Source organism: Dermacentor silvarum, chromosome 1 (assembly GCF_013339745.2).
Source record: "Dermacentor silvarum isolate Dsil-2018 chromosome 1, BIME_Dsil_1.4, whole genome shotgun sequence".
Classification (NCBI taxonomy): Eukaryota; Metazoa; Arthropoda; class Arachnida; order Ixodida; family Ixodidae; genus Dermacentor; species Dermacentor silvarum.
This window is the reverse complement of record NC_051154.1, coordinates 249,607,179-249,678,954: the sequence shown is the minus strand read 5'-3', so window position 1 is coordinate 249,678,954 and position 71,776 is coordinate 249,607,179. Positions and strand designations below refer to the sequence as shown.

Genomic DNA, 71,776 nt, shown 5'->3' with positions numbered 1-71,776 from the left:
AACAAGACCAAGACCGGAATGTGAACCTCGGTTATCCCGATCAATCTCGGAACAGCCCAGTACCTGTACCGCGTGGTAACACGTACACTGGTGCACCGACTGCAAGTTTCCGAAGTAACGAGTGTGGCGCGCGGTCCGAGCTGATTATACTTCTCACTGACGGCTAATGAAGGCACTTGTTTAGCTATCACATTTGCGACGTCCAGACACGTCCGTAATTTCTAGTTAATGTAACGGCAAGACCCCAGGGAAGCAAGACGCGTTCGAAAACAGCCCGCCGAAAAATAGAGGACGCTTTCGAGCTTGCACCTTCGAAGGTGAAACACGGCTGCACGGAGAGGACGGAGTTTGCCTTTATCTCAAAACACCTGTTCACGAGACAAGGCTCTTAGAGAGTGTGCTGAACATGCAGCGACCTACATTTGCCAGTCGGTCCCCGATAACCCTTTCCAGAAAGCAATGTATCACGCATCCGCGACAAGCGCTCGCGAGCGCCATAACCCTGCTCTTCTTTTTCGCGGCTAATAAGTGCCGCGACCGCTGTCAGCGCACCGCTGGGCGTGAAAGCCACCATCCAGCCGGTTGTGAGAAAGGAGACTCGCCACAAGCAAAACCGGCAAGTTGCCGACTCCCTTTCCGGACACTTGCCTGGTCGAGCGAACCTGACCGAGTTTCCCGCTTCGTTCAGTGAATGGGGACCTCGCGCCGGGCGAATCCCCGGACCTGCTCGGCGTCCGCTTAACCTGCGAGGGGTGTGAGCGCGCGGGGCACAAAAAAGTCGCTATCCGTGGGGGCCCCTCCCGATACGCTATCTGGCTCGAAAAGGTCGTTGCCACCGCTCCAGCTGTGCAGCTCCTAAAACGGCTGCACGGCGGGCTAAGTTATGGCCACTCGAAAGCGCCAAGCAAAGTGCGCAGCGTCCGTGACCCGGGCTCCTCCCCGCGAGGGGCAGCTGCGGCGCGCCCCACCTGTGCGACGTCGAGCGAGCTTTCCGCGAAACGCGCGTGCTGGTGGTGGGGGGGTTACGGCGCCGATCGCGGAATACGCTCTGCATGACGGACGACTTCCTTTCATGGGCCCGTAGGTAGGCGCCCTTCATTCGAGCCTCTCTGTGTTTCTGGATCACGCCGCTCTCAGCAAAGCGTGAATGGGAGACACCGAGGGACGCGCAGGAAGCCGTAAATCAGCGATCGCGTGTCCTGCACCGTCCGACCTTGAGGTGTTCCGTGCAGAAATGGCCGAGAAGCGCGCGCCCAACTGCGGGCGCAGCCACCTCGTCCGAACCCGGAAGTTGGGGCCGCGCGGAAGCAAACCGCCGACCCAGCTTCGAGCGGCGGCGAGGAGGAAAGCCGGAGCTCGAATTCCCCGAAGGGAGCTTTTATATAACCGCCTATAGTGCACCTCGGCGCGCCTTATTGTAGCCAGCGGGGGGCGAGGGAGGAGCGCCCCTCTCCCGCCGCCGAACGAGCGGCTCCCCCCGTTTGGGCATTGAAGACGTCGTCGTGACGTCAGGCCCCTGGTTGCCAGACCCCGGCGCCCGAGCCCCCTCCTCCTCGTCGCCGGTGCTCGCACTCTCCCCGCGCTCGCTGTGCCAAACTCGCGCAGAGACCGCGGCTTGGGTTCAACGACCCCTCACAGAAAAGACCCAGTCTGCGAGCGTGCGGCCGCTTCAAAGCGAGTACAGCCTGTGGACCCGGGCCGGCGACTTTTGCGCGCTGCTGGTCAGCCCCGCGAGCTCTGGAGACCCACTGATCTGGCCATGCCCGTGTTCCTGGACGAGGAAGCAGGACGCTTGCGCGCCGAGAGGGTGGCCCGCGCGCCGGGCCCGATGTGAACGGACGACGACAGCATGGCCCGGACTTCACTGCCGACCCCACGAGCCGCACTGCACCCCCGAGTCGCCGTGCCGGGATGAAGGAGGCCCCGGGGCCCGCGGAGGAGCGCCGCTGAGACGCCTTCCAGCCCGGGGCCGACCCAAGGCCAGACTCGAACCGAGCGGAAAGCTGGAGCTCATACGGAGGTGAGCGCCGTCCATAAGGCCTACGAATGCGGGTCACATAGTGCGCAAGCCCGGGACGCCCTCCACGTTCTAAACGCGCATTCCATTCGATGCACCTATTTTCGCTTGACCCGCAAATTCGACCAGCCATTCAAAACACTGACTATAGGGAAGCTTGAGCGCAAGCGTCGCTTTCATTTAATTTCTTTTTTTTTTTTTTTCACCTGCTTCGAAATCCTTTGTCTCCGCCTTGCAAGCATATTACTCTTCCGCTCGTAAACCGGAAGGCGTCAGATGGAGTACAGGTTCTTTAGTGCAGAGTCCTTTAGCGTGAACTCCTGAATAAGTTTTCAGCAGTTCGCGGTAATGGTCAAGGCAAGGCGCTCTGCCGGCGCTTTGCGCCACAAGTGCAAGTTTGTCCGTCTTACTCGGCGCACTCGAATGCATGCGGCTTCTGTTGCGATGCTTTGTTGTCCTCAGTGTGCGCGTCATATACCGACGAGGACGCGGATGTGCGCCGTTACACCGGTAAACGCGGGAACATAGCGTCAAACATTTCGTTTCCTTTGTTTTCTTTAAATTATCTTTTTTCTAATACTTTATCAGAATATCTCTCGTAGTGCATGAATTACTCTTTAATTTGAAAATTGGATCAAAGCAAAGTGCACCGTGCATTTCCTTGTACAGACGTGTATAGACTTCTCTAAAGGCTGATAGACCCGAGTAAATGTATTATTAGGCCTAAGTAATTCGTAGTCCCGGATTCAGGAAATTTCGCTAATGGCTGTTGTAAAGTACGCCGACAGTAATGCCATTTATACCCATAGGTGTATACCTACGAACTATATGTGACTTTCGAAAGTAAAATGCATCGATAACGAATGGTTAGCAATGAAAATAATAATAATGAAATAAAGTGTAGGTCCGTCCATGGGAGCCGCCCTCAGTGATGAAGCAAGACTACAGGCACGAAGCGAGGTACGAATAATAACTCAAGCGAAAACACTTCTTATAGAACGACTGTGTTGATCGGCCTCTATAGTGCCCCATCATCAAAGGAAGGTGAACAAATAAACTAGGACAGAATTAACAGAGCTATTTGTTGCCGTTGACCGGTCGCTTTCGCTGATAGTGCACCCGACGTCATGGCTGGCTGGCATTAGTTCTTACGAACAGTTCTAGCGTAAGAACATTCTTTGTTTCGGCGAATACGGGCCCTTGGCACTGAAGGTACGCGCAGGCATCAATCAAGCGACTATAATTTGTGATTATTTCCGAACCCACGGACGCAACCCACTGGCGAGAAAAGCTGCGCGTTCTGCTCTTATATACCACGGAACTCCGCACTGGAGCCGCTCGTCTCGCGCCGCTAGGCCCGAAACCGCAGCCGAAAAAGAAAGACGCATTCCTGTCAGTGCGCGGCGCCGAAGAGGATGCGAGAGACAATGCGTGAATACGAAAGTGCGCGCTGCTGCTGCGACGGCGAGGAGGACAGCTTTGCCCGGTGACCCGCTGGGCGAGTTTTTGACGCCGGGTGGGAGGCCTAATGGCAGAATGAGCGCGCGCCCACCGCCGCCGATCCTGCTGGCAGGGCTGTAAGGGAGGGGGGGGGGGGGGGGGGGGGGGGTCACTCTCCGCTCCAGTAACAGTGCAGCGACACGGAATTAGAACGGGCAAACAATTAGGCGGCCTTTTCCTATGAGCGGCCCGAACAATGATCCCGAGAGACCGCCCAGGGAAGGGCGCGCACCGGCTTCATGCATGCCCGCCGCCACCGCCCACTGCACGTCACTCGTATGTGTTGCAGTGCGCGCGCACGACGACGCACGCAAAGCTGCAGGCGCGGCGCGCGAGCTCCTCGGCGGCGACACGACGATTTTATTTCGGGGGGTCCGTTTTCAGCCTCCTCTAACCTGGAGCCCCATATCCGAATACGCGCACACAAAATAAGGTACCTACGCCATAGAACTGTTCGTAAGAGCATGTTTCAGCCAGTCATGACATACATATTATTGTCGAAAGTGTGAACAGTCACTGACAATCATCACTGGTACGAACGATACGCCTTGCGAATTCTCTCCCTATACGTATACGAGGCGATTCCCGTTTTGGAGTGTTGAAGTTTCCGAGGGAATTCGGACGCCGCGCCGACATTTCCTCGGGAGTTGGGAACTGCGGGTTTGCGCCTTTGCTGGTGGCGCACTATATAAGCCCGAGGTGTGCTTCTCGGGCGACTCTGCACTCCTTTCTTTTCTTTTAAACATGCCGTGTTGTTTCAGCAGCTTTGCTGCCGATCGTCCACATCGCAGGTTTGATTCGTCGGCATGTTCCGACGTGCGTGAAGAGAGAGAAAAAGAAAACGCTCGTGGTCACATTTTGGTATAGGTCAAAGAACTCCTAGTATTTCTCCTTTTTCGTATTTCCTTTGTCTTCGTCTTTTGCGCTGTAAGAATAATGAACCAATGTTAACTAGACCAATTTAACGTTCTCCTGGAAGTGGTCGAAATTATTCCGGACACATCCACTATACGGCACCCCTCAGAGTAAATAAATTTAAAATAAAGTTTATTTACCCAATGCATCTTGCAGATTGCGGCGAGTGGTCTTTCCAGCCACTTTATTGCTTAAGACAATGACCGCGGCAACCTCTACAGCACCCTATTTAACATCGGCCGCGTATGCGAATGGCGCGACCATTACTAATTGCTCTGTAATAACGTTGTAGTGACGCTTAGCAACAAGTGACAGAATACACTATTCCACTGTTTCTCTACAGTTGTAACACTTTTCCTTCTTTGGAAACTTCGAAGCTACAGGACGACGTTACCCTATCCCGCCCTCCCTTCTTAAGAGTGTATCACAGGGGCAATGTTTTGTTTGGTGGTTTCCGAGCCTTCCAGTCAAGGCGTCCGTTCTCCGAAGGGCCAATGCGCTTCGCACAGCATCGTCCACGGATGTGCGCTAGCAGTATGAACAGAGAACGGTCACTGAAAGCAAGAAAAAATGTGTGAGAAAAACGCCGAGCATTTACTGCGCGCTCACATTTCTGCTGTTAGCCAGGGCTGCGAGGTCTTTGCAAAGGCATGCAGAAATCCGCACGGGAACGCTATATGTATAGCTGTCGCCGCAAGGGAATACATTACTCAGACAAGGTGAATTCAATCGCGACCTAACGGATAATATGGATGAGTGTGGTTCTCTCCATATCATATGCCATGCGTCCCAGCTCACGTTAGAAAGCTTAAAAAAGCACGGTGCAAGATACAATTATAAAATCGTATCTTGCGCCATGCTTTTTTCAAATAATTTTTTTTGTTGTTAACAGATTGGCCAACGTCAGCCGCGGCACCCTATATATATAAAGTATAGCTCCAGTGCGCCGCAATCGTTCCTTCTCTGAATGCGACGACCACGCCGGCAGCTCAGGGATGTGACGGAACCCGCTGTTTCATGTACCAAGCCAGTGCGCGTCCGCGCAAGAGGCCCACGTCACCGTAAACAAGTGACCACGCTTCCGTTTCTGATAAGTGTACCGGGTACACAGTGAGTCATTCAGGTGGAGCAATCGCCGGCTTTCAGCGGCAACAGCAGCGTCGCCTCTTGTTCGCACACTTCGGCGCGCAGTTTAAGAGAAGGCCTTATAGTTCCTATACGTGGAATGCAACACCGCGAATCGATACCTTTAGCTCCGACCACGATGGAGCAGAATGGCCGTTGCATTGCTGCGCTTGGGATATAGGTGGATAGGCTAGGTGGCTATTTGTCACCGCCCCGTTCTGAAGGGGATGCCAATAAATCATCGTCATCATTGAAAGAGCGATGCTCGCGAGTGAGAGCAAATGCAGGGTGGTTTGCCGGACGTACATCTGGTTTGCTACCCTGCGCTGAAGAAAGGGCATATAGGTATGAAAAGAGGGACAAAGAAAGGAAGAGAGTGAGGGAGCACTATAGTTGCGCGCGCACGTGAACGTGCGCACCAAGCTTATACTTGCCGACTTGAGGTAATGTAGCAACGCGCTCATTGTTTCCTGCTCCAACGACACTCGCGGTCCAAGGAGACGTTCGCTTCTGCAAACGGTCTTGAATGCGCTTGCGTATACAAGTATGCATGCTTGCGCCACGAGCGTGCTTATACGATAGGGCTCGGAGATAGCCAACTCGGTTTTGAGATTGCGGCGGCGACTATAGCTCCACTTCTGCCACACATTCTTCCTCTTCTCGGCGTTTTTTTAAAGGGAAAGAAAAAGGAAGCTCCTCATCGACGGCAACGTATATACACGCGTCTCGCCGTCGATAGCACGCACAGAAGCGCGATAACCACGCGTATACGCGCGAAGCAGCAATCCTCGTTGCGGGCAACCGTTTTTGTCGCCACTGAGTATATATCGACGATAACTACGGGCTGCTATAATACCCCTAGGAGCTCAAGTCCGATACGGTATGCTGAAAAACGCGTCAATCGAGAGTGGCCCCTATCTCGAATAGGCGCACCGCTTTCTCTGTTTATCAAAAACAGCCATATTTTACACTTTTCTTTCTAAGAGTTTCGGAGTTCCAGTTGTGATCTCTCACCACAGAATATTTCTGTCTAATTTGTTAAGAGCAGTCGCTGGGGCCTCGTGAATGACGGGAAAACAGCCAGCAGCCAAAACAGACGAACGGGAGGGGCGCGGGGGGAGGTTTTGCTGTACACTATCAGTGTTCTCTCTTCCTGTTCTGGATGAGCCAGTTCATTTCCAATACACAACGGCCGGAGCATGGGCGGCGCCTTGCCGACACCGCGGAAGGCGAAAACAAAGGAGCCGCTTCCGTGCGCCGCGCGTTTCTCGGCACCCGAAACAAATTGCGAACGGGGTGCAGCGGTGCCGTGTTCAGCCGTGCACGCCAGCGGCGACAGACCTGCAGAAGAGTTCGTCGCGTCGGCGTTTTCCGAGCAGCGAGGTCATCGCTCCTAGCACGGCTCTTTTGGCGCGCGGTACCGCACGCTTTACTTGCGCGATGCTAGCACCCTCCGTTGACGGGGCCCTGTCATCGTGTGGTTTCATCCTTACGCCATCCACGTTTACCAACATGGAGCTTTTTTTAAAGGCCAAAAGATGGGAGACAATACCGTGCGTACAAAACACCGTAAAATGAATACAAAGCAATTCAAGCGCATATTGCATACGCTAAGCTGACTGTGTGCGCTATTTCTAAAGCTCCCAAATGAGAAATTTTAGAAATAGCGCCTCCGAGCAGCTCTGCGCACCAAACATCCCGCCCTCCGCTTGCGTTCATTTGTACGCCCGGCCGATAGCGTCGCCTTACTTTGGGTCTCCTATTTCCAGAACTCCGTAATTTTAGTTTTATAAAAAGGGGACCCTAAGTTAGGGTACACTATATAGGTTAGGCGTACAAATGAATGAATAGCAATATAACCTATGCGATCTGCGTGCGCTGTGCCACTGACGCTGTTTCTTGGGCACGCTGAGCCGCCGGGACACACGCTATTTCTAAAACACTCTAATGAATGTGCGCACTGACGCGCTTGCGGTTAGTAATGCTCATATCGGACCAACGCGGTATCGGGGAGGGGGACACCTGCCACTTTTGAAGAGTGCTTTGAGGCGCCGATGTGGCGCTCTTTGTTATTTACTTACTTGAAGGCTCGTATTTGCGCCTGATACACATACGACGCAGCGGCGATGGGGCATGGTTCGTACTCGCTGCAAAGAGCGCTCGGCCACGGATGCATTAGACAAAGGATCGTATCGGCGCAGTGAGCGACAAGTGCCCCGGAGCTGATTCTTTTCGCAGAAGGATCGATCTTGCCAGTCTAAAAGGAAAGCGGATACAACTTTATGATTATGGAATAACTGCAATATATAACGCTCAGCGCTAACGAAGCAATGTGTCACAGCGTAGCGCACCCGCTGATAAGAAAAAAAAAAAGAAACATTTAATAAATGTAGACAAAATTGGGAGCTTCGCGACAGTCAGTCGTTGCAAGCACTTCGTCATCGCAGGTCTAATCACCTTTACTGGACAGTAAACAGGACACTGGATTTTGTTACCTTGGATGAGTCCTAATTAAAAAAAAGAATATAAACAAGAGAAGAAGAAAAAAGAAAAGACGAGTGGTAGGGACAAGAATGAGCGACGTGGTTATTCTTGCTGATAATGTAGACGACAAAACGCACTAATACTTTTGGATTTCTGTTAGCGTATATGCGCTAGAAAGAGAGGATTCATTGGAGGTTGCTACTCGAAGAGAAACCTGTTGTTTTCTTGCCAATGAAATTACGCTCACAAAAAGAACATTGCGAAGAAAAGAAAAAGAAGTAATGCTTCAATTAAAAAAAAAGATACAATAGAAAGTAGAGTGATAATCCGAAGTGAAGCTCTAATGGAAACCGTGGGCTCACTTCGCCCTGCCTGTTGTGGCGCCATGCACGATCGCCAGTCATCGATAGACTCCCATTTCACAGATATAATTAAGGAATGGCGATTGTAACAGATAAGTTTCACTCGGAAGCAAGAACTCAATAAAGAAAGAAAAAAAAAGGATTACCAAGTACTTTTCCGCGACCAGAAACGGAGAGTCCGGCGAAAAAAGAAAAAAACAAACATCAAATAGAAGCGCGCGCTGCCCACGAGGGAGTCGGGGGTGCCCCCTCACGCCATGAGCGACCGCGAGGAACGTGTCTCGCGCGAAAAGGTGTGTGCAGTCTCCGTCCCTTATCGCACACTACGTCGATAAGAGACGGCGCTGCTGCGGGCGATGAACCTTAGTTGCCACACACGCGAGTATACGCACGGTGCGTTTGTGTCGCGCGGACGACTGCGTCGACAACGCTGCGCGCACACGGGGCGGAAGAAGGCACGCGCGCGAGGAGTAATGCGCTCTTCGCGTCGCGTCAGGTGTTCGAGCTTCCGGAAGAGAAGGACACAAGTCGCCCAGACCCACCACTTTTCTCGACCTTTCGAGAAATTTCAAACTTTATCTTCCACCGAGCGTTATCGCAACTTTGGCTGCGACCTTTCTCTTTTTATTTCAAAGCCGAAACCCTGGCGAAATTGCATCTTTTTTTTTTTTTTTTGTGCTCCCGTGGCCGTGTATATACTACAGATTGTCGTCAAGGCGTCGCCATGTCGTGCTAACTTCAAGTCGCCGCTGCCGCTCGACAATGCGCTCTCGAGCACCTGCGAGCCGCCGCAGCTGGCCGACGAAAGAGACGCGGCGCTCCTCAGCGAGGCCTCCTCCTCCGGCGTGTGTGGTGTGCATGTGTGCAGTTTGTAATAGGTTAGCGAGGAGCAGCAGCAGCAAAAGCAACTTGGAGAGAGGCCCGCACACAAATGTAAAAGCGAGGGAAGCGAGCGACAGCACGCTGTCTTGAAAGCAAGAGCGCGCAGCTTCCACGTAAACTCGGCTACGCGGTCCCACCAACAATGAGAGGCGCGCAGAGCCCCTCCTCTCCTCCGCCCTCCCTCCCCTCCCACCGAAGCCGCGGAAAAATAGCAACGCGCGCGCGCGCGAGGAGCGAACGCGGAAGTGACGCTACGCGGAGTCTTCTCCCTTGCGTCACACGCAGCGGGGCCGCTTTGCGGAACGCGGGCGAGCCACTGCGCCAGCGGACATTGACCTCCAAACGTTCTCGATGTGGCCGCCGCCGCGCCGCGAGAGAGAACCCTGGTGCTGGCCCGCTATAGCGATGCGCCACTTCCTCCTCTTTGAGGACGAAGCGCGCGAATCGATAAAAGCGGCTGTTCAAGCAGGGCCTTCCGGACTAAAGCCTTTCCTGGTGGTCGCCCTGGCGGCCGCTTCCTGTAAGCAAAGGCTACACCGTGCCTGGCGGCGTCGAACATCAAAGTTTTCGCCTCCCCCTCCTTTGAGAGTGCGCGCGCCCGCCAGCTCTCGCACAACGTACAGGTGAACGCCGGAGTTTTGTCGCAGCATCTTTGCAGATGAGCGACAACGACGCGCTATAATGGGGAGCCACGCCGAAACGAGGCACCTGCGCGCGCGGCCAGCAATCCAAGTGTCTAAATATGACGCGCTCGTGCCTCCGCTGCCGCTGAACGACGCCTTGTCGCGCAATCTGGCCCGATTACTCTGCCACCCTGTTGCGTTTTCTCGGCGCGTTTCTCGGCGGCATTCGCTCGATGAGGCGCAACACGCTCCAAGGCTCCTCCCCGCACCTTTATTTCGTTTTTCTTGTTTCATTTGCGCCGTGCGACTCAAGAGGGCTACGAAAAAAAAAAAGTGAAATAAAGGGAGGACCGGACGTGACACAAGCACGCGGATGTTGTGCCAGTCACGCAATACGCGTCCGACTGGATCCATCGCCCCCTGGCTAGCGCTCTTCAGCCGCCGCGAAGCAATTATCACTGATCACCACTGTCCTTTGCGGAATCAACGCACTCGCTCCGTTCTCTATATAAGCGTGCGGGAACTTCCGAATCAGGCCGAGAAACATTTTCTTTTTAGCGTCCGACATCGGCGAGATTCTCAGCATACGAGTCTACATTTGCGCGCTCGTTTTTTAACCACTGCAGTATGTTGTACACAGAGCTCGTGGCGTATCGCATCGATTATTTGTTCTTGCGCTTAATTATCCCATCACCTGGTTTTCATTTGGCTGAGCAGGCGTTTCATAAAACCCGTTCTTGTTCCCTGACGTTAGAATGCGGCTCGGTGTGCCCCTAAAATTATGCAAGCGTACACAACCCGATCGATACTGTGTGTCGTTGAAATATAGGAACAGTCACCAGACAAGCAAACAGTGTTCACGTTCAACGTTCCTCTACATTAGTCGACACTCGCGCTGTTTCGGGAAATTGTCCTCTGCTCTTGCTTCCCTTAGGTCGGTTTGGCACATTTTCCGTTTGTTTGTTTCGAATACCTCCTCCACTTTGACATGCCATGGATGCAAGGGCGTCTTTCTGTTCGCTTTTCATTTTGCTGCGACTTGCACCCATCGTCCCCACCCACGCCCCCTTTCTTAACCTTTCACATTCTATCACAACGTTGCATCACACTGTATAACCGCGCGTAACGTTAGTTGAACTTTAAAACCTTCCAGCGTCGGTACTCGGCGCTTTGCCCCAACGCGCCGATGAGCACCGCTGTGTTTCGCGAGTGCGAAACGGTCCGAACGGAAGCTGCACACTCTTTTTTTTTTTTTTTTTGGCGCGAGCTCACGTGCTTAGAAATCTCGCATACTTCTCGCAATGCAAACCAACCCGTATCGATGCTGCGTGACGCAGAGGCGCCCGCTGACACGTACTCTACGCTGCCGCTGGAATGCCGTCGTCTTATAGCTGACAAGGACGCACGCATGTACGGCTTTGCGCGCTTCGCTCGATGCTCGCTGGGGCAGGCGCGTGGAATTCACACGGCGCGCATCCGAGAGGGGATCGATGTCGCCGCGGCGCCGTCGCAGTGGTCGTCAGCGGCGCGCCGAACACGTCGCGAAACTTTTCCGTCGGGCATATATATCGCGTCGTGGAATTCCGCGATTCTCACGTAGAGCACGTGCGCGTGTGTCTAGGGAAAGCAGCATTTTTCCCTTTTTGTTTTGCGAGTGCCCGGACCATCGGACATTATATTTCTTCTATTTGGTTGCATTCTTTTTAACAGCGTCACCTGCATGGTTGTTTGTTTTTTTCTGTTCATACGCACTGCCGTACTCTTCACTTCGTCATTGTTTTACTTTAGTCTGTGCGATCGGACATCGTTCTTTTTTTCTTTTCCTTCCCTTCTTCGTATCTTCCATTCCTGTGTCTGTCCCCTCCTTCCCCAACAGTAGGCAGGCGTTGTGCCCCTTCCGGTTGAAGTTGCCAGCGTGCCCATTGCTTTCTTTCAGTTGGATTATGTTGCAAACCGAATAATAATAATTATTATTATTATATTTTCGCTATTCGTCTTATCACTGTCGCTACCACCCGGTCTGCAACGCTCCCGTGAAGGCAGGGCGCCAGATGCATAATTATGTCAGGCGCTAGATTCACTACACGTAGAAGGCAGAGCCTGGCGGTTCGCAGGCGACGAGCTGATGACACAAATCTTGACACCGTTTCGGCAACGCTACAGTGTTGTGAGGTTTAATTCATGTTTCGACGACGCAGGTCAGTGAGGCAAAGTGAGAGTCAGCGACCTTGAGAAATCTCCCTACAGATTCCGGACAAGCTCAATAAAGAAACACTAGCCTTACACCTCATTTCAGACAGTCGTCGCGCGTTTTTATTACTATTATTACATTAAATAGTGTAATGCGAAAATTAGACACGTAAGCACGGTCGAAGATTGAGCTCGATCGTTTGGTTTTGCAACATCCGCGAGAGGGCAAAAAAAATGTTTGGAGCCAATTTGCATAATAAGCTCAGGGGCGATGTGTCTGACCGGCGCATTCGTCTATATAGCAGTCGTGATCTGGCGGAATGCTCGGGGAAGAAAAGTCGACGAAAATGACAAGCATCGGGAGCTCAACGATAATAGGTGCGTGAACTTGGGTTCCCGCATAGCCTCGCATCAAGGTCCGACCCTGAACGGTGCCTGAGGAGGGCGGGCAAAAAAAAAAAAAAAAAAAAAAAAAGAAAGGCTGTGTGCAAGTATACACGCCAGATTAAAAGGCCGACCCCGTGACCGCCGGTGAGGGACAAGTATCGGCTGCAACAAAGCGGCTACAACCGCGGGGAGTGCGCTTGACCCCGGAGGTCACGATCTTCCCGCCACGGGCCCCCTCCGACCTGGCCTCGAACTCCAAGATCAAACGTGTGCAACGGAAGAAGGACCGGAGAAGAAAAGATGTTCCTCCCACGGTGTATACGCAAAACACAACGGTTGCCGGAAACTGGCTATCGATATAAGCTCGAGGCACGCCCTCCACCCGCGGTTGGGCCCGTTACGACACACCGCGTGACGTCACCACCAGGACGCCGCCAGTTGTACAGGAAGCGCGTACGCGCATTAAGCGGAGAAATGTGGCCGCGTTCGACTCGTTGCGCAGTACAAAGGCCTGACCCTCAAGAGCCGCACCACAGAGCGGGGCCCCCCTTGTGCGCCCGTCTGGTGTTGGCACCACCTTTCCGCGAGCCTCTTCCATTCGACGTCAGCAGCTTCCCGTTACGCAACCTCCCCCTCCAAGGAGCCTCGGGAGGCTTTCCCCCTGCACCGTTCCCCCCGAATTGTTCCGATCCAGAGGAGAGGGTGGGAAACATCTAGCAGGAAGACGCGCTGCTAGCATAAAGGGATCCCTGTTGCTCCCCGCTCGTCGGAAAGAGAGAGGAAAAGAGACGGCTGAGGAGGGGGGGCGAAAGTCGGTCATGAGCCGGCTGGGGCCGCCCTCCGCTGCGGCCCGTTGTCAGTGAACTTGGAAGTAGGCCAGCGGCAGGTCTGTCGAACGGTGCGACCTTCCCGACCGGGGTTCGGGAGGGGTCGCTAACCCCGGTCTCCGGGTCACGGCGCTCCTTCTCCTCGCCCAGAGCCCGCGGTGTGTGCCCACCTTCCGGCGCTCCGGGCGCCACTCGGCCCCTGCGTGGTGCGTCGCAACTCCGCGGCTCTCGCCATGACCGGGACTTACCCGCGCCACGCCGCGCGCGCACACCGCTCCTCGCCCGTCGTCGTCTCTGCCTGACACCAGCACGGCACTGCCGCTCAACGTGAGTCCCGCTTCCGTCTCGCCGGTTCTCTCTTATTTCGGCGCTGGCTGGCGCGCGTCAACGCTCGGTGCACCTCTGATTTTGTGCCATATTGCGTGCCTGCTGTCTCTTACCGCGTCGCGAAACAGTTTACGGACCAAGTGCTCGGTATCGTGGCTCAGGTGGAATACGCAGGCCGCTCGACCATTTCTCCCGTGTCGGAACACATGGCCTATGCGGTGCGACGTGCTTTTTCCTTTGCAAATACTTGTGTGGACCAAATCCTGAGCTGGGGGGCAGGCAGGCGGTTGTCTGCTTTTATTCATAGGTACGTATTTTTTTTCTGATTTCTCATGGTCACAGAATTGTTGCCTTATTACGAGATGCCGTGTTCTGTAAACTTAGGGGGAAATTATCGAGCCAAGCGTGCGATAGTCTCGTGCGAGAGGAAGTACTTTAGCAGAGCCTGCTATCCGCGTGCGCCCACCGCCATTCAGCGTTGAGCTCCCTTGCAATGCTTAGCACTGATTTGGACGTACTGACCGCTTCGCCTGACCTCAGCAAATATGTGGTCACTGCGTCCAGGTCGGAGTTCTCCGGCGTCCCCGCAAGAGAAATTAGACGGCACGCTTTAAATATCAGTCCGGGTGTTTGCAATATCACCGAGAAACGATTATCCAATCTGCGCTCTCCATAACGTGACTGGCGGACATGCTCTCACCCGCAAGGAAAACATTACGGCGGTAGTCGTGGACGCCGAATGAAAACCGCGAGGCGTTCGATGGCGTCTTTTATCGCTGAAAGAATAAATGAAATAATAGTCGCGATTGTGGCCTTGTCCAGTGCACACTGCTCTCGTGGAATCGTACGCCACTCTTCTGTGAGATCGCGTCCGCGCTGCTAAATACACGGTGTACATGTACATGTGTGAGTGCCACTTGACAAAGTTGGAGCTTTCGGTATTGTGCAACCAGTGCGGAATCACTTCTAGGCTGCTCCGCAGAAGGTCACCCTTGTTGTTTTCGTCCAGTAATGTTTTTACGTTGCTTATAGCGCCGTGCCAGGACGCACGTTCCGTATGCACGTGAACAGGCTCACTGTTGATGCTTGCCACGCCGCGTTATAGCTCCAGTATCGCGCTTGCTTGCAGCAGAGCCAGCCGCAACGCTAACTTCTCCCGTCTTCTCGCACGGTGGTTCGAGGGTGACTTGGTTAGGTGTTGATCGTTGTCGCGCCGTTTGATTTTGCCCTCGGCAGCCCCACGGATTGTTCTGCCAAGCACAGCACGCGTTCGTATATAGCACCCGGCCGCGTCTGCATGCGAGCAAGTCGCGGTTATAGAGGCCGGCGTTCGCACCGAGCTGGGGCGTCCAACCGAAGGCGTCCGCGAGCAAGGGCAGGTATCCGCAAGCGAACGAGTTTGGCGCGCGGGCGGTGACGGAGCCGTTTACTTTCGCCCTCCCCGATGGCGTCGTCTTGCGAAAGCGCTGCCCTTCTTGCGCGTGTGTGTGGCGCTCCGCCGTGAGGAGGAGCTGCCACGCGACCACGGTGCGACACACACGTCACGTGGCTACGCTTTGCTGCTACCGCCGCCACAACTTTGCACCCCCTTCCTTCGTCGACGGCACGGTTTCGTTCCCGATTAATTTATTATTTTACAACTGAGGAAGCGGACACGTGACAGCCGGGTGAGTTTGGCCCCCTCTTTCCTTCTGCCCCCAGCGCTTGGCTGGTTTGCGTCGCGTGCAATATAGCCGGTCACCCCCACTGCGAGCGCCGCCTCTGCTCAGTGTGTCTTCTGTGACGTGTTCGCGCCGTCTTGGCGCGTATGCGCAGTTGTTACTGTTGCATGCGACGCGCCGGATTATATCTTTCATTTGCCTGAACCAATCGGTGCAGATATGCGCGCAATTCCATTCGGAGCTCCAATCACAACAACGTTGCTCTCATTTTTTTTTTTTTCAAGCGAACGCAGCGGATGCGATTAGGGGATTCTAGATAAGCAGAACCGCTTGTGTTCGTCCGATGAAATGATTGAATTTGACTCTTTTCGTAAGAGGCATTACACCGACGCCCAATGCGATGCATTGTGTCAATGATCAGGAGAAACCTTCAAATCATTTCGTTGACAAGTGTGTTTGTTTTCGGTCAAACTGCACCATGCTATCGGGCAGCTTATAAAGCTCCAGCACGTGTAGATGTGGGAATTTCCCGCGACGTTCAGCGACCTCTATTTTGAAGATACTTTCACGGCGCGACTACCCCGTTCATTTTTCGAAACGGCGTGCCGGCCTAACGCCGAAGGTACGCTACTGGTGCCAGGGCATAATGTAGATGTTGGTGAGCGCGTTAATGCGCGAAAGGTGGTGCTACATTTGGGCCGGACTAGGGTGCCTTAATGCGCTCCCGCACCGAGAGAGACCGCATCGAGGCACTTCATAGCCGGACCTAAAACTGCCATTCAATGTCACAATAACACTGAGGAAAACGCGCAATGATGCGTGCGTTCCTCGGTTCAGAAATAACATCTCCTGGATGCAGCGATGTTGTGTAAATTCGAAAGTATGAACCACCGTGCATGAAATCCAATTTGACAACATGCGAAGGCGCATCACTTTGACGCGCGAACTCAAACGTCACTTCGGTCTTTCTGGCAGAGAGGTTTCATAGCGCAGTAGAATTGCAACGGGGCTGTTCGTGAACCCGGTTTGATATTATGTTTCAGGAAAACTTTTTTTTCTTTTTCCTCGAGCTAAGCCGATTCTCAGCTCAGGTCGGATGGAACGGTTCGCGCACATCGAACGCAGTTGGACATTGTTTTAATCCGTGCGACTTGGCTGCAGGACTCTACTGCACATGCCAGAGACGGAAGGAGGCTGACTTCGCGTGTAGCACTTGGCCCACGTCACAGGACCGCATTAATGTGCGCCTGGCAACGCGGCGGCTGTTCGTAAGTTTAGGTTTGCATCAGCGGCCTGGCAGGAGGAAAAAAACGCGCCGCGGCAGCCTCGCGAGGAAGAGGAGGAAAAAGGCCCCCTTCTCTCCCCCGGCGAAACCAGTTTCCGCCCCGCAACCAGTCAGCGGGGCGGCGAGGCAGCCCAGAGCCTCGGTAACCTAGTAAACCGCAAGATGGGCGTCCTTCCCCCGCTGCGCTTTCCTTTCGGTTGCCCGGCCGGCCTCCTCGCCGCCGAGTAACGGCGTGCCGTTATGCTCGCTCGCTTCCTCTCGGAAGCCGCTGCCGCACGTGAGCGCGCTCACCTGGAGAGCTTTTCCCTCCTTATTGGGGTCTCGCGGAGAAGCCGCCGCGAGAGAGCTGCGCTGCGACGTTCCTCTCTGGGCGGAGCGCAACTTTCGCGAGGAAAAAAGAGAAATAATGTTCCTCCTCCCCGTTAATCGCTTCCCCGAGGGCTTTGACGACGTCACGGCGGCGCCTGGAGAATGCGCGTGACCGGGGCGAGAAGGCAGCATGTCACGGTGTTGTGCCCGCAGACGACGACCAACGACACAGTCGCGTCGCGCGTGGAGCGCCGCCATGTCCGCGTCGCGGGATAGAAGAAGAAGCCGCGGGGTGCGCTGCAATTTATGCCATCGCGCTTAGCCAAGCCTCGTACGCGATGTCCAGCGAGCAAGTTAATGGCAGTCAGGCTCATGAACAAGGAGCACTTCGATCTGTACCAAACAGCCTCGTCAACTTGCGTAACCATTTATCAGCCGTCCAGGGGATATATGCGATGAGTTTTTGCAGCAACGTTTTGACGTGGGCTAGTTGGCAGCTAGAATAAGGAAAATTTTGCAGCTCTCGACTTCCAGGGTGTCAGTTTCAGAGCTAAAAAAAAAAAAAAAAAAGAAAGAATCGCTGCGAAGTATACGGCATTAGATACTATAGAACAGGATATGATTAGACGAGCACGTTCCTTTATTGCCTCCGTGAAAAGTCGCCTTCGCTCCAAACTTTGCGAGCGAAGGCGACCGTGGCGCTGGCATAGGTGCTGGGATTCGATTTCTGGCCGTCCGTCGGCGACTCACTAAATACACGAACTTCTTCAACTCACGCCGATTTCTGTGCGCGATCACCTCCAGGGAAAAACAAGATATTCGACGACGATTGGCGAAAGAGAGGCGAATGGCTGATATCGACCGATGCGTCGCAGGCAGCCCCGTATGACGACTTAACCAAATTTAGGATTTCGCTTCCTGGTTCTCGCCTAACCATTCTGTCACATTCTCTTGACGCTGGCGGTACTTGAGATCATCGCACAGTACCTTTCTTTCTCAGGCGCAGGCTCCAAGCATCCTTAGCGCTGGTTTGGAGCTCATAACGCCGTGTAGTTTTTTTTTTTTTTTTTCTGCATTAGCGGCACGACACTTGGCTCTCTCTGTCTCTCCTCCCCAGAAGATGGACGCGTATAGCGGCTGCTGCGATCGACAGCAAAAGAGGCAAACACGGCGATCCAAGATCGGAGCTTCGAGCGTTCCAGGCGGGCCGACGCGTGATTCGGGAGGCGGGCCGAAAAATTGTCGCTCGCGAGGGAAAGCCCTGGCGGTCCCGAAGGCCGCGCTGGGCAGCGCGCGCGGCCATCAATCAATCACGTGCTGCCACGAACCGAGGTCCGCCATTGTGCGGCGGCGGCGCTCTGGCGTCGCCGAAACCTGTTTGCGCTGCAGCGAACAACAACGCCTAGCCGTGACCCTCTTTGGTCGCCGCGAGATTGGCCATGCAAACAGGCGCCGCCAGGAGAGCCGACTCACACGGCCGGCCTTCGCCACTTTCGCCGGCCGGCCTTCCGATGCGCCACGGCGACGGCGTCTCCCGATGCGCGCCGACGACGGCGCTCGAGTTCCCAGGAATCGGGTCGACTCGACACGTGTCCGAGTTCGCCGGCCCCGGGTTTCGCGCGGCACGAGGCGGCTCGAATCGCCCGATGGCCCTCGGGGCAAAGCCGCAACCTAAAATAACAACAAAAACAAAAGCGATCGAGTAAGGTTCAGATTTTGGAAGATTAGCGCTTATTAGACGAAGCGCGAGGAATGCGACACACGCATTGCGCTCGACTATGCTACTCCAACCGGCCCAAGTTTCTACCTTATTGAAGTCGAGTTAGGGTCGCGCTGGTGCGGGTTCTCACTCGACCCGCTAGCATCAAGTACCTTACCGCGTGAGTCATAATGTGGTCACAATACGCTATGCGAAACAGAATGGTTGCTGGCAGAAATGCGCAGCAGCGCTGAACATCGACATTTGTTTGATAATAATTAAGAAGATAGCCAATTAATCACTCATGTTAATTAACTTTAACTCACTACCTTATAGGACGCATGGTACTAATGTTTCGAAGTAATTCGGTGCTCAGAGCATGCCCACTTAGTCGGCACCTACGAGCAGCTCAGTTTCTAGCTGTTGGTCCCCAAAATATGGCACGAAATACATTGATATGCTGCATAGATTGGCGGCACATTACGTTAAAAAAAAAAAGGCTTTCCTTGCAAATCTACAAAGCCCATACGTTTCTCGGCAAGAAGTTTGATGACGGATATCTTCAAACTGGTGCTGTAGTTATAGCTTAGTGAATATGGCTTGAGCGTTGACTGGCCTGCATTTCGCTGTTACAATATGTGTCTTAAGATAATTAATTCTAAAGAGTAGCGAAAATTAGTTTTATTGCCGATTGTCACGTAAATTCGGACGTCATTCACTACTACGAATATTGCCAAGCAACAATTTTCTTTCTTGTTTCAAATCTTCCGATTTCGATCACGGAACCCAAGTAATTATGTAACATCGCGTCTCGCTGAAATTACCTTTACTCGGTGTCTCTGCATCCGCAGCTCTAGGGGCAGCTCTTCTTCACTAGAATCGAATTTGTTTTCAGATCAAACGTAGACCATCAAAGAACATCACTCCTCCCCCCTCCCCCCCCTGCCCAGCTGCTTTAGTTGTAGTTTGTTGTACTTTTATAATAATAATCGGTTTAATTGATTAACTCTCAATATACCGATTTATTCTGTAAGTTGTTTTCTAAGGCGTCATTCTTAGTCGAAACACGACATAGTGCATACGTAAGCCCCACACGTGCATATATAACCGCGTGGCTTCACGACGCTCGGGTAGCTTTTTTTTTTTTTTTTTTCGCACATGGCGGTTTTATAGCGCCTGCGCTAAGGGTGTGTGCGGTGAATGGCATCGCGCCATTCTCTCGCCTGGAGGCAAGCAACACTGCGCGTGTTTTGGGGCTCGCTGAAATGAAATGCGAAAAGGAAGGAGTGAATCAGGGTGGGGTGGTTGAAGAAAGCGGCAAGGATGATGATGGCAGTTGCCCCCGTGCCGTCGTGAAAGATAGCGTCCTTGGACTGTGGCCCTTGCCGCCTCCTCGCGCGGCGACCGAGAGCAAGAGAACCAACGAGCCGGAGAAGAAGCGGTAAAAGCTCCGCGCACGCACGCACACGCGCGCGCCGGAGGAGAAAGAGCGTTTGTTGCGCCGAGGAGGAGGACGAGGCTACGCACGCCGTGCCCCAGTTTCGCGCGGCGGTTCATTGCCCCCTGCGCAGCCGGTGTCCTCGAGCGCGCGCGCGCGCGCGCGCGTCACTGCCGCCGCCGGTTCCTGCCGCGCCGCGGCGCTGCGTCAAGGCGCAGGGTCACGTGACGTAACGGGACTTTTCCCCTCCTCGCGGCTAAAGCCCCTCCTCATCTCTCTCTCTTCGTTTCTCGCGCGCGGTATTTCTTCCGCTTGCGAAAGCTTCTTCTTTTTCATAATTTCTCGGAAGCCCCCCCCCCCCCCCTATCGCGCGGCCTAGTGCTGGTTGCTGGCTGCGCCCGATGCGAGAACGCGGGCGAATCGAATGATTGGCCGATGAAACGGCGAGAGAGCAGAAAACATGCGGCTTGAGCTGAGAGTGAACGAGCTAGTGCCCCCCCCCCCCCCCCCCGGAATGCGCTGACTGGCCAAAAGAAGGAGGCGCGTAACGCCAAGACTCTCGGGTATGGATTCTACGTGCTGTCGCAGCACCTGAGCGATGAACGCGTGCCGTGACACTCGCGCGCGCACAAAATCACGCGGTGTGGATGGGTGGGGTTGGCGCTGCAATTTTGAATGAACGCCATCATTCTGCGAGGCCAGGGTGTTCCAGTTTAGAACCTAAGAGGTGGTACCACGTAAGCTAATTGTTGTTCTCGCGTCACGGGCTGCATAACACGCCCTGATTCCTCGGGATGTGCGAATGCATACTCTATTGTCGGGCTACTATTAATATCACGCTGATTACTTGCTTCGATAACTCGTTTCGTACTATGCCACGCCATCATGTTCACTTTCAAGCTTCGGGGAAGTTTGGGGAAAGCAGAAATTATTATCTTAATCATAATTATTATTATCATTCCGCGGATTCGAACGTGACTTCACAGTAAAGACTGCAAGAAGCATAAGAGACGCTGAAGTAGTATGTACTACAATTAAGAAACGACACTTAAATTGCATGTTTTCAAGCGATTAGCGCCTTTCCTTCAACAGGAGCGATACTTATTTTGTAGTAATGGACTTTATTTCATTAAGCTTCGTTAGTGACGCTAACCTTTACTCTCGATACTCAGAGTTGTCCACGCAGGCTGCCGTGCGTTTCCCCAAGCATCCTCATAGAGGTACAGGAAAAATTAAAGAATGTCGTCTTCAATTTTTTAGCTTACTTATTCGGGGATATCAATTTTTTTTTAATGCTTCGCGAGCATGCAGCTCGGTTTTCGCGGAAATACTAAATACCGCGAGCCTTTATGTGGTCGTCGTAAATCACGATTTTCTGCGCTGAGGTGCTTACTACGTAGGCAGCTTCACACGGAAGTTTTGTTAGAATGTAGGCTGCGGTTTCAAGGCAGAAGTGTTTCCTTTGTCACTATGCGACGACTAGATGTGGAATACCCAAGCAATCGGAGGCGTCGTCATCCTTTGTTCCGCCTGGCAACAGGTACTCGAAATGCGCGTTAAGTGTCACCCTGCCGGCCCTGTAGATTAGGCAGGTCCCGTAGCTGCGCCACAGGTGGGCCCTGACTGGCAACCCGGAGTGCCAGGTGCGCTCTTGTCCGCGCATGACACTGGGAATGCGGCGTGTAGGCAGGCATTTCCTCTGTCGTCTGCCCGGCTGATTTTGCAAGAAGAAGAAATGGGGCCCCACTCTCCGTGCCTCCGAATGAAAATAAAATTCTCAGCGGGCAAACGCGAGGGGAAACGTGCTTGCGCGGCCGTGGGCGACGGGCCGCGGAAATGTGTCGGTCTCGCGGCAGCAGCCGCCGTTGCGAAGGGGGGGGGGGGGGGGGGGCGCCACGCTTCCTCCGACACTGACACGCTCGCAAGGTTATTGAACTCCCGCGCTGAAACGAGCGGGCACAGAGCGGAAGAGGGAGAGAGGCGTAGCCGAGGGAGAGCGCGCCGAGTGTGCGGGGCGGAGCCTGTCGCCCCTGGCAACTGATCTGCCACCGACAAAAGTGAAAACAGAGAGCGAGGGGAAGCCCGTTGATGGAGGAGGGACGAGCAAGCAGAAAAAAAAGAAAGAAAGGCGGGCGGCCTACTTTTGGTATCGCAGCCGGCGCAGCGGTGGTGGTGGTTCTCTCTCAGGAGGACAATGACCTCCACGCTAGTCGAACGAAAACACGCCGGCGGCCCTGGACGCTCGGCGCGAGCAGCGGCCGCCGCTCCACGGAGGCGCGGGAAGGAAACGGCAATAATGCGGCGCCAGGCTGCTCGGAATCTCCGCCGTCGTCGCCGATAAAAACTAGTGCGTGCTGCCGCCGCGAGGAGATTATGAAAATCGCTCCTCCGCCTTCAGTTCCTCCGCTTTCCCTGTTTCTTCTTGGGCGCTCTTGTGTGTGTGTTTTTTTTTTTCTTTCCCCCAACTGAGCTGCCACCCAATACACTTGAGTGGCGTTTTCCTGCTTACGTAAACGGCCCCACAAAAGAGCTTCTTACGTAAATACAGCTTCTGCTTACACCGTCCCTGAGTATCGAAAAACACCCCTTGGTCAGGAGGCCACGCCATCTAATTCGAAAACGGTAACATCGCCCTTCTCAAGTAGACAGTGAAACCGGAGAAGTGACCAGGTCAGCGTACAGGGCGCTGGCCCATGCGTTGGACAGGAAACAAGATGCTACAGCGCCGAGTGGCGTGTTCCGCGAAATGTGACCTGCGGTCGCACGTGGCCTGGAGATGCGTTGTAATCGCCCTACTGTACCTCGTTGGAGCTGTTCGTCGCCTGAGCGGCACCGAGTCGCCAGCGCTCATGGCGGCAGGTGCACACGCTCGCCTATAGGGGACAGGGAGTGAAAGGGAGATGCGCGCACAGGAGGGCGGCTCTCTAAATTTAGTGAAGAGCCCGGCACGAAGGGCGCGCCGCCTGCCCGGGCGTACTTTGTTGCCTAGCGGCCGACTAGTTGGGCGCAACCACTCGAGCGCAGAGGCGGCAGCGAAAGAGATACCCATGTTGCGCCAATGTAGGTCGACGGACCTGAGGCCGTCACAGGGACGGCCCACGCCGGTGACAGGTTGCGGCGCCACTCGCGGCCGAAACTCGGTCGCTTCGGCGCCGAAGTCGGCGGTGATGCGCGGCGCCGCCTCCCTCGCTGCATCCCGGGTCTGTCGGCCCTCTTAAGGCCGCGTCAAATGGTTGCCACATTTTGGGGATGGAGCCAGGTCTACCATACAGCACCACCCTTGTTCGTGGTCCTCTCGACCAAAAAACTGCGTGTCGACGGCGAGAGAGTCCGCCGAGCGCTCGGATTCTACAGTCGCTGCGCTCGTAGCTTGTAGTAAACTTCCATCGACCACGTGGCTGCGCCTTTCCGATGTGACACAAGTGTCTGCAGTGATACTCGAAGGCCGCTGAGAATGCGAACCTCAGTCACCCGAAAACTAGTCTTTCCATTTTGTTCCGCCAGGAGCTGAGGTTGCAATATACTGGACTCTCGATTCTTTACGACTGCCGGGGAAGCGCGCACGTGTTTCAGCCCTTCTTGACTTTAGAAAACAAGCAAGGCTACAACGGCGCGTTCTCCAGCTCACCAAACAGCGGAGGAATCTAGGGAGAGTGTTTGAAATTTGTGCAATGCTTTTTCTGTCTAAGCCTTGCCTGTAAATGTTTCGGTACGATGCATTGCCTAAACGTAGATATGGACGGTTGTTGAGTTCAGCTGCGACCTTAATCTCTTCTTCTCACACTTCACCAGTATAAACTAAAATATGGTTGACGTAGAAAGTTTCCACTCTGGCTGAAAAAATATCTTTTTTTTATTATTGGTCTTATTGCATAGCGCACGAGTACATAATTCATTGGTGCTGCGATGGCCCCTGTTTGTACTCAACCCTGCTACATACTGTCCCCACTCTCTTTTCTAGCGCCTGAAAAAGAGTGCCATTGTCCCCTGTAATTCCACTCTCGGCGTTACGGTGTTAGTTCTGCCGCAGTACTAGTCTTTCAGTGGGGCAGCATCCTTTCCAGGGGCGTTGGCATGTATGTATGTATGTATGTATGTATGTATGTATGTATGTATGTATGTATGTATGTATGTATGTATGTATGTATGTATGTATGTATGTATGTATGTATGTATGTATGTATGTAGTGAGTGATCTTGCGGATATTACTTTTATTTCTTCATAAGAAATAAATTGCAATGTATTCGTTTAGGGCTCATTATCGTGTGTTTTTAGTAGGGCATCATGCAACCTACTTTTAACCAATACAGATCGCGATTGCAAGTAATGCTTGTAATTTACGTTCCGACTTCTCTCAACAATTTCACTGTATGAGCAATCCAGCGGAATCTGCAGCAAGCAGATGCACGCTGTGTTCTTGCGATGGTTTGCTCCCAATATAACCAGCATAGGCTGCGCAGAGCCAAATGTAACTCAGAATATATATCGAGTTTCAAATCGGGCCATAGCACATTTCTAAACGTCGGTCACTCTCACGCGCGAAAGCAGCGCTCTCGCAGGTGAGCACTCGTGCTTGCGAACCGCAGCGATTGTCCCCGCAGTCACGAACGTGCTTTCGCACGCTGCGTCACGTGACATCTATATTTCGACACAACGAAGACGCTGTCCCCCGGGTGCAGGACCTCGGGTCTCATCGGGCGTCGCCCGCCTTCCGTCCGCCACATCGAGGGGGGGCGGCCCCCTCACTTCATTGATATCGGCTGTGCCGCCGCCAAAGACCTTGAGGCAGCGGCCGAGCGAGCGACGGCTCTGATAAAGTGTCCCGCCTCGACCAAGCGGCGGCGAAGAAACCCAGACCTTGAGCAGCGGCAGCCCAGGCAGGCAGCGCGCAGGAAGAGAGGCGATGGCGGCGGCGGCGGCGGCGGCGCTGCAGTCGGACGCGGAAGCGAGAGCGGGAAATAACCCGCTCCCGCGCAGGGGTGACTGAACCCGGCGAGAGAAAGGCGCCGCGTGGCCCAGTTTCCGCGAGACGCGCCCTCCGCGACGTCACGCTCGGCGGCCGGAAAGCGAGAGGGGAAAGGGGGGAGCGTTGCGCTCGCTCCCCAACCGCCACAGCGTCGACCGGGAGCGGTTCCGCCACGCTAGGAAAAGCCGGCGCGCCCGGAGCGCGCAGACGTTGTCCGGCGGCCAGGGGGCGCCGGGAGGGTTCGCCGCGACGGGGCCTCCGAAAATAGCCAAACAGCTCGCGCTGCCACCACCCCCTTACGCCAGCGATCCGATCTGGGAACTTCGGCGGCGGAACGCGCGCGCGTCACCGGCGCAAACAAACACGGCGTGCCCTCCCCTGTTTTTTTTTTTCCTTTCCTCCCCTTGGCACAAGCCAACCGATGGGCCTGGAAGTGGTCCGAAAATAAATCCTACCGCTCCGCAAAATGAGGTCACCGCTTGTTTTGCTTCTCGGCGGAAGAAAAGCGCTGCCCTGTGTTGTGCCCCTCGTGGCTCTCGGCGCTCTTCGGCAAGTGTGTCCGCAGGAAATACCACGCTTTATCTGTACACCGCCCCCCCCCCCCCCCCCCCCTTTCTGCATGCTCAGTTCGCGGACGCGGAAGGGCCCGCGGAGGCCATCTCGTTGAACTGCCTCCCCTTTGGCGGGAGGTAAAATGTTTCGCGTACGCCGCTCCAAAGGAGTCACGCTGCCGAATCGGAAAGCGAAATTCGGTACTTCGCCACCTGACGACCACTCGTTGTGGCGAACCGAAATAAAGCGACGTTTTCGGGTGACCCTGCGGAGAGAGAGAAAGAAAAAAAAGAATACGTCGGGGAAACGCCAGGCGCCTTATAAATAGCGCCCGAGCCGCCGCCATTGTCGGATGGTGGCAAACATTTAGGTCAAAGTTGGGGCGCCGAAGCCCTGACCCTCCCAGCAAAAGGAACGGCGCAATTAAAATAGCAGAGACGTCTGACGCACTGTTTTGGCGCCGCCCGCTTCCCTTGAGCAAGCACGGCCGCCAAGTGTGCGCTCGCGGTGGCGTTCGAGGCTTGTACCGCGAGGGGCTGCAGATTTCGCGCTCGGCCGTTGCTTATCTACTACCTTTTACACGTGTGCAGTTACGAGTGAGAATCGGGGGAAAAAAAACGAAGGAGCGACTGCTATTTTGTTCATATTCCGTCCTCGCCCCAGCACTGACTGCAGTAATCACACGCGTCTATTTAGCTACTATACCTGATGAACCATTTCAAAAAATTACTCCATTCTCAGAAATCCGGCGTCCTAAACTCCGAGACGGGACCCCGCTTCATGAAGCCCCAAATGTCGCCGTAACCGAGACACTTTAGCTTTTAATGGGACAAGTGTGGCCAAGTAAGTTTGGGACAGTTCGTGCTCATTCAACTGACTAGTTGCAATTGCCTAATGCAAAGTAGATTGCGCTGCTCATGCGCGAATGACTGTTTTGAAGTAGGAGAATAAAAGGAAGAGAAAAGAAACTTGAGAGATTATCGAGTGAGTGTAGCGGAAGTTATATAAATGACCACGACGGAACCGAAACCCAGGGACATTCTACTGAATCAAGCTCCGCCTAGTGGCGTCGTTTATCGTTCAGGTAAACACTGCTTCGCAAAGGCTTTTAGTGCGCTATTTGCGTTTTTTTTTTTTTTTGAATTTAAAACCCGGGGCAACACAATCGCCGAACTCTTTCATTCCAGTCATCCGTTTACTCGTTTTACTCTTTACTCTCGGCATTTATCATAATATAGCTTGTGCAACGTTTAAGAAATAGACTTCGGGATGTGCGTTCACGCGCGAGAGTGAGACAGAAAGAGTGCAGTCGGCGAATGACGATGTATAAATTGCGCTAGATATCTCGTTTCGATAGAAGGCGGCTTGCTTAAACACGGAAACCACCCTCATACAATTGCGCACATTGCACAAGTGCACGCTCGTCTTACTTGGATCCCACGAATTCTCTATTGACCAATTTATCAGTTGACGATTAACGCGTTAACCGATTAATCGAACGGCCAATCGATCACACTCCCAGGCCTGGTGCTAAACGCTCAAGCATATCGTTTGGATGTGTTTTGAGCTTAAAGGGACACTAAAGGAGAAAAATAAGTTGAGCCGTATTAGCAATCCACTCTATTGCAGTATAAAACACACACACACACACACACACACACACACACACACACACACACACACACACACACACACACACACACACACGCACACGCACGCACGCACGCACGCACGCACACGCACCACGTTCCCGCACCATGTGTTCATCGTGAAGTCATGGATTTCGATGGCGTCTGCTCGAGCGTCGCTAATTGTTTATCGTTAATGAAGGCCACTAATCTAAAGGAACCAACAGCTCAAGCTAGAAGATTACGAGAACTTTTACTGTGTTAACGAGGATCAAGTACGAGAAAATCCACTTGAAATCCGGAACATAAGATACGACCCAGTGGCGTAAACTTTTTTTTTCAATTGCATTTACATGAATGCGACGCTGGCGCATCGCATTCATGTAAACGTGGCTTTTACCTTTTTTTTTCCTTTCTCCTTGTCGGCAAGCGTGCTCACACCCTGCTGCACAGCACCCGACCGAAGGTGATGACCGCAGTACGGCTGGCCAGGGCACCTGCCACACGTAGTAACCATTCCGCAAACGAAACTGCATTCATAGCGTGGAAGTTGAAAGCTGTCCAAATTGCGGCGGGAACTCCGGAAACAGTGGGACATTGCCCCAACACACGGCGGGCAGCGTTGATTCCCCAAAGTGCCTCTGGGCAGCAACACAGGTGACCTGTGCTGGGCTTGACACGATGCGATACCAGCGCTGATGCGATAGCAGTGCTGATGCGATATCAGTAGCGCTGGTATCGCATCACTGTGCCATTGCATGAAAAGGAGTGCTTAACCAAGTGTCGACGCTAAAGAAGACAATGTCGACATACATGGTGGTTCAAATGATTCTATAATTAAATGTTGATTATATGTCTCTATTCTGTCTCTTTGCATTTTATTCTCTCATTTCGTACCGTGCCGGTATCATATTTCACGCGCACTTACGTCGACGTTGTCTTCTGTAGCGTCGAACCTTGATTGACCCCCCTCCCCTCGCCCCCTTTGTTTTTATCGAGACACCAGGTGGGCGGATCCCGGATGTAGTGCAGTCTATTGAGCAACGCGGCTAATTTTCGACTGTATTGGGGCTAATTACGCCCGTACCATTAATGTTACCCGGCATGCGACTAGTTTACGCTTCTTCACAGGCGCCGGCGAAGTCGCCTTCCAGGCACTTTTGCCACGCGCAAGCCTTGCATACTCCAAGCGAACTCGCTCCATTTCCCAAAAGTGTGCTGTACGGCGGCTTTGCCTCAACATGTATATTACTACGGCAGTGCACCCTTTACAGGGGGTATAATGCAATATTGTTAATTTTCGGCTATATTGGCGCTAATCACACCCGTGCTTTTAATTCTACCTAATATTCGACTAATTTTCCCTCCTTCACTCATTAAAACCTACATTTTTCTACCGTTTGTAATTTGCTACGACGCGCTGGAGGCGCGAGAGGGCTCCTTTTTTTCTCTGGAAGTGGGTACAATTAAGGTACCAGGATCCCAGATACGACAAACCCGTGAGAATTAAGAAGACCTCGCCTTCAAAAAAGGACGAGGCCCTGCGCCGAGGCCACGGAGCATGCGAAAGCGAGGGAGTCACAACCAGAATGGGTGGTTGTGCGGGGGAGCTGTGAGGTGTGATGTTTCAAACATTTTCACGCAAAGCCTGATATCCAGCCAAGCGGTGTAGCTTGCGGCCTTGTGTGATGCCCTGAATTTCATTGGAGTAGTGTACGAAAGTGTCAAACGGTTTGTCCAGCCCCAAATCACTCCAGATTATATCGCAGAGTCTTTTCCGCGCTATCCATTTTCTTTAAGCCATTTGTATGAAAGTGCTTCACGTGACCACATTTTGTTGTCGCACACACGCTCAGGCGCGGCAGCGCATCTATCGGTAATGGTGGCTACCAAAGCCACGATCCGCGGATTCATATCAGTAAGGTTGGAGGGGCGGCAAGGAAGCCTGCACCCCGAAACGTCCAAACCATCGTTGCGTAATGGCAGCTGATGTTGTGGAGCAAGGTATGCACCTGTTCCCGCTTGAAGCCTTTCAAGATAGCCGTGCGCTATACGTGCACATTCGGTCCGCCATTTACACAAGCCAGCTATACGCGGCTCCCGAGATACCTTCATATGAGACGCGTTGCATTACTCTGCAAAATTACAAAGTGCTGACTTTGCTTACGTGGCTATCGTGTTCACGGTGATCAATTGTTCTTTAGGCGCGGCGATTCCTGCAAGATGCACGCTTGACAGCGCATCTTTCACACTTGCGGAAAGGAAATGTTTGAGTGTAGAAATATCTTCCAATTTCCGTGGGCTTTCGCTCGGTTGTTATAGAGAACACATGTAAGAGAGCCACAGAAAAAAAAAAACAGACAAGCAGCCGTTGTTTTCGCTTTTGTGTTCGGTTAATCTGCACTATCCTGCACACAGTAATAATGATGATCTCTTCATTAAATTATTTAATTAAATTCTGGGGTTTTACGTGGCAGAACCACGATCTTATTATGAAGCACGGCGCAGTGGGTGAGCTCCGGTTTAATTTTGACCAATTGGTGTTCTTTAACGTGCACCTGATACTAAGTACACGATCGTTTTTTGCATTTCGCCGCCATAGAAACGTGGCCGCCGCGGCAGACATCGAACCCGCGACCTCGAGCTCAGCAGCACAACGCCATAGTCAGTGGGCCACCGCGGCGAGCGACGATTCCTTCAACAATGGCACAAACCCACTGTGGGGCCATAACTGGGTGGTATTATTATAACGCAAAATAAATTGAAAGAAACCGATCATAAATAAAGTAAAATGACACGTAATAAAGGTTATCAGCCTTGCACAAACGAGAAGAAATGATAATAGACAGTTTTAGTTTCACGTACGTAGAGGCTTTGCGTACGTAGAGCCTCCACGTGTAAGCAGTGCGCATGCGCAGAACGTAGCGGCCGCGCGCTGGTCTCACGGACGTACGTGAGATTCGATTCTTTGCGTGCGTTTCTTGCGCACGTAGACAGCTTCACGTGGGCGTTTCGCGAGATCACGAACAAGCGATAGCGTGCCGAGCGCGCGCAGACGGCTTGCATCGAAATACGGCGACAAGATGACTGGTCATCTTTTTTATTCCAAGACAACGATGACAGCAGTTAACGCTTGTACAACACACTTCCAGGCATTGCGGAGACCATCGCCGGCACGCATCAATGCACTTTACCGGCTTGGCTGAAATACTCATATTGGATTGAATTGGCTACTGCAGTGTTCATATTTCCCGATAGATGGAGCTACGTGGTTCCTCTTGGCGCGCGTCGCGTACGTGTAGCTAAAAGCGTTTTAGATTGTGTGCACGTAAGGTACGCAGACTTTTAACGTTTGCGTACGTGAAGTCCCTACGTACGTGTAACTAAAGCTGTCTAATAATAATAATAAAAGCTTGCTAGCGTGTTATCGCGGATCGCACAAGATCTTGATCGTTAGCCTTCGTCTGTAGAAGCGCTAAGCTTCTCTTGCTTCAAACGCTTTGAAATTCTGTCTTGTCATTACCATTTCACTAATCATTCCTATGTTCACCCTTTCTATATGTCTTGTTAATGTTATTAAAAAAAGATGATTCGCCCTCAATAACCGTTTAGTTCCTGCTTGTCATGTGCGAAGTGCGCGAAGGTTGTGCGCCATGCGAGTGGGAGGAGAAAAGAAGAGGAAGACGACGGACACCTACTTATGGCACGAAGGGACCGGGCCAATGAAGAAAAAGAAGACGACGAACCGCCTGATGTGGCAAGAGCGAGCGGAGCCGCGAAATAACAAGAATAATGCAGCCAATCAGAAAATGACACGGTCTTACAGAAATTAAAAACCTAGAGAGTGCAAGACGCGGACGGGAGAGAGAGAGAGAGAGAGAGAGAGACAGAGAGAGCAAAACTCTCTTCAGCTCATGGTCATCAGAGCAGAGTTCGTCCGCCCATGGCCTTGCGGCATACCGGCGTCGATCAAGACAGCAGGTGAACGACTTCATAACACCAGGTGAACAAATAAGTTAACTTTGCTTAGGTCCACTGGCACGATATTTGAAGCTGCCTCAAGCCAGGAACCACTGATTTTCTGCCGATGAAGCACAACTACAAGCCAAGCCGGGGACGGGGGTATTCTGTAAGTGTCCACCTAGTGGACATGTCCATTCGTGTGCTGCTGAAATTAGGATTGGCTGGGCTGAGGTACGCGTGAGAAGGAGACAGGCGTGGACTATGGGGCTGGTTTGAAATCTATTCCTTGAAAAAAAAAAAGTGTAACAGAGGTAGCTCGCTTTAAAGCACCGTACTTCCCGAGTTAGCAGTTCATGAATGCTTGCGCCAGTTTTCGGTGCTTGTTCGTTTCATACTGTAGAGCAGAAGCGTAGAGCAGAACGTATAAACACCGACACAGTGACACAGAAAGATATCAAAGGACAAAGCGCGACTTAGGAACTTTTTATTATTTTTTGTTCGCGCTGTTTATTCCTTCGCTGACATTACGTTTCAGTTTAATATTCTCGTTCGGGCAGGTGGAAACGAGCACTGCCTTCGATTTTTCATCGCTATTCAACTTCGCGATTGCCCTTGGCGTCCATCGCATTGAAACAGTCGGCCGGCCGATACATGAAGCGTTGCTCTTCGGACTATTATTACTTCGGCTAATTTGCCTGCGCAATGTAATGCTTATTTTAAATAGTACTTAGTATCAGTTCTTTTATTTCTTCCGGTGAAATCTCGTCATTGCTATGCTCACCACCCAGTAGGAGCGTAGGCAGACGGCGTAACAAGAAATTGTCATCATCATGCCGTCATAGCAACAGCACACGTCGTAGCAAACGATTAAGCTAAATAAAGGCATACCACGGCCAGTTTTGGACCTCGGCACTTTTCAAGTTGTGTTTTGCGCCCACTGCAACCGACTGAATCGTCAAGATATCGGCATAATTCGTGCTTTGTAAACAAAATTAATGCCCCGCGACGCTGCATGCTGCAGTTGCAACGTAGGTGAGGGAGCGCAGCAATAAAAAGGGCCATAGACAACGTCACGTGGGATCGGCGTCGTGCCGTTAGTGAGATGAGGCGATCGAGATGAGGCGGCGGAGCGTCTGGCGCAATGGAGACTTTCGCCAGTGACGTCTCTGCAGTTCTGGCAAAAAGTCAATAAAAAAAAGTGCCTGGGTCATCGGCGCGCCACGTTTTAATCAGCGGCCTAGTATATCAGCGTTCGCGAAGGCAAAGCAAAAGCCGTTCATGCACAACAATGCGAGTGCGGAGAAATGCGCGAGTTTCTGGCGCAATCTAAACCAGCCATCGCTCTTGATTCTCCTGCAACAGACATCGGTTCCATCTTGTCGTGTGCGATAAGGCCGCGAACAGACGGTTCGCGGGAGCATACATTCGCGCCCTCCTAAACGGAAGCTGGACCAACGGCGCTCATCCGGCGGTCCAACAGCCGCATTCGTGAACAGAGCACAGCCAGGGCGTTTACGGCACGGCTCACAACTGACGCGTACTGATGGCTGGTATAACCGTGCAAAGCACGGTTTCCGCATTTCTGCCTTGTATCGAGAATCGCTGCGCCGCGCGGGCACAGAGACTCCTCGGTCAAGTGCATCGATCTGGAGGGAATCCGTGGAAGTCGACTTTAAAAGTAACGAGGAGCACGCTCATGACCATTCGCGCGTAGAAAACAAGTACACTGACGATCGGGCCTCCTTGTCTTATAGGCGAATTATGCCCCCGTGCATTCTTCACTTTCATTATAAGGGAAGGTAAAAGTGCCTGAGTGGAAAAAAAATTAGAACTGACAGGAGCGAACAGACGCGGCTGCGATACACTCTTAGCACCGACAAGAAAGGAAGAGAAAAAAAAAAGAAGAAAATAATAGATGAGTACCGTATTTTCGACAGCGTATAACATAGGCCGGAGGAGTCGAATAAGATCGGCGCGGGGAAGTGATTTGCTGCGCATTAATCACCCGATAGAAGCGCCTCGCCAGGCAAACAGATCGAGAGTGAGAGAGCGTAGAAAAAAGAAGAAGCTACAGAGAAGGAAGGCGAGCGAGAGAGCCCGGCGAGCGCCCGTCTTCCTTCGCCTCCCACTGAATCCACGCCTGCTCCTCGGCAGGTTTGCTCGGCCTTTCGCCCAGCACGCTCAAGCAATATACGTCGTGCGGCAACGCGTCCCAGAGGCTTATGGCTGCTGCCTCTGGCGGCTCCTCAGCGCGCGCGCACAAGACGAATGAAATGGGAAATGAGATTAGATGCGCGTCCCCACCGGGCCTCCGCAAAGCGTCGCAAATGGAGCGACGGTTAGCGCGCTGCAAGCCCGCGCACACCCGGCCCGTCGCCATTCATTCGTTCGCTCTTCCGTTTCCGCTACGCGCGCCCTATAGCGAGCGTCGTCGTATGCTACGCCGAGCAACTTCCATACATAGGCTCGCTGATGCACTTTCTCTTTCGGGCAAGACGTTCCAATTACGCAGAGCAACAAACAAACAAACAAACAAACAAACAATTAAGCAAGCAAACAAATAAACAAACAAGCAAACAATTAAGCAAGCAAACAAATAAACAAAACAAACAAAAGTTACGAAGATCCCACGCACTGCGGAGTGGACCGGAAGCTTCTTTTACATTATTGCAGATCGTTTTTTTTTTTTTCGTTGTGTAGATGCTAAATTGATGTCAGGCGTGTGATGACACTGCTTGTGTTGAAGAAATACACGAGAACGCATTAGGTCGACTTCTTCATTCCTTGAAAGATGCGAAGTTACGTCACTGCTTCACATTTTATTTATTTATTTAGTCATACTGTTAACCCTCTCTTGAGGGTCGTTACAGGGAGGGTCAGCAATTGAATTACAAATAGAACAAACATTGAAGATCATTTGCGGGAGAACGTTTGTAACACATAGAACATCTGTAGAAGAAACGCAGTTTCTTCTACAGATGTTCACTGTAGAACAAAACTCACTGTCGCTTTTTCTGCCTCGTTGAATGCCCTTGTCTGGCAATGGGATCGTGATGCTGAACGCCAATTGTCCACATCGGTGTAACGCGGAGCGATCAGCAAAGGCTCCATGACCGTTTTGACTGTAGTTTCGACTTGGCACGCGGCATCGATAGGCGCGATCGTTCGTGCGTATACATCATATTGGTCTGAACATCGCTAACAGAAATCACAATTCGAAGCTCAGCTGTCCAGCAGGCAGTGGCACTGTTTCACAGTGTTGACGACTTGGACTACGCGTGACGCGCGCTTGCGCACGATTTACAGCCTCAATAATGCGTGTTTAGGAAAACACTTGAAAAATACTCCTTGACGTGTGCCTTCAGGTGCAGAATGATATTTACTTGATGATCCAAGGCCTCTGCGTTGCGCGCTACAAATGTGCTTGTAATGTTTCCGAGGGACATAATTTTAAGACCATGTAAATTACTTTCGTTCGCCTGTTTGTCTCTCTCGCGCGCGTGCGTGGGTTTCTCTGTTTCATCTTTCCTTTTGCCCACCTGGAGCAGCATGACCAGCTTTTAAGCTAAGTGATTCTTTTCAGCGTTTACCTGGCCTCACTCTCGCACACAAATACACGCGTGCGTAATAAGTACACAATGTCACTATAAGATAACGGTTAAATTTGCGATCAATTTCGTATTATTTATTTTTTAAAATGATAATGAAAAAAATACAACTGTTGGCCGGTGGGAACCAAACCGTGTTTATGTACACGCATATATAACCTTGTCCTGGGAGATTATAGGGTGCCTTGATTCCCGCGCGGCGCGCGCATCGAGGCACTCTATGGGCGATTGTTAGCTAGTGCCATTCGCGGCCACTCACACGAAACCTCGATTATAGCATTCATTCATTCATTCATTTACGATTCACCGCATCTAGCGCTCATCCACGTGTTCCAGGTCCTTGGGAAAACTTTAAATTTTAGTATAACAACATTCAAGAAAAAAAATTTTTTTTTGTTCAGGTACTCCGTAGATCGTGAGTGACAAACCAGTTGAGGGATCATTTCTGAAGTACACATTCAAAATTTATTTCACAGCGGTTCTGGCAATGGAATCGTCATGCTGAACGCCAATTGTCCGGATCGATGTTCGTTTTGATGAGCGATGAGCGGCCGTGCTGCTCCACGCAGACATCATTGCGAGGATAAATCGCATCGAATGCTTTGCTACGACCATTTTCGCTGCGCCCTCTATACGTGTGGGATATCTGTGAGCCACGAAAGAAAGAATACTTACGTAAATGTTTGTGCCACGTTGCAAAGGATTGAACATCGACAAGTTCGTGCACTATATACGCAGGCTTTCGGCAATATGAAAACACGTGTCGCTGTGCTGAGAAAACGGAGCATTACAGCGATTGCTGGTTCCTGTCACGTTTGCATCAACCTTTCGACGAACCGGGCTCGCCACTATAATGGGCAGACGACACGGTATAAACGGCCATAAATATTTGGCTGATAGGACTTTATGCTCCACACTGTCATATAATGGTCGTATAGTAAAGTGCCTTGGATTAATTTTGACCACCCGCGGTTCTTTAAAAAGCGTGCATCAAAATCCCAGTAGAAAGCAGTTTTTTTTTTTTTAACATTCCGCCATAGCGTCGCAGTGCGTTTGCCAAGTCCTGGAAGCGACGCCGTGCTTAGCAGAAACTCGTCAGAGCTTCCGAGCAGATGTCAGAGCTTCCAGCGTTGTATGGCTAAATTAAGATGTTCGTCTCGGAGAGATATTCTATGCTTAACGCGGTATAAATTGCAAGTGGGGGTGTACAGCTTGTGATGCGTTACGCACCACCTTTTCTTTCTTCTTTCTTTTTTCTCTTTTTTCTTTTGCGAGTGAAAGAGAAAACTGATAGCGCACGTGGCATTTAGGAGTGTTTCACGAAGGAATAATGTCGCTTGCCAAGGCTCCGACATTTGTCCTGTTCATTGTCATCGTTCATTCACACGCGGCTTTCTGTTCTCTGTTACACACGATGAAACATCTATCTGCTAAGCAGTTTCGGCAGCAGATAAAAGCGAACCTAGTTCTAAAGCTTCTAGAAGGGAACTTTGGAGATTGTGGAACAAATAAACAAAAATATAAGTCGATGAACGCTGCTTCTGAAGGGCGATACACGGAACTATTTGGTCGACGAAGTTCGATGCCGTGACGCTGAGTCTAATTTCTCCTATGTAAGCTCAGTCCACTTCCGTCATTTCTATTTATGTGCGCCCATGTTGTCTAATATGTATGTCATACTTATATCGGTGTGCGTTTTGTTCGTCTTTGCGCACGGGTGTTACGTCATCTGTGTATTTTCCTCAGCTGTACGCCTGTTCATCTTGAACCACACCGCAGCCTCGCGTGCGTCTTCGGGGCTCAGTCTAGTGTGTGGTGCAACTTGCTCTCGCCTTTTGTCTCTCTATGTTCCACTGTGTCCAGGACTGCCTGCGGACTTCATTTACTCTCTTTAGATAACTCTGGCCTAGATTTTGTGAACGTATGACGTTTCTTATCTTACAATGTTTTCTTATTGTGTGAACAGGAGTACCTGTCACCGTTATAGGGTGACTAAATTTCTTTACTTTAACACAACAACAATTGATAACGGTAACCGTGTTACATTAATTTGTAGGTAACGTACGGCGGTAACGAGTTTCTATTACTTGAACGAGTAAGATATTTACTTGCTTTCTTTCGGTAACGCCTACAACACTGTATTTGGGTGCACGTTAAAAAAAAAAAAAGCTCTTGATAAGAGCAGCGCGAACAACCACACGATGGAAAGGACGAACCCAGCGCTGACTATCTACTGCTAGATTTTTCTAAACAAACTCAGGTGGTCGAAATTAAACCGGAGTACGCACACACAGCGCATACAACAGAGAGAGAGAGAGTGATAATGAAATATAATGGGCAAGATGGTTGACTAGAAAAAAGCATCCACTTATTACTCTACGCTGGAGGAGAGATAAAGGGAGATACAAAGGCAGAAATAACTAAAGCGACCACCAAAGAGGTGCGTAAGGATGCAACATTTCACTCTGGGCCGTTGTTGCGAGTTACGATAGAAGCGTGAAAAAACAATAGAGACGAGAGACGAGCGTGTTCTTCATGAACCAGTGAATTCTGCGCTGGACATAAGATGCTAATAAATACGGGATTCCCGAAAATTACGGTACCTCGAGACGACAGATCTCTGCGACCGTTTATAACTCGACGTTCACTTTCACGTGTGCGCGCAACTAGTGCTATTTCTTTCGCCTTCTTTATCCCTCTTTTTGTCCCCATATCCCTTCTGCCCCAGAGCAGGGTAGTAAACCGAACGTGCGCCTGGCCAACCACTCTCCTTTCTTGTCTCTCTTTTAAAATCGATGCATTCACTGTACGCGGCGCGGTTATTACGCCACTTTGTGTGCACAGACGAACCACAGCCGGCTATATGCGTGCTGCCGCGTCCACGCCGCCACCGTGGACCCTGCAGGGATGCGATTCCCGGTCTGATGTTTTAATAGTGGTTGCTCCAAATCAAGCCATGTCAAGTGGTCTATCAACTCACTGCCATCCAGAGAGTTCATAGTATATGGTATATGATACTTCATTATTATTATTTTGTGCGTTTACTTTAACCTAAATTGGCGCGCCGGACTCCGTGAAGTGGGCAGCCATTCAACACTTTTTTCACCTCGCCGACCATGATGCAGGGAAACACGCGCACAGGGGAACAAGGCGCGGGTGCATATGTTCTTGAAAGGGAAGATTGTCCCTTTCGTAAATATTCATGGATGATGGTTTTCCCCTTTCATGGATAATTCCTTCATGAATTTTCCTTGTGTATTAACGCAGAAAAGATTTGCATATGTTCTGCTCCGCCGGCAGCTAACAGAGCCGTCTTGTTCTTTTTCTATCTCTCCTCCTCACCCCCGAAACCCGAGCAGGAAGTATGCTCCCCCCGCTCCTGCACAGGCTACTGTTTAAGATGAGCCTATTCCACGACATCAAACTCAAGCGACGGAAAGTGGACTCGCGCGGCAGCAGCGATGGAGAGAACAACGGTGATGTGAACACGTCGTCGCCTGAGCCGCCCCCACCGCCGCCGCCGCCGCCGCCGCCGCCGCCGCTGCAACAGCAGCAGCAGCAACAGCAGCAGCAGCAGCAGTCACCGGCTCAGCAGCAACCACCACTGTCGCAGCCGTTGCAGCAGCAACAGCAGCAGTCACAGCAGTCGCAGCAGCAGTCGCAGCAGCAGTCGCAGCAGCAGTCGCAGCAGCACCAGCCGCAACAGCCACAGTCACAACAGTCGCAGCAGCCAGCGGCGTCATCGTCAACGTCAGGGCCCGCCGCGTCGTCGTCCAGCGGTGCCGCAACCCCGGGACCTCCAGCGCGACGGACGGACGAGTCGCCGCCTCCCCAGGGCTCCGGCCGGCTAGCGGCTCCGGCTGACTCGGACGACGAGGAGCGGCGCGCGGGACCCGCAGCCAGTGCCTGGACGCCGGACTCGAGCGCCTTCAACCGGCCCAAGGAGGACGAAGGCCTGTCCGTGGTGCGGCGTATGTACAGGCCTGCCCCGCAGGTGGTCAGCTGGCCGGCGGGCGCACCGTCAGCCACCGAGGTGGGCCGCGAGGGCTACGCACCGCCGTTCCCGGCTGCCGCCTTCCAGCGGTCGCCCATTTTCTACCGGCGCGCCTCCACGTCGGCCGCCAGCTCCGAGGAAGAGGCGAGCTGGCGCCGGGACGAAAACCCGGAGCCAGCGGCGTCGTGGGTCGACAAGTTGCCGGACTCGCAAGCGCTGAACCTGTGCGTGGCCGCCGGCGTGACGCCGTCCACGTCACGGGGAGGTGCCGATGACGAGGACGACCAGCCCATGGTGTGCATGATCTGCGAGGACAAGGCGACGGGTCTGCACTACGGCATCATTACCTGCGAAGGGTGAGTTAACTCTGGAGCATGCCGATAAAGATGTTGGCCGGCTTTGATCGAAAAGAAGGATGCACGCGGAAGCGCCGCGACCAAGGAACGCCCCTCGTGCTTGGCATTTCTTGGTAGCGGCGCTTCTTCAGTGCGAGTTCCGCCATCCCGCAGATTATGTTTAAAAATTTTAATTCTGGAGTATTGCGCGCCAAAGTCACGATTTGAGTATGAGGCACGCCATAGTTCAAATATACAGAAAATGCCCCAAGCGTCCAGCTCATGTATGTAGCTTTCTAGTTGTACTTAGCAGTAACACTCACTTATCGAAAATTCTTACTCTGCAGCAAAACTGTTGCCAGCAGGAGGGTTCTATAGAGTTGTAGGCTATTGCAAGTTTTCTTGTTGCAGAGCACTTGACCGGAAGGAAATCTTTGGGGAGCTCTGTTTGTAAACACAGAAAGTATTTCGCTTAACGTGGAGCACGAGCTTAGTACTCATCGCTGCAGCCACGCAGCCAGCCGGTCAGTGTGCATCCAGTGCAGATCGTGAGCGTTAGGCAAAGTGCATGTTATCCTGCAAGACGGCGCTCTCCGCTAAGCGGTCGCCGCTGGCGGGCTTTCCGTCGCTGCCGCTCTCCTCGCATGGTGGCTCTCCCTTGGCTTTTTCCTAAGGTGCAAGGGATTCTTCAAGCGGACCGTGCAGAACAAGCGTGTGTACACGTGCGTGGCGGACGGCAACTGCGAGATCACCAAGGCCCAGAGGAACCGGTGCCAGTACTGCCGCTTCCAGAAGTGCCTACGACAGGGCATGGTCCTCGCAGGTACGTACCCTTGCCTCTCCTTCGCACGGCTACGCACACAGATGAAAGCACAGTAGCGACGTGAAATGTACAGAATAGCTCGTCTAAAGCGCTCGCAAGCTAACTGCTACGGTATACTTGACAGTCATATGAGCACATTTCCGCCTCTGCAAGAGAGACAGGAAGAAAAAAAAAGACAGGACTGTCAATCAGACACGTCCGGTCTGCTAGCCTACCCGGAACGAATGGGATAGAAGGAGGGAAAGAAACAACAGTTACACGAACGCGTGACGGCACGCAGCACTATACTACTGCCGGTAACGGAGGCCTGTCGACTTCGTAAACTGTAGCAACGATCGAGAAGCTCCCTGCACCAACGAAGTGCTTGGCCCAGGTCCAAGAATTTAAAGCACTTCGCAGAAAAACAGAGGGAACGCAAAAAGTGAAGACATAAGGCCGGTGGCCGACCCCGCGAACCTTTGGTGTAAAGCGTGCGTGAAATATCCGTATGTCTCGTCCAATGGCAGCAGCGCCACCTGCTGCAAAGCCAAACTGTGCACTTCGCGTCTACTCCGAAACTATACACTCGGGGTGCCATTTCGCCCCGTTCAATTACTCCACGTCTTCTCGTTTGCGCCAATCACGGGGCATGTGACCTCCAACCCGTGCTTTGAGCCAATATGAGCAGGCGATATGGCGATTCATTACAGGGGCGAAATGTACACATTAGCATCCCGAAGGCAATGTCATATAGCCAGGAAAGGGATGCAGTACTGAAGTGAACTGTAATGCTTTCGATGCCAGGTAGTGGTTTTCCCAGATTGCGCAGTTGTTTTTTTATTCTTCTCTATTTTCCTTTTTTTTTTTCCTTCTTTGCGCAGCCAATGAGAAGCTTCGCTACGTTACTCGTCCTTGCACGCTTACAATGTTTACTTGTTTGTTTCTGTTGTTCTTCAATCGTCAGGATGAAAAATTGGAACAGAACCTATCTCTTGATGACTGTGAGCGGTAATGTGTTCAGCATTGAATCAATAAAGCGACACAGCGTATTGCCACTGTCGAAAAGAGTTGTGTATGAGGCGTGTACTGCAGTGAGACTCCTCTTTCGCGCTGCCTTAAGAACACTCGGCGTCATCTAGCGTCGTCATCTAGCGTCGTCATCTAGCGCTCACGAACTTGCGTTACTAAGACTCAGATAAGTAATACGCCCATGTTTGCTGCTGCGCGGTACTGTGGCACCGTCTGGCATGTACCAGGAGAACGGCGGCTGTTGCGTCGAAGATTTCAGTCCCCACCTCAGCTTCTTTCTCCCGTATTCTTTCTTTCTAGCTTATCTTTGCGTTATTAGGACATATGACACACTCTTATGATGTTTCCTGATAAAAATGACATGAACCAGTGCAAACACCGAGTTTAACTTACCATCGCAAATGAAATTTCCTGTGGTCAGACATCTCGGAGGCACTTATGACACACAAAGGCTTCACGATTAAGTTCAAACACTGGAGCTTTTTATCGTAAGTAAACACGCCCTCGTATAAAAAATAGTGCGCTAAACCCTTTTAAAGGCGAAGACATTCAACCTAAGATAGCAGCACTACTGTGAAACCGCGCCATTAAGCACCCCTTTAACATTCAAAGGGCGTGTCGAGGGTGCCTTCTTCAAATCTAACACTCCAACATGTGGGTCACGCTGATGACGACTTAGAGACGTCTGCGTTCCGTGTGGCCGGGAAACCGATAGTTCACCCATCCGAAGGTGTATCTGAGGCACGAAGCAAATGCGCGTGACTAGAGGAGAAAAGGTAGTCGGTTTTTTAATGTTACAGCGACCGAATCACGAACGCGAACAGGCTTAAATTAAGCAGCCTTGACGTACACGCCTTCCCCTTCCCTTGTTGAAGGTGTGAGCTAGAAGTGACATGCCAGGCATATATGTGTACGTAGGTGCTTCTCACCAGCGAACTAGTGTTACAGTATCCATCACAGTACCAAGAAGTAAAGCAAGATGCAACCTTAACATGTGGGCTTTTAATAATGGTTTGGAATGATACTGAGATACAATTTAAATGCACCACTGAGGGTGGTGTGTATAGTAAAATGCGACATCAACGCCGCGAACTCCAAGGAAGTTCGACGCGTGCGAATGCGTCAAGTGCGGACCACCGTTTCCGTCCCGTGACACCCCCCCCCCCCCCCCCCCTGTCCCCGCACCCAAACACAACAGACACCCGCAGAAAGAGGGAGGAGGACGCTGCCGGTGCATCGAAGTGGCGGCGGCGTCGGCCGTGGAAACATCGAGAAGGCCGGCTGCAGGAAACGCTCGGAGCGCGAGTATAAATATAGCCGCCGAAGGCGTTCACAAACCGAACGCGACCGTTGTACAGGAAGCGCAGCAGAATGGGGGCGCGACCAGATGACGGTCACGTCTTAATTGCATCGCTTTCCGAGAAGGAAGAGGCCCTCAGCCCCGGCGGGCCTCCAGCGGGAGAAACAGAGACCGCCGGCAGCAAGCAGAGCGGGAGCTTCACCGGCGTGGCCCGGTCGGCGCGGCTCCAAGCGAGCTGTCGCTTTCTAAGAAGACGACCCGGTCGCCCATCGCTGCTCGCGGGCGCCGGCACGCGCGGCAGAAGAGAACGTCCGATCCAGGAACGACGCGGGCCTCACGAACGATTTCTCGCCCCGAGACAAGACAAGGCTCTGAGCGCGCACCTGATGCGGCGGTAGACGGAAACACCCCCTCCACGACACACGCACGCGTGTGTGAGTGATTATTATTAAAACAGGAGGAGAAGAGAAAAGTACAGCGCCGTAACTGCCTCTCGTGAGAGGGCACCTCAACAGCGCTGCACGGGGGAGGGGGTGAGGGAGAGTAGAAAGAGGGTAGAGAGAGAGAGAGTGTTGAGAGAGAGAAAAAAAAAAGAAGAAGCGCACGCGTTCCTGTTCTTTCCATACCTACGTAGTATATCATAGTCGTGCCGAATTGGGAAGTCGCAACTGACGTCAGCCAAATGGTCGGAGAGGCGAATAAAACGAGAGCGTTCGCTCACCCCTCACCGGTGGCTGTGAAACCGCTGCTCTCGACGCGATACTATCACGCGGGCGCAACAGCCAGCCTTGCCTCACTGCAGCGAACGACAATAGTTGACGTCATCGATAGGCGTGACAACAACACGACGTCAAAATAACGCTGGCGGGAAGCGAGCCCACTCACGAATTTTCTCTCATCCCACCCGCTTTCGCTGGTCTAGTCACTTGGCGCGCGCTCGAAGGGGTGCTTCCGCTGCCAATTCTCACTAGCCATCATTTCAGAGTTGGGCCTCAGAGAAACGATCGGGAGCGTGAGTGTGTGGGTTATGCACTCACCTTGTTCAATGTCAAGCGTCTCGTCTCTATATATGCAGTCTACGGAGTTATAGTGCCACGTGTTCTCCGACTTGTGTTCGCCTGTGTGAACTAGTGCATACGCAGTATTGCTTAGAAGCTATGAGCCGCTAACTAATTCTACCTTAACACCGTTTAAGACATTCGTTAGAACTTAGCAGCCAGCTGTAATCAATTTTGTTTTATCCTGAAGAAGTACTGTACACTCTTCGTGACGACGAAGACTACGACAACAACAACAACACATGGGTTTATTTTTTTTAATATATAGACGAAAATCGCACGTTAGCATAATATTGTTCACATCTGAGAGAATATCGTACAGAGAGCTTGGTCTCCTGTCTCTCTTTTCTGAAGCGGTAACCTAGCGAGATAAAGGAACTCTGCAACACTTTATAACGAAGTTGTGGAATGTATTTGGCATTAGGGGCCTTACTTTGTAACGTCCTCCAGCAAAAAGTGTTTGAATGCGTTGCGTATACGAGCGGAGTCAATGGCAATCGAAGATTATTATTGTTCAACCACTCCGCGGTGCGAGACTTCCGAGCCCGGCGTCTATATAGCGACCCTCGATGTAGAACCCTCATAATCACTGTCTGCACATTGGAAGCCGATGAATGCACAGGTGGGTCCTATAACTTCGCATTCTTCCTGACCACGGCGGTTGCTGAAGTCGTTTCGTCGAGCTCGTATAGAAAGCGCAACAATACGAACGCAGCGCTCGCGCTGAGCCTCTTAAAACGACAAACCTACGGAATAACCAACGTGAGCACTTCGGCGTGCGTTCAGCTGATATATGGTGCTTGCAACTAATCCGCAGGCACGAAACTCAATATAAGCGACGCAGTCAGCGAAAGTTTAGCGAGAACATGATCTTGAACTGCGAACTAGGAGCATAATTAGACAGACGGCAGTCGCTGAAGACTGCAAATGCTAAATTGAAGGTTCTTTTTTTATTGCGATAGCAATTATATGGACACTCAAAAGCAGATTTCTGCCGTCAGCGTCGCCGTCGCCGTCGCCGTGAGGTTCCGTATGACGTCAATGGAGATGAAATCGTCGCCGCGCGCCGAACGTTGTATGTGCGAGTGAAAGGACGCGAGGGGCGCGCGCTTTCACGGGGAGTGAACGCACGGCGGAGAACAAACGCGCGTTCTGCGCCATGCTCGCTTAAGGGCTGCAGAAGTAGGCGCCTCGTTCCTCCTTTACAATCACCATATATGTAGAGCAAACGCGCCTTCTTCCGACGCGCGAGAGGCCGTGGGGGAGGGGGGAGGGGGAGGGAAGGGAGGCGACGTTTAGCTGCGGCACCAAGTGCCTATTTATATCAGAGGCTCCGGCAACAGTCACCAACGCCGCACGCATTTTGAGCGAACGCGGGCAAAACGCCGACGGCGTCGACAACGGTTCTGCGTGTTGCCGGTGCTGCTGCATGCCCAAGTTTATACAGCTGATAAAGCTAATATCATTACTCCGTATAGCTCTCTACAAATTTGCTATCGCAATTGATGCTTCGCCTTTCAGGTGAAACTGCGACAACTTTTTTTTTGTCTTTATTGCGCTTTTTGATACACTGACCTTTGATTCTTTTCATTGAACAAATATTCAAAATGACAGCACTGCTGACATTTTTCTTGCTTCAAAATAATTATTTCTCGTGACGTAATCAGAAATGCGGCCAATAGTCGTAGATTTGAGGAAGCCGCAGGAAATCATGAGCGAATTTGAGAGCTCTATCGTACGTGCCTTGCTGCGGTGCAAGTAAATAAACGTTTAGTGCAAGGCGCTGCAGTACAGAGAAGACTCTCTCTGTTTGGGTGCTTACGTGTTTTACGACAAATAAGTCTCGATTTTACGCACTTCTCGAAGCAATGTACTACGAGTGGCTCCGTTAGAAAGGAATTTTCGAAGAGCAAAAAAAGTTGGTGGTCTCTTCAGTATTTTTCTCGTGGTTCGTGGTGGAGATTGAGTTCATTTTGACGCGGAAGGCGAAATAGTCTTCACTATATCGAGAAGCGAGACGGGCACTTATTTTTACGCGTTCTTATTTCTGCCGCCTTTCCACTTGCCACACGAACATTTCTCGCTGAATAATAACACACGCGATCGTGTCTTATTTTTCTTGAATGATCCTTTTTTTTTCGTTCTCCTTATTTTGCGAGCCGCGCGAGCCTGAGATTAATCCTGAATATCGCCACTTTCTTGACACGAGCAGAAACTGCGAGCTAATTGCCTCGAGCGAGCGATAGGCGACGAACGCACTTGATGAGGTGGCGACGCGACCTCAATTAAGTGCCGAGGAAAGTTGATCAAACAAACGAGTCTTTCTCAATGGTGTGTGTGTGTGTGTGTGTGTGTGTTAGACAGCGACAGTATCGAAGTAAAATAAAAAGAATATGAAATGCGGAAGAGAGAACGATATCGACGTATTCTGTATGTTGAAGGCCTCGCCTCTGGAAGAGAAATTTCATGCGATGGCCAACCGACGAGATTGGCGCGCGGAGCCTGTTTTAGTGTGCGTAAGCGTGACGGCGCCTGCGGCAAAAAGCCGTATACACTCTAAAATAAAAAGTAAAAGCAGTAGTGAGGAAACTAATGGGAAAGTGGCGTGGGCTTTTATAAAATTAATTATTCCCCTTGAAGGCTACAAAACATCGAAGCAGAATAATTAACGCGGCAGATTACCGATAATCACTTCGTGTGTACTCTGTATCGAGTGAGTCAAATACTCTGGTCGCCGACTCTCCGTCCAATTATGCACTTTCGTGAACTGGTGTTCCAAATTCGTTGGCACTCGTCGTCTAAAAGACGAATAAGGCGAGCGACACGACACTCCCTATATCAGTGGCACCGACAGACGTGCGGCCACGCATGTAAACTGGTGAATTTTCCGTCTACAATGCCGCCCGAAAGTAAAGGCTCTTTCGAAAGCATTTACCATGTTTTTATTTTCCCCCTACCCCTTATTTTTTTTCGCTTGCGTTTCTCAATCGCACTGGAATTCGTCTGTCGTCGTGCACTGACTTCACTGCGTTTTAAGGCCTGTCCGCATGATCTGGAGTAATTAAATCGATTAGACACCACACGTTAGATATTTAATAGCGAAAGATGAATATCTTCAGGCCGGCGTTGCAAACTTAAGACTAAGCTGCCACGAGCGCTACACCAGACAGAACGGGGGCAGAAGTAAGGGGAGTAGAGCTGACATCTTTAGCTTATATTGAAGTGTCTTCTCTCCCCATATTCGATTGGTCGTTACGTAGCAGCCTGGCAGCGGTACGAAAGTCGTGAAAGCTGTATTAAAATAATAATGTTGGGCAAAATAAAGAATGTTTTTCACTGCACGTTTTTCTGCGTCAGATACGTTGTACCTGCGTATAGCTATATGACAATTAGCATGCGCGTGCAAGGCCTGTAAGATATTACTTGAATTTAGGTTGCGCAATAGTCATTTATACTGGTACGCTATGCTGTGGATGCATGAGCACTTAGTACTGTTTGTATTATCTTCAATGTATGTATTAACATTTCGTTATGTGCAAACTGTAAACTGTGAAATCGACTGGATTTTTTGTACAGTGATTTACGGTTGCTTCTTGCCCTGCCTACAGTTAGTTCCTTGGGGCAAGCACCTATAGTCGAGCTGCCGCCTAATTGTTTTCCTGCGCTCTTACTAGTATTTCTGTTTTCGTTTCACCTGTATGGTGAGAAAAAAGCCTGAACAAAGCGAAGTGAAGCGCGTCTAGCGGCAATCATCTGTCCATTACCGAGTCCGCTTATTTGGCGCACTGAAACACAGTTGTTGCTGTGTTGTGACGATCTTTGTGCGGCTTCCCGAGCGCTCCGAAACCCAGAACCGAATACGGTCCCATCTTACTCGCAGCTAGCGAGGTACACAATTTCACGCCGATGATGTTGTGAAATGAACTGACTGAATATTTTCTTACAGCGAAGCTGTTAAGGGCTAGGTTCCTCAGGATCGTGTCCGCGTGTAGAGAAAAAGTATCATCATCAGCATTTGCTTTGGCTCCATGTGCGTGGCGGTTTCCCGCCAGTTGTGCCTTAGTACAGGTGTCAAAACAGATGATGAATGGCCCATCGTTATACCCCTCACCACCACCGATGCCTCTTTCACAAGTGTCGCGATCGATACTCGGGAGTGGCACGTCCAACCAATCGTAGTGCCCATTTGTCTCGTGACGTAGAGATCGCGGTAGCGCTGTTATCAGCACTTACCCTTTGGACTCGCTATGGGACGGACGCTCGTTTCCCACATCTTCCAGGATCCTGACGTCAGGATCATGACGATGCCGTGCAGTGTGCCGCGACCATGAACGCTGTGGCTCATACGCTAGTCTATGACGATGGGGGGGACTTGGCGCAGCAAACGCACTACTTGGCTATCGCGCCGGGCGAAAACAAGACGCCGGTGTCCTTGCTCTTTGACGAACTTGCCGAAGACGCTCAATATAGTCAGGGATGATAATACATAAATTCACTACAGCAATATTCACTATAGCAGACCCACCATAGTCACAGCGTCGCTGGCTTCCATCTTCACAGTAGTGGAAGGGCTATTAATTTTTTTCTCGAGAAGTCCATCGAATGGATATATATATATATATATATATATATATATATATATATATATATATATAATTACACGTTAGGCACAGCCTATGATGTCAGGTTTCCTTCAGTACGATGAAGACAGATTATTAGAAGCGCTGTGAAACCGTGATCGGATCCAGAGTAAATAAATATTCCGCAATGTGAGTAGGGCCTCACGAGTGTCACTTATAACGAATACTGTCGAGTAAATGCAGGGAATCGGAAAGGGAAGCCGTCAAACAGCATCGACTTAAACGTTGACCAGACGTCTTTTTTTTTTTCAGCTGTTCGAGAAGACCGAATGCCTGGTGGAAGAAATTCAGGAGCGGTGTACAACCTATACAAGGTGAGTTGGCTCTGGTTCAACCGGCTCTGCTGCTCGGCATTTTCTTTTTTAAATGTAAGCGCTCAAGCAGACTCCTTGGCAGTTGTACAAAACTATTCGCGCAGTCGCTCTCACCGTGAAGTGCCAGCATCGCCAGAAAGCAAGAGAAAATTAAGCAAATAAACAGAAAGTAAAATAAACAGCAAAACAAGAACTATTATTCGTTGACGCTGTCACGGTGTATTCCCTCCAGCGACCCCCGGAGGTTACGCAACCTCAGTGGATTCGCCGTTGCGAATATGCCAGTACAATCGCATATTGACTGCGTAAGCACAACGCCAATGAAGGCGGATATCATTTATTCCCGGGTGGCGTGTTAGAAAAAAAATAACACCTGCCGCATTACAAAGCGTACGAAGATGCCTTTAGATTAACTGCGCATGCCGGGCACCTTTTATATTAGAATCGCCACAACAATGGCACGCGTTTCGTTTCCTTTTCTTGTTTAACAGATCAATTCAAGCTTTATACTGACGCGCTTTTGCTACGGTAGAATGAGGAGTATTGCGATAAAGGGACCTCCAACGTTTCTCTCTCTTAGGGCTGTATTGTTAACAAGTTACGTCAAAACGCTCACCTTGATATTAGAATGCACTAAGGTAGCATTTATTTTCTCAGGGTATATACAGCAATCCAAATATGTCCAGACGTAACCAGCTAACAATTGCCAAACTATTGGGAAAGAAAGAAACAAAGCCAGCAGGATTTGTCAACACTTAACCTCAAGAATAAATGTAACAAACACCGACCCAGCATCGTCCGCACCGAATCCGCCTTAGAGAGAACGGGGCAACAGGTGCGCTGTTGCTCTTCGCTGTGTGTGGTGTCGCTTCTCCAGGTGCCCTTTATGTAGCCCTCTTCGAACCAACGGGGAGCCCCTTACAAGCTGGCTTCGCCACGCACTTACCAGTGATGTGGGAAAGCCTTTAAGAAGAAAGCCGGCATGGAGGTTGTTGGAAAGTCGTGAGTTCCTCCTCTTCGCCGATCAATGCACGCGATGGCCCTGAGAAGAAGATTATTTAAAAGTGTGTAAACAGCTTGGCCGAACAAATGACGTCAAGTTGCAGCTAATGTCTGTGCCCTTGCAAGACCGCAACAAAATTACTTTCTTTTAAGCTGTACGCAGACACTTGAGAGTTGAGAGTCTTAATGGTGCCGTGGCAGAATGCCCGCTAACGTTGCGGCACAAGAATACCACGAGGCTTGCGGTCAGGTGACATTTCCGTGCAGAGGCACGTACGCTAGTGTGTGTGAAGAAAGATCAGTCACGGCATGTTTGAGATGTGCGCGTCAAAAAGTATCGCATCAGTGAGCGAAGTTGTAAAAAGGCATCTTTAAAAGTAATACGTAGACACGATCGATCACGTCATACTTCGTACATACAAAATAAAATTCCCTCAATCAATGTTCTTAGAGGAGCAGACTTGGGCGAGCTCGTATGATAGGACTTGCCAAGGCAGGATTAGATGAGACACAAAACAAAAACTGGGGGAGGCACAAAGCACATAGGGAAACGCAACGATTGGTGTGTCTTTCTATTATTTTTGGGGCGTCTCGTGTGTGTGCCAACTGCAGACTCCGTAAGGCTAATGACATGCGCGCTTGTGCCGACCCCCGCAAGAAAACATACTTAAAGCCAATTAAACAGAATTAATGACAGTTAAACTGATTGTGTGCAGCGAGAAAGGCAAAAGGAAAACCGAAACAATTTAGGGAATCGTCGTTTCGTAGCAAAAAGAACGAGAATAAAAATCTAGATAAGCGGTTATTAGTCAGCGAGTTCCATTACACGCGTCATCAATTGTCCTTAACACTCAACTAGCTTTAGGCTTCAGCCACTCTCACGAGGCTCGAATCTAGGCATGCGAAAGGTAGTAACTGTAACTGCCTTCGTTACGGAATTTCTTATTAATTCAAAGAACCGAAGGACTAACGTATTTGGGGAAAGGCGTGCAATGTCCGCAGTACGCCATTGCCAAGTTTCGCTGCAGTTAGGAGATGTAGGCGCTAGCTTTTCTGGCGACGGCGTGCCGAGTGCACCCAGGCGCCAGGCTTGTCCGGCGGACGCTCTTCCGCTCCCTGTGTGACCGGCGCAGGTCAAGTACAAGAAACACAAGAAGGGTCCCAAGAACGGCCAGCTGATGCTTCGTCAGGAGCCGGCGCCGGGCGTCAAGCCGCCCGTGGCCGCCAAGTCCCCGCCTGCCGACGCCGCCGCCGCTGCCAAGGGTCCCTCACCGCTCATGATGCAGGGTCCCAAGGCGCTGCTGCCGCTCGTCTCGGCTGCGTCCGCGGCCGCGACCACGGCGAGCGCGACGACCACGTCGACGAGCAGCACCACGACCACGACAACGACCACCAACGGCGTCCTCTCGTCGTCGCCAAGGTATGGCACCTCGGTCGCGGCGGCGTGTCGCGCGCATGCCACGAACGTCCCTCCTCCACGCAGGTACCACCAGAGCTCGGACTGGGTCAACGGTGGCATCCTGAAGACGGCGCTGACGAGCCCCTCCGAGGTGATGCACCTGCGGCACGCCGTGCTCGAGCAGCAGCCGCGGCCGGAGCGGCGCACGCTGAGCGCCGAGCAGGCGGCCGCCATGATCGAGCAGCTGATCGAGTGCGATGACTTCGAGGACGTGGCGACGCTCAACAACATGCGCGACCTGCTCAACGACTGGGAGGACCTGTCGCGCAAGCTCCGCCAGATCGCCGACAAGATCGTGCACAAGCTGGTGCAGTGGACCAAGCGGCTTCCCTTCTACGCCGAGATCCCGCTGGCCGTGCACACGCAGCTGCTGGCGCACAAGTGGCACGAGCTGGTCGTGCTCACCACGGCCGCCTACCAGGCCATCCAGCTGCCGGCGCGCGTCGCCCCCTCGTCGTCGTGCTCGTCGTCGGGCTCGTCCGACGGCGGGCCCCACTCGCCGCCGGCCGACGTGAGTCGCGAGACGGCCGCGGCACTGTGCGAGCTACAGCGCACGCTGGCCGCGCTCATGGGGCAGCCCGTCACGCTCGTGCAGCTGCCCAGCGAGGCCGTGCCCCTGGTCGACCAGATGACCGGGCTGGCCAGCGAGCTGCGCAAGGCGCGGCTCTGCCTCGAAGAGTACGTCTGCCTCAAAGTGGTCATCATGCTCAGCTACGGTGAGTATGGCAGCCCCGGGCCCGACCGCCGCTCACGCTCGCATTGGTGCGCAGAGGACCCGAACCAGCGGCAGCTCGAGAGCATACAGGAGCGCTACCTGTCCGCGCTGCGAGTGTTCACCGAGCAACGGTTTCCCAACCAGAGCTCACGCTTCACCGAGCTGCTCGCGCGGTTACCGGACATCCAGGCGGCCGCGGCGCTGCTGCTGCACAGCAAGATGTTCTACGTGCCCTTCCTCCTCAACTCGTCCATCACCAGATAGTCTCGCGGGATGCCCTCCCGCCTGTGTGTGATATCAGAGAAGACTGTGCCCGCCGCCCGATTGCGCGGGGCTCCGCCGTGCTCGCGTGCGCCCGCCGTGCTCGCGACATGAGACCTCGCCACAACGCACGCTCTCGGCCACGTATCGGGACCAATTACACGAGCCACGACACCGTGGCAGCGGAAAAAAGGAAATGATCCGGCGCAAAACGTTTGCCTCGTTAACAACCGACGCGATCTCCTGGTTTGCCCGTCATCTTCGATGCTCGCAGAACTAACCTCGACAAACGACGATTCGGGAGTCATCCTCCTTAACTACGTGATCAGGTTGCAATTCATCGTAATGATTCGGAAGACTATGCGCAGTTTCTAACGTCCTTAAGACTTCCACGAATCTGTCGAAAAGCAAAACAAGCAGGTTTCCTATGGGCAGTCCAGTGTGCTGCGCACAATGGCGTTGGGACATGGCGTCACCGTGTTCTGAGGGATAAATTAATATGTTACCTTCTTTTGGACTCTCTTGTAGAACTCCCATCAAGGTAGAGCGTCGGTATTTCACCCTTATAGTGCACATAGCGAGACCCTGTGTATGAGACTATTGCCGTAGCATACCAATTAGCCACGTCCGTTTCCTTGGGTTTTTTTTTTGTTTTGTTTTTTATACAGAGTAAATAAAAGCATTTCACCACCGGTTCAATAAGCGTGCTGTTTAACAACAGCATGTACACTAAACAAAAGCTCTTCTTGAGTTGTAGCGCGTCAAAAAGGCATTAACTATTTTGCTAAAAGAACAACCCTTTTAATTAATCAAATGGCTACCTTTCTCTCTCTCTCTCTCTCTCTCATAATTACTTTTGGAGGAGCAGGACTGCAACTCCAGCAGAGGTTAAGGTTATATAATTTAGTACGTCTAGTACGTTTAGTAGGCCTCGCTCAAAATGGTCGCACGTTATTAAGTTGTAAAACAAGCACGCTGTATACGTTTCTGGCAAAAAAAAAAAAAAGGATCGCCTCGCGCAGTTCACGGATACTGACGCCTCGCAGCGTTCACTTCTCGGGTCCCGGCAGCAGGACATGCGCCGCTGCCATTGGGTCGGCACAATACCAAAGAAGACAGTGATGGACGAGCGTTTGTGTTCGCGCGAAGCTTGGTGAATTATTGGGAGGGATACGATGACGGCGTGGCACATCGCCGCTATACGACGCCACTTGGCTGTCTAAGTCGCTGAGGAAACCTGCGTACGCGAAATCTTGGCACGCCGCCCGTCGTAGGCGCGGGCCTTTGTTCCACGAACACTAGAGTACTGTCGAGTGAAACCTCAGAACGAAACCAAAACGTAAGGTATGAAAAAATACGGGCTCTCATAATTTCCGAAAACTTCAGGCGCATAAATTACCCCTTTCCACACGGGAGTGGTGTGCATTGGAGCTCGTATAGGTTGCCCTATAAGCGAAGCCATACACTGCCAACCAAGAGGTCTCCGCGCGGGCAGCCCGACATCACAGCAGTCGCTAAAGGTCAGAGCCAGGCATCTTGTATCATAGCTAATCATTATATATTCGCAGCTCAGCATGAGAGGCGAGCGCATTTTTTTTTTTTTCGCGTGGCTCCACCCCCCCCCCCCCCTTCCCCCCAAGAAGAAGGTTCTGTTCGCGCGTTCGTGAGCTTCCGTTGCGAGGAGGGGTGTCCCATCCTGCTAGTCTATTTATTTTGAGCACCCGTCTACGAGTCACAATCCGGTACAGCACCCTCATCGACCATCCACGATACGACGCTGTCCCTTCGCGAAGTGCCAAACGGCCCGCAGGCACCGGACGGAACACGAGCAGGTACAGAAAGACAAGGGATATTAAAAAAAAAAAAAAAACCGCCGGGCCGCGCATTCCCGCCGCTCGCAGTCACACCAAGTGCGTCGGACGCCTCAGCCGCGCTCGGAGGGCCGGCCGCCGACTATACTGCAGCCGACCGAGCGGTCCCCGCGCAATCGGGCTCCCGCTGTTCTCTCTCGCCTGCGACGGGGCCTCCAGGGGGCTTCGAAGACGGGGCGCGTGCCACAGCCTCCGCGAGAGCTGTCCTTCGTATGCATTGTTTTGCCACGCTGCGACGGACGAGACAATGGGCAAAAGGATGTGGACAATGGTGACTGTTTCGTATAGTCTTCTTCACTGTTTTTTTTTTTTTCGCGTTTTCTGTGTGTGTGTGTGTTTTTTTTTTTTTACGACGACCAAAAAGAAATATATAGAGAGGGAGAAGAGAGCGAACAAGACAAGAATGCTTGGACGGATCCTTTCTTTCGCCTTTCTCACTCTGCGGAGTGCAACCAGCAACAAGAAATACTGCCGAAATGAACTCTCTGACCACTGCCTTTGTAAGCTTTATTCCGTGTGCATGCCCCAGGTTGTTCCGCCATGGTGTTGTTTCCGATGCCGCGTTCTTTTTTTTTTTTTTTTTTTTTTTATTCCAGCCAGGGCCCGGGTCCGCAAACGGTGCGGTGTCGCTGCGGCGCTGCAGCTGTACACGGCGCGCGCGCGGCGACGCCAGCAACGGCGAGCGTAGTGAACACTCTTCGTGTCCCCCTCTCCCCCGGTACGAGTGGCCCGTGGCTCAAACGTCCGCAGCAACCGCCTCGCGGGCTCGCGTATCAGGCATCAAACTTCCACAGGACACTCTTTTCAATGGCAGCGAGCGAAACAGAGCCGAGCTACGTGGGCTGCCGCGATACGCAAGTGCAAACTACGTATAGGTCCACCGGGAATGCGACCGGCAGTACGCCTCTAACTCGACCATTTGGAAACGCGGGATAATCGACGCTCAGCGACACTGCGGTGAAGAAGCTAGCGGCTGAGTTAGTAAAGCAACGCGAGACAGCTCTTGATCGCCATCGCTATTTGCGGAACGCAACCGCGAACCAGAAGGCAAAAAAAAAATTATAAATTATTCGGATAACTGAAATCATTTCGAGTGCCGACGGCAAATGAAAATTGGGCGTCTGCGCCGACTATCGAGCTGCGGTGTATACATAGTACACACCATACAGCGTTAGCTCAACCCAGTCGTACGAAATTGGCGAAAAACAAAGTTAAAAGACAAAGTCAGCTGACACGAAGAGAGACGCGGTTGCCTCTCGAGCGTTGTAGTTTCGCTGGAAGCAGGAGCAATCAAAGCAACAAACGCGGCACATCGCAGATGCAGTTCGCCTGACAGCATCTCCCCCGACCGGCGACGTGTCCCACGCAGTATGCGTGTGAGCCACGCCGACATCCGGGGCTCGCCCCTGCGGTTACAAACCGAGCCACGGTTTCCGCAGACAGGCCGAGCTCTCTCGTGCGCGCGCAAGCTGCGTAGACGTAGCCGGGGTGGTTAGGGGCGCGCCGGCGATGGGCCAGCCTTGGAAAGACGTGTCTTGCGCGATGTTCTTAAGCCTGCAACCAAACGTTCGTTGTTCCGTTGTCTGCATGCTGCCGTATACCTTTTTCGGGTGTTGTGTGCGTCCTTAGCGGGCGTCTCTTCAGATGTGTGTGTGTAACGCGGCCCGGGGCGTTTTACCGCTTTTTTATTTTCTTTCTTTCTTTTTAGTGTCGTTTTCCTTTCTTCTTTTTTTTACCCGTATAACGCCGGCCACGACGGCATCACGCCGAGCGGGCCCTTCTCGGGCAAAATGTTTGTCCCTGAAACCTCGCGCCCGCACCAACGACCCCCTTCTTTCTCAGATGCCCAGTTCGGAACTGGGGGACAGCAGTGCGATAGAAAGAAAAGAAAAAAAAGCAAAAAAAAAAAAAAACTACAGTGCTGTCCTCGCTTGCTTTTTACACCCGACGTCTGCGCGCCGTTCCGGGTGGGAATTCGTTGGCCAATATACGCACGCTTTTGGGTGTTTTCTTCTTTAATTCCCCCCACCACCCCCGTCATTATTGCGACAGCGACGTTACTTGGGTTGTTCTCCGTTTTCTTTTTCGTGTACCTCTATAGCGATTATTTTATTTGTTCTTTTAAACTGTTGTCGGGAAACGTTATTGTAGTTATTACCGTTACGTGAAAGACGAAAAGCGCGCATTGTTGTCACCGTTTTAAATTTGTGCTTTTAAGCGACGCGGTTTCTTTTAAATACCATTTCTGTCTCCTGGTCGTTATTGTTGTTGGTGGCCGTTTGGTGTGAAAACGCAAAGGACGCTCTCCTCCCAGTGACCCGCGTTTGTTGTCCTTTCCCTTCTCCTCACACAGCTCCCTTTTTTTTTCCCTCCACAATCGTGTACTACACCCACCCTAGTCAAAAGAAAAAAAAAAGATTTTTTACTGCCTTTATCGTCTTCGCCACATTCTTATATATAAATAAATAAATGAATATATATATAAATATTTAAATATATATATGAATATATAAAGAAAGGTCTATGTATACAACAAAACACAGAACGGGCCAGAGAGAGAACTAAAGAGAGAGGGGAAAAAGCGTGAGAGAGACATATACGTTTATGAGAAGAAGACTGCTTTTTCTACGTAGGAATGAGGAATGAATGCATGAATGCCGAAGAAAGCAATTATATGGATCGACAAGCCATCCCTTGTGTAACTGCACGAGTACACACACACACACACGCACGCACACTAAGACATAGAAATACGGAGCGGCCAAATCCATCCACGTAATTTCCCCCTTTTTTTTCTTTTTTTTTTTCTTGTTATTCTGGTCGCTCGGTAGCTTGTTCTTTCGGGGGGTTTCCTCCGCTCCCGCTTCCTTTTTTTTCAATATTTTTTTTTTTTTTTACTTGAGTGCAGACCTGATCCGCATAAAACGTTGATGAGAACTGCAGGTTCCTGAAGGCCCAGTGTAGAGATAGGGACAAAACAAAGAGACACAGTAAAGATTGGGGGAAAAAAGCTATCGATTAACGGCGACAGTTTTTAAACGCACGGTAACCGCGCGAATCGGCCAAAAAATGACAAAAGACAGCCACCAGTTGGACCGCGCGCAGAACGATTCGCTCTTTCCTGCTTTTCTTTTCTTTTCTTTCTTTCCTGTGTGTTTTTTTTTTTAATAGAGGAATGTAACTTGGTCATTTGTCTCTTGAGTCCCTAACCTCCCCCACCCACTTCTATTACTTCTTTTTTTGTGTGTGTGTGTGTGCGCGCGCGCGTTTTCTTAGTCGTATAAAGAGTTAGCGAAATAAACGCCTGGCTTCTGTGACAGCCGCGAGCTATTGTTATATGATATACTATACTCGCCAGTGCACTGCGAGAAAAACAAGATACGGAAGAGAATGTATTCTGCACGGTTTAAATTTATAAGGAGGGTGGGGGGGAGGGCGGAAAAGGAGGGGGGGTACTATGCGAGACTGCCACGTGATTCGTTCCGCCGTACACTTGTTTGTACATAGTCGTGAAGGAAGTATGGATGTCATACTGTGTGCCTCAAGTTGCATTTTTTTTTTCTCATCAGTTTCGTTTTTTTTTTATTTTTATTCACACCCTGCTCGTGTTCACCCTACGAGAAACGCGCAAAAACCGCGCGAGGCGCATCACGTTACACCGCGTTCTGCGAGAACCATCCGGTGTCTTTAATATCTACGTCCGAAACCGTGGGGTCAGCAACGGCGACAGTGAGAAAGCAAAAAAAAAACAAAAAAACAAAAAACACAACACGTCCGACCCAAGCTATGCGATTTCTTCTTACTCGACGAAAGAAACAAACAAACGGCAGAGTACTTCACCGTTTTACAGTGTCGTGCATTGGAACTGGTCACTCACTCGCTCCGATATACCTGATGACAATAATAACAACAACAACAACAACGCTTAGGGGGACCGTGACGTAAAGCTCTGCGAGAAAAGAAAAAAACACATTTTTCTTTTTTCGCCTCCACCTTGAGACGATGAAAACCATTCCCGGTGTTCAAGTACATGCGGATGGCGACAACATGCCCGCTACATGACCAAACAAACAATAAGACGAGTAACCGCCGCTTGGGCATTTTTCTTTTTGTTTTGTTTTTTTTCATTTTCCAAGTATACGCGACGAGTGTAAAAGGCAATAGGCTCAGTCATCCGCGGGTCTCCGCACCAAATATTAGCAGGATCGAAACGCGACACGTGGCACGGGCGCAGAGTACAGACAGAGGCGGTGGCGGCGCCGTGCTGGCCATTTTTTTTTTTTTTTTTTCACGTTGCGAAGTACAGGGTGCCTTTGCGCAGCAGCGCCTAATTTAAGAACAAAAGGTCATCTGTAGTGAGTTGGGTTTGGCGGTTCTCGATTTGCGCCACTGGAAGCGGCGTGCCTACCAACCACTGCTCTCTCGCGCGCCTACTCTTATTTTTTTTATACGGCAAGGTAGCGGAGTTTTTTTTTTTCTGACTGAAAAAAAAATTATAGCACTAAATAAATTTTCGGGGGCTGCCGAAGAAATTTGACCGCTCGGGGTTCTTTTAGCGTGCGCCCGAAGCACGGTTTACGAGCTTTTCGTGTATTGCGCCCCACATGGTAATGCAGCCGCCTCAGATGGGCATTGAGCCCTTTACCTCGTGCTAAAACATCACACGCTCAGCCACAGCTGCGGGTATCACCTGAATGACTTAATAATACCTTTCGACTAAATGGCATGTGGCATTGAATTTTTTGTGTTTCCAAAAACAAAAATGAAGAACAGAGAAGGATATAAGGGAGGGAGGGGGGGGGGGGGGGGGCTAAGGTACAAGCCGGCAACATAACTCCACCCGAACGCGTAACGACAAAAGATTAATTTAATCGCGCTCCTTCGAATTACGCTGCTTTCTCCGCCCGTACGATCGCGACGCTTCTACCTGTAATTCTTCTTTTTTTTTCTCTCTCTCACGGCGCACCTTTGAAATAAAAACATGTGTTCGGCCGGCTTAATTCTTTGGCATGTACGCGCGACATTAGTTAAGCGTTACATAAATATCAAAATCGAGCAGCTAGCGCCTGCTATCTCTACTCGTGTGGGCTATAACCCTTCCGGTAACGCAAACGAAAATTACAAACCCAAACCAAAACGATTTCCCTTCCTTCTTAAATTCGGTACAAATCTAGAAAAAAAAAGAAACACCCTGTATTTCTTGTGTTCTTTCTTCACTCATCTGGCGGATCGCTGTGTTTCTCGTTTTGTACAAAGAATTTCCTTTCTACATTTTTCAAAGGAGACGAGCAAAAGATAAAAAAAACTTGTGAAGATATATATAAATATAAATAAATAAATATATATATATATATCTTTCTCCTTTTTGTCGTGTACTGTACAGCTGGTGTTTTATACATATACATAAATATATATATTATATATATATACACATAGTGTAAGAAGGCTTGTGTTTGATAGTTGCGTTGAAGTTTCTTGGCTGTACATTGTTTGTTCATCACTTTTTTTTTTCTTTTTACCTCAGTAGCATCTCTTTTTTTCCATTTCTTGCCCACAAATTGTTCTTTTCTCCGTTCCTCTTCAAGTTCTTCTGGCTGCTACTTGCGGCCGACACCCCCGATAATGGCGTTGTCGATGAGGAGACGAGAATAAAGAGAATTGTGCACTGAACTTGGCGCGCACTTGGTTTCTGTGACTGGGTCATTTGTGTTTTTCCTACTATTTTTCACCTGACTGTTGCCTCTTGCGTTCCAAATAAATTATGAAGAGAAGCAGCGTACGTCGTCGTGTCTTCCGCTCGCCGGCCGTGGACCCACGGCTCGCGCCGCGGTCGCGACAGGCAAGACCCCCCCCTTCGCTCTCATGATTGACCATTTGGCAGGAAACAGACCTGCTCCATTTCACGACAACAGAGGTGAGCGCTTACCCCGGCTGCCTATACCCAATTAATTCTGTACGCTGAAAATTTACTTTCGCCTCATTTCTTGCATCTTCAAAATCAAGACACAGGTGCGGAACGGATTGGGAATTTCCAGTTCTTCAGTGAGTTTTGAGAGGTTTATAGAATGTGAACTCCGCTCGAGTACTCTTTACAGGAACGTCAGATGTAAGAGCATCAACTATTTTATGTCTGTAGCATACTACTGCAGCCACTTGAAAAAACAATGCCGGATGTCAAATTTTGTAAAGAAAAAAAACTACGAAAGAAGTAAACCTGTCACAAGATGACATATCGACAGCGAGAGCCCAGCTGCGTACGTTCCAGTCGTTTTACTAAAACACTTTACACATATTATTCAAACCTGCTACGCAGAATCAATCCTCTTGATTAATGATAATAATTTCAAATTTCCGTGCTAAAAACTTAAGGCCTAGATTCGTCTCCGCAACATTCGCAAGTCTCCGCAATTACCTTGTATGCGACACGTTCTAACTATCGCCATTTTTGTGAGTTCTTTTGCTTCTGATGCGGTATCTTGCCGTGCAAAATTGGGCACACATCGCCTGAAGGGGCTACTACGTTGGCATATTCAAATTGCCGCATTTTTCCAGGTTTTCCCCGACTGTGTTGAAGATTCTCTGGCAGTTTATGACAGTGGAGGTTCAGGCGCAAGGAAAAACTGGCCGCATATAGCTTGCTAAGTTGCTATGCCAGTTCATGATATTCAACAACTACTACCAGTAAGCCGTAAATCAAGTGGGGTGCAGCATCAGATTTGGTTGAATCATTTGTTTCATGGTATTCAAACCACATGGCCAGGCTCACGCTCGCAAGAACAGCAACAGACTCCATCATTTGTGGATCGCGTAGTTTCGGCTGAAAACTTGGCTTGCTTTTCGCATATACCACTAGATTCGTCGTAACCACTGTATAGGTACCGATTTCCGTGATTCGAAGCAACCGCAGTGAAAATTCCCTGCTCTTTCGCTGAATTTTCCTGAATTCCCTGACAAACTGCAGTTTTTCTAGGCCCTCTCCGGTTGTAGACACCCCGTAACCGCTGCCTACCGGGTGTCACCGACCGATTGCACCGGCTGCACAACATGTTCCTAGCCGCCTTAAATGGCCCCTCGCCCGGTGTGGGCATTTCTATGAGACAAGCGCGGTGTTATATACCACGTGGTGACGATCGTGTCTGCAAAGCATATACACCGAGGTTCGCCGGGTGAAATTGGGTGAAATTTTGAAGGAAAAAAAAAAAGCGCCCTTCACCTCAAAGCAGTGCCTCGAGGTGACGTCTAACGTATGGTGCTTCCGCGTCACACGCGCACAGCGCACAAATAGCCAGCAGCATCGCGAGCAACACTGGAGATTCTTGCGAAAGGCAGAGCGCGCAAAACCACCCCTGAAAATGCGGCCGTGAACCAAGAAAATTTTGGCAGTTTCCGCCGATGGTCGAAGCAGTGAAAGCGAGAGCAACGTTTTAGGCGTTGCGCTTGCAGGCGTCTCGGCAAGCTGGCATGACGAGGAGCTGTGCCAACGGCGTTACAGGGCCGCGATCTTGTAACGATGCCGTTTCCGATGCTATTCCGTTTCGCGCTTCGTCAGTGGTGCAGAGCGATGCTCAAACCGTGTTATCAATGAGATCAACAGTGGCATAGAATCTATAGCAGAAGGCATCGCTATAAGACATCGCGTAGATACCGAGACAGCACGACGGCTCGAACGCGTCTCGAGCGTCAGCTGAGGTGCGTTCACAATTGATGTTATCACAATTTAAAAAAAAAACGGAGACTAAAGAAAATGAGGCAAGAGTCGCGGGAGGCAGGCTCGTGAAAATTGCGTCCCTGATATTGGAAGGGGGCAGGAGAAGAACGTCGCTTGCAGGCGCTGGTCGAGGCAGCGGATAGTGGAAACACGTTCACACGCGCATATGCCTGAATTCAATTGTGCCGAGCGGGAAAAAAAAAAAAAAAGAAAAAAAAAACGAGCATGATACGAGGATGAGATATGGGAGATCTACGCAAACTCTTAGATGGCGTACATCAACAACAGCGTCAGCAAACAAAGAACCTCAAAAGGCCTGCAGGGCAGGGGCGTAAGCAAAGGGGGGGGGGGGGCTTATGGGGCTTCAGCCCCCCCCCCCCAACCCAAATTTTTTCGTGCCGGCATGCACCGCCGACCAAAACTACCACCGACGCCGGGAATCATTCTGGATTCTGTCTACAATGTCGTTTTCACGCTCGAAAAAACATTTCGGCACGAACATTGCGAGCTCGAGCTGGATTTCGTGGCAACGCCTTTCCCTTGCACCTGGAGTCACGTAACGCAAGGAGCCCCATCCGAGCACAAACTTTCAAGGGCTTTTCGATAGCGAGCGGGCGCGTTGCGGCATCTCGCAGCGGCCGCAGAATCTGCGGAGCGCATTGATTTCAATTCCGAAACTTTATGGGTATACAGTTCTCATAAACTTTTGACGCGAAAGGTGCACTGATATTTCCAAAAGCGTGCTTTAAAAGATTTTCAATTCTGGAACTTTATGGGGTTAATGCTGTTATAAACTTGGGCCAACATACGTGCACTGGAGCCCTCGTGTCCAAGCCGTTCCAGAAATGAAAGCACGCGCTCGCAATCTTCCACACACACGAAAATACTAAATATCACCGTGACTTTGAGCTAGCAGGTGATAATTTTCTCCAAACATTTCCAGGAAGCGTGCCCAGTGTGATCGATCAGCTGAACCAGGGCAGACAAAGTAAAATATTAGAAAACAGAAGAAAGTAAATGGCCTATTATTGAGGAAATTCTTTTTGCGGGCCACAAGGTCTGGCTCTCCGTGGCCACAGGCACAGTGGCCCTATGGATTTAAGCATAGCCCCCACTGAAAATACAGGTATTTTCGGAGCGCCTCTTCGCATGCGAGCTGATTGTGGAGATAGATATCTGAGGAACCATTTGGAAAGTTGCCCAAGTAATGCCTCGTATTTAAGCCCAGATGTACAAAACCAAATTATAGAAATTTGTGGTGAAATCATCAAAGAAAGCCTCGTTGCAAAAGCAGGCTGCTTCTCCATAATTCCTGACGAAACGACGGACATCGCTGGAATCGAACAGCCTACTGTTTGTGCAAGGTACCTAAACAAGGATGCCAACGACATCGAGGGAGTGTTTGAGGTTTTAGCACCGGAATAGATGCCCTCTCTCATTGCAAATGCAGGTTCTATGTAAATGTGTACAAACTGCTGCAGATTCTAGTCACCCTTCCAGTGACCACTGCCAGCGCGGAGAGAATATTTTTAACAATAGTTTACTAAAAAACTACTTCCGCTCTACAATGTCTGTGGAACGCATAGTTAGGCTGGCGCTTCTATACACCCACAGAGACGTCGGCATCAACGCGTCCGAAGCCATTGACCGCTTCGCTCAACTTCCCCGCCGAGAGAAGTTTGTCCTTTAGATAGCGAAGCAGCAAAAATCAATGCAAGTAAAAGCTCTGTTCCTTTAGGTCCTATAAGCTCGTAATTATGAAAACGTAAGACTGTTCGTTAGCTTTTAAAACCGCAGACATTTTAGCCGTTTATTCTAGCAGTTAGCATCATGATCAAAATTATCATGCGAATACGAAAATTACGAGGACATCAATAACCAATTTTGACCGACCTTGCTCATTGAAAGCCCGGCCCACGCGGCGTTTGCCAAAAACACACTGGGATATTGGGCAAGTTAACTTGCCACATCATCTATGGCTTTCGTTTGTCCTTTTCTTTCCTTTTTAGCTACCTGCTTTTATTTCTTTTTTGAAACAAAGCAATACCCTCCTTTAATTTTGGGTGCATAATAATTGTTGCCGCTGTGCAGGCAGTTAAATTACACATTTTCGTACTGATTTCTGCATTATTCCTCTATTATTCTACCCACATGGCGCTGTCGCGACCGCCACATGGCCCGAGTACATATCACAATTTCTGCGATCATAGTTTTCGTCTTGCCTAGATCATCTGTCTTTCTGCGCGCAAAGTTTACTATCTGTGACTGCGCAACACGTTTATTTGTCTTGTACGACGCATTATATACAGTGACGTTTGCCTAAATACGTAGATTTATTGGAGACTTAGACGTATATTTGAATATCTTGTTGCGAAGTTTTGTGTTTCTCAAAAGTTTTTCCTCAAAAGCATCAAGGTTCTAATACAGCTACTGAAGTCGCCAATACCAGCATGTCCGTGTCTGTGCTGCAGTGAAACACGTCCTCTGAAATGCAGAGCACGTGATGTTGACGTTTCGGCTGTGCTGTCATTGGTAAGCGCTGCACCATACATGACGGGAATATTTAACCCTTCGCCGTATATCATAATGCCTTCACTGCAATGGCACGGGCTCTCTAGCCATGGTTACATAGAATCGCTCCGGGTATGCTATTCTGGACACAGTTAAATTCCACCGTGTTGACGTTTTAGTCAATCACAGAGGGCGTAACTGCTCTGTCAGACATTCAGAGCCGACAATATGGCAAATTTGACAATATGGCGGAACTTGAGCGCCCAGAATGGCACCCCGGGACGCTATAACTGATAGCGCCACCCATACGACTGCCATTGTCGCGATTATTGTTCAAGTGCCAGCGTGGATGGACTAGTGGTTCCTCAGATATCGGAGGATTGACATTCACAACTGCGTGCAGTGTCATCTTCTCGGTGAGGATCTGGTAGAGTTCTACCAGATTATTTTGCTCCCTTCAACCATGCACAGTGCGCAAATGTACACACACACTGGCCTCCTTTAAAACGCGACAGCGGTATCGGTGCAATTGGTGATCAGCGCTGGGTGATGATATTAATGACACGCCATCTCACCGCACCGTACGTAACCAGAACGCCCATGTGTAGAGGTCCCACGAAGGCAGCGGCAGTATTAGACGCGGCGGGATAACTGGCGTAGCATTTGGTAAAGCGTTGCGAGTGCGTGGCACCAGTGTTGGAAATCGCGTTTTCATCAACCTCGGGTCCTGAAGCTTTGCTGCTGGCTGGAACGAAGGGCGGCGCATCGTGTTTCCATTGCTCAAGTGGGAGGCCACCGACGGGATTGACGCTTGGGGCTGGCACCTCGGAAGGGTACTTTGGCCTTTGGCTTCACGAGGGATGCAGAGTCCGTGTTACGTCCAGGATCCGCGGTCCTGTATACGCAATGTCCTGATGAAGCGCTATGGCGGCCGCATCGCGCTGTTGTCTGGTAAGATCTGAAGAGGAACTCAATGCATCGTTGATCTGTAAGAATGTGTGCTGGGTTGCGTAGACATGTTCCGTTGCACTCACTATACGTTTGTATACAGTACAGTGCTCTGGGTGGCAACTTTGCACGCAGCGCATATATGCTGCCTGCCAGGTTGCATGCAGAGGGCCATCAACTCTATCGAAAGACCTTCCAATGTCACCCGAAAACAGTGGTGCTATCGCTGTCGATTGCAACTGCGGAAGTAACGGTGACCGGCTAGGCGAAAAATGTGAAGGCAGTCCGATCAGTGTGGCCGCATATGCACGCTCAGATGTCTCAAACCATGCGTTACCGGTAGCTGTCGAACGCGGAGCCCAAAGTTCGCAGTTCGAGCGCTCTAGGCAATGCTGCTGACGACTGTACATCGCACTCGCCTAAACGTTGCATGCATAAACTAATTTCGATTGAATATTCAGTAATTCATTACACTGCTGTGCTACACATGTGAAATGGTAAAGAGGACTTCAAACATGCAATCTGCATCTGCAGACGCATCGTAACGTCAATTACTAAACTAAAAATATTAAAAGTTATTATCAAAACATGTCATGACACACGTTTCAGCTGCGGGACGTTCTTGGACCATGGCGGTACGCAGCCTCAGCATGATGCGCTATACAAAGATGCTTCGGACGTCTCTACCAGAACCTGTAAATGGCCTAAACTGACATGTCAGTGTGGTTTGTGCGGATATATTGTGCATGTTGCCGAAGTCTGTAGTCACTATAACAGACTCGACGACATAATATAATCGGATTCGCATAACCCCAGCAGGACCGATCTAGTGCTGATGAGCTTTTCCTACTCGACGCATAACTTGACCCTTTCCAGTAGGGTTGTTACAAACGCGCACGCTGACGCAGACCACCAGTGTTTCTAGAAAAAGAATTATCTGTTCCTAGAAACGCCGAAAAGTCAGAATGTTGCACTTCAGCTGCGACACCTTGGGCGCTATAACGTAAAATGATTCCAAACTGTTTTGATTCCAAACTCCTGACGTCAAACTTACGTAACCACCGACGCAAGCATCGGGCGGTGACCCGCAGCGTTGTCTGAACAACCCAATTAAACACTCTCCTCGTTTATAGGAGGTCACCTTTGTTCGCTTTCAAAACGAATAACATTGTCTACACTCAGCGGTTTTTCTTATCTTATTGACTGACAAGAGGCGAGGAGCACGCTCTAGTGGAGAGGATTTCGATGGGACCGAGCCAGAACAGTGAAAATAGATAACCGCATGAAGAGGTTGGTGCCGGCTTCTCTGATTGGTCCGCTTCGCCTTACTTCGCTTGCGGTGGCTGCAGTCGAAAATCGCGGCGGCGTGCAACGAAAGGATAAGAATGCCGCTAAAACGCATCCTCAGCAAGGAAACGTTGGCAGATCGATGTCGTATGCGTGCCGAAAGGGCTCGATAACGTTTTACTGCCACGCAAAAAGGTTTATCATGCGCAAATAAATAGATGCTCACCGGCAGGTGCGAGTAGCGAGGGCCTGACAGATCGGCGGGCATCCATCTCCTATTCCTTTCGGAACAGGGCAGTCTGTGGCTATTCAGAAATTTTTTCAGTTTTGTTCGGCATATTAATGCATTTTTTTCGCGTCCACGTCACTTTGAGGTGGTGAGTGTTCGCGGTTTTGTGAGGTCGCGTGACAGACAGGCGAAGTGGGCGTAGCCAGAAAAATGCGTTGACCAATCGTGGAGGCTGATTGCAGAAATTGGAATCAAAACAGTTTGGAATCATTTTACGTTATAGCGCCCCTTGACCACAATGTCAACTGTAAGAAGAAAATTGGTGAAAAGCGCCAGCTACGTGCAGCCGCCGCTGAGGCTCGAAAAAATCGAGCAGCCCGGCCTAAGTTCATGCGCCGAGAGCGTCAAGCCGAAACCGAACGCTGGCAGCACGCAGATGGAGGCAAGGAGATTTGCCGCACTGGCAGGTGTCATGGACTTATAGTTCACGGTGAGAAAAGCCAAAGTACAATTCGTAAAGCTCGTCGGGTTGGGAATACAAGCGTTTCTTCGAGAATATATCTTAGGCTGCATGCAGCCACGTCAAACATCGCCGGCCAAGTATTGTTGTGGTTAAGGTGCACAAATTGATGATGATGGTACACCGTCAGCGTAAATTCGAACGCGAACTTGAAAGCGACTCAAACGCGTTGTTGTATTTCCAGAACGCACACTTGGGACAATTCCAAGGTTAGGAAAAAACCAGTTATGGAGCGATTGCACGTCGCACTTTGTGGGGTCTCACACATGTACTCTTGGGACAAAGGAACGACAATCCAGTAGTGCAAACAATCAAAAGGGCATTTATTGCACCTTTCATACACTAATACACACTAGCCGAATTACAACCAATAGAACATTCACACGGGCGCGCGACAAATCAAGGAAGTCCGACACACCGCGACCCGATAGCGAGCGAATACGTTCGCCCCATGCTATGACACCATCGCCTAGTCGTTCACGTGTACGGTCACGCGAACGGTGGCGCGCTCGAACGATCCGTGTTCGTCCATACCGGTGTCCCGCTCTAAGCCTCGCGCGACGGTCGCGCGAAGCGGGCCGGCGCACGCGCGAAGCGTTCGTGCGTGTTGGTCGCCGATCCCCAGCCAAAGAGAGCGCCTCCGACCGTTTTCTCCCAAGTGACCTCGCCGTTTCGGTGGCGTTAGCATCGCGACACTAGCGCCATCTCTCGCAACGCGCCGCAACCACCGCCGGGCTTAGCCACGCAGAGAAGCCGGACTACAGGAGACATGCGGGGAAAACAACATCAGGGGACACGTGAGAGTCGCGCATCCCCACATCCCCCCAACCTTAAATCACTACACATACGCCGGCGAAACATGTCACAAGGCCTATCAACGCACGCGTCGCGAACAAAAGTTAGTACATGCGACAGTGGCGCCGCCGAGTAAATGTCCACGCGTTATCCACAACGTGCAAGCCGACATTGACTCTGGGGTTCACCGCTGGCGTCCGTTGGTCACAGCACCACGTCTGCAGATTCGATGGCACGACTCCAGCCCAGGACTCCGGAAACGGCGACGCAGAAGTCGGCACGAGCAAGCGTCGCTCGCGCCCTGCTGACGAGAGCCGCAGTAGCCGTTGGTGACTGCCGGCTCTTTTCCCAGCCGCCGAGGGTTGCGAGCCGGACATTGGCGGCCGCCGAAGTCGCTGCGCCGAATTGACCACAGGCATCTCCAAAGCCTGGGGTAGCTCGATTGTAGTCCGGGGCAGCAGCGCTGACGATGTGCAGGTGACAGCAAACCAGGGGTGACTCCGCTCACGCTGCGTACACTCAACGCACTTGACAAACAACACTAAAGTAGTGCAAGGGAGAGGAATTCGGCATACGCATCGCCCACGTGGTACGATGTTCAATTCGGCTAGCGAAATTTCGGACGGCATTTCAGATGCTAAGTTCACGTGAACAAAGCTTGCTTTCTTGAGTCGAACGAGTAATTTCAATTCGTGCGAGGCGAACTAATGAGGGAAGCAATGTGCGACACCTCAACACCACGGTCCACCAGGTTGTGTCCCTCAACGTGCGACAGGCGGCTTTGTTAAGCCTTAGGCCTAATGCGTCGCTACTTTGACAACCGGCATCCAAAAAAAACAAAAAAAAAACAACAACACCCAAAATGGGCACAAGAACAGGCAGCCTCGAGGAGACGTTAGCTCTGTGAAGGTGGTCCTACTCCGCTCGGTGCACACAGCATCCGAGTTGACGGCGCCCACCGTCCCAGACGGTGTCGGAGCGCCCGGTGCCAGGCCGCAATACCAGTCAGCCCGTAGCGGCACCCGTGGCTCGCGGCCACCCGGCTCCCTGAGCCTCGACTTCCGAAGTCAAAGATATAGAAGAAGCTATTTACATAAGAAATTCGGACCACCCACGAGGCTTCCGTACTCACTCGCTTCAGGCTTGCCAATGCTCCGCGGGCGCTAGGCCTCGCTCTCCCAGGATGCAGACCACGTGGCTCTCGTACCGACGAGTGTACTTCAAAACACTCGCGAAAAGGCTTAGCATGTTGAAAAGTTCAAACACGCTACAGCAACCGCCGCCTCGCTCAAGAAAGCACACCGCCGACACTAGCGATCAAAATCCACGCTAGGACTACGCTTCGGTTGAAACATCTCGAACCGAGCAAAACTGTTAAAATTATCGTCCGATGCCCCAAGAGACCCACGTTGGGCAGCCAGATGTGGGGTCTCACACATGTACTCTTGGGACAAAGGAACGACAATCCAGTAGTGCAAACAATCAAAAGGGCATTTATTGCACCTTTCATACACTAATACACACTAGCCGAATTACAACCAATAGAACATTCACACGGGCGCGCGACAAATCAAGGAAGTCCGACACACCGCGACCCGATAGCGAGCGAATACGTTCGCCCCATGCTATGACACCATCGCCTAGTCGTTCACGTGTACGGTCACGCGAACGGTGGCGCGCTCGAACGATCCGTGTTCGTCCATACCGGTGTCCCGCTCTAAGCCTCGCGCGACGGTCGCGCGAAGCGGGCCGGCGCACGCGCGAAGCGTTCGTGCGTGTTGGTAGCCGATCCCCAGCCAAAGAGAGCGCCTCCGACCTTTTTCTCCCAAGTGACCTCGCCGTTTCGGTGGCGTTAGCATCGCGACACTAGCGCCATCTCTCGCAACGCGCCGCAACCACCGCCGGGCTTAGCCACGCAGAGAAGCCGGACTACAGGAGACATGCGGGGAAAACAACATCAGGGGACACGTGAGAGTCGCGCATCCCCACAACTTCCACGCAATTACGCGGAACAGGCGTTCTGGTCATTTAATTTCTGTTCGCGTTTCAATTTATGCTGATGACATACATGCGCACTGCACAGATAAGGTGCGTGCTAGCCCTATACGAGAAGCGCGTCCTTATAGAAAGAGGTGACTGCGCGTCAGATTTTCTGGCGAGACAAAGCTATATGGCCCTCACCGCCGGAAAGATTCGAGGACTTTTAAGAGAAGTATAATTGCTTCATCTACCCGTCCATACCAGAAACTTACGCTCTCTGAATTTGCACAGTTAACGTATTGCAAGCCCGCGAATGTCATCATGCAAGTGAGGCGCCATTACATATAAGAGCAGATCGAGAGCAGAGAACCTAAAGTCAGATAGTAAATGTTGCAACCAATGTGAACTAGGTGCGACACGATTGTACTATCCACGCGAATATGAAGGCTGCAAAAAGCAGAAACAAAGTAATAGCTTAGCGACAGGAAGTACACATGCAAATCTGTGACAGGGGTATGGTTAAAGAAGAAGGCGGTGCTAGAAATGACAATTTCAGGGTTAAAAAATATACCATCTCAGACTTTTGCAGTTTCGAGTTCTTTGTCAATCGAGATTATGTTAGCAAAATATTGTTCGGATCGCTGCTTTAGAAAACCAGTAATCCGCGTTCACGTACACACCGCGGCCGGCGTCACCAGAGCGGTCCCTGCGGATACTAGTGCAAATTTAAACATGCGCTTTCGCAGCGAGGAACAAATCTATAGCGCTACATGCCCACGTCCACCCTTTAAAACATTGCTTCAGAGCCTTTCGAACTCGCCGGAATACTATAGCGTATAGGTGGCTACGAGAAGCGTTCAGTGACCGAAAAAAAGACGTCGATATATGCGATGCTCAAGTTTCGACGGCAAGGGCGCCACGCCACTTTACGAGGAACACGGGTACGGAGGAGTGACTTTCCTGCCGCCGCATCAGCACGCTGTGACGTCATGTATTTTTAGATCGTCATCTCGGGTCTAATTAATTATATACCGGTAAAGGAGCACTACAATGCATTTTGAAGAAACAACAGACTCAAAATAGCTACTTTCTAAAACTTGTACGCCGAAGCGGTCCAAATACGAGAAACTACTTTGACATCTGCGACGTCTCACCGACGTACCGGCGTTGATGTTTCGGCGCAAAGTTAACGAGGAGGGACTCGACCTTCATTTTATCTCCTAGTAAGCAGCCACGCTATAGTGATAATCTAATGAATGAAAATAAAGTTTTGAAAGAATACCAGAATAAACTGATTCGGTGTTGCTCGTTATAGTTTCTCTTTAGTAGAAAGCATGTGCCACTTGAGTAACTTTAACATACGTCTGAACTGAGGGTATACGAGTCGCAAGCGCGAGTGTATGGGTACTATTTTTGTTTGTGTAACACTTGTAAAAAAAAAAAAGTACTCGAGGTTACCTGCTAAGTTGCTGCAAGAAACCATGGCTCGAACCGACCGAGTTCCTACTTGTTCCGTGATCATATTTCCGCATCGTAAAAACAGCGTGCGAAATATTACCAAAAAAAAAAAAGCACGAGACATGCCCACGTGCGCGCCGCGCGGCGATGGCAGTGTTCCCAAACGTGCCGCATACCAACGAAGACAGCATTTAGCCTGGTGTACTGCCCGGTCTACTTAACATGGTCACATGGATAGCAACATGGGCGTTGGAGCTGCAGTCTTTCTTTCACCTTTTGTCACCGTTCCAAGTTGCGAAACTTCTGCTCTTGCTGTACGCGTATTTTATGCAAAATCGACGACGCCCGACTGCTTATACGCCGCCACCTACAGCGCTTACACCCGGATGAACGTGTCGCCAAGGGATCGTACCCTACACCAATCTTTGGCTATGCTTAAGTTAGCCGCAGTAGGTCTCTATGGCTTAAGTTATGCATCGGGTCTTTTAGTGTCGTACAACATTTTGGCGATTGAACAGCACAACACGACAAGGACGAGCGCCGAGCTCTTCGAGCCTGGCTTGTGAGCACTACAGCGAAACACTTGAGCACAAGCTTGCTGTTAGAATGTCAAACTTGTTAATTCCACATTTGTCGCTGTGCGCTGTTGAGCAAGTTCCGACAATCTAATCTTGCTCGAACTGCGCTTAATGATATCTTGCTTCCAAAAAGTCGTGCTCCAACTCGATATGAGGCTCACAAAGCTGAGCCGGAATTCTTGTCAACCGCGAGACTAGATTCTCGTCTGTAATGATCGTACTTTGCGTGTGAC

The 71,776-nt window shown here is 51.1% G+C and overlaps 1 protein-coding gene across 1 annotated transcript; it reads left to right on the top strand.

Annotated features, from left to right (window-relative positions):
• The first annotated feature begins 37,601 nt into the window (after positions 1-37,601).
• LOC119438790 (hormone receptor 4) lies at positions 37,602-56,935 on the top strand. The gene is made up of 6 exons (XM_049660241.1): positions 37,602-39,099; positions 39,753-39,901; positions 48,160-48,221; positions 50,357-50,643; positions 50,707-51,398; positions 51,453-56,935. The coding sequence occupies exons 1-6, from the start codon at positions 38,114-38,116 to the stop codon at positions 51,659-51,661; spliced, it is 2,385 nt and encodes a 794-aa protein (XP_049516198.1). The 5' UTR covers positions 37,602-38,113; the 3' UTR covers positions 51,662-56,935.
• Positions 56,936-71,776: the final 14,841 nt, after the last annotated feature.

Bases quoted from the DNA above. Each gene is read 5' to 3' on its own strand.
- LOC119438790 (XM_049660241.1), top strand. From the start codon at position 38,114: ATGCTCCCCCCGCTCCTGCACAGGCTACTGTTTAAGATGAGCCTATTC. The intron at 48,222-50,356 runs GTGAGTTGGCTC...TGACCGGCGCAG, and splicing joins CGGTGTACAACCTATACAAG to GTCAAGTACAAGAAACACAA. The intron at 51,399-51,452 runs GTGAGTATGGCA...ATTGGTGCGCAG, and splicing joins GGTCATCATGCTCAGCTACG to AGGACCCGAACCAGCGGCAG.